The following is a 72089-nucleotide window of genomic DNA, read 5'->3' as shown; positions in this document are numbered from 1 at the left end:
CCTACTACACACCTCCCTGCCCTTGAAACGGTGGCTTTCACAGAGGACTAGACTGGGTCCAGTTTTCTTGGAAGCGGAACTTAATAATGCCCTGCAGCCCGACAAGCATGTTCTTCTCGATGGTGTGAAGCTCATGGTTCTAGCTCAGAGGCCTAAAGCACTTCAAGGAGGCCAATCATCTGATGAAGACTAAGATCTCTGGAATTGTTACTCTTCATAAATAAACAATACTGGGGGAAATAAAGGGGGGGCAACATCCTCTTTGGACACTTGAGCTTCTCCAAGAATGCAAACGCAGGCTTCCATGAACATCTTCTCTCTTTGGGAGAATTTTCACTTGCTGAGTTATATTCTTTCTCATGTCCTTGACACTATGATATTTTTAAAAGAAAACTAACATTTCAAGGTTTCTTTTCTCTTTATTGATATGGATATGACAATCTTATGCTTTCCCACATACTAGTGCAGAGGCTCCTAGCATTTTAAGATTTATTTATTAATTCCTCTGATCAAGAAAGAGAGAACCAGGGGTTCACCTTGGCACATGCAGTATTGAAGATGAAACTCAGAACATTAGACATGCAGCTCTTGGGTTCTGCCAATAAGCCACCTTCCCAGTTGCTAGATTGCTTACATATGTACCTATTTATTCCCTTCTTTATATGTTTATTTTTGTCATTCTGGGGTCTGACACATTCACTGTGCTTTTTCCTTCAGAGAGAGAGAGAAGAGAGAACATAGCATAGGACTTACTTCCAGTGCCTTAGCACCCCAAGGCTATGTGGTACCAGCATCCAAACTTGGGCCTCCAAATGACAAGGCAGATGTCCTACCTTGTGAAGTATCTCTTTGGTTCTACATTTTGTCAGTTAGCAAAATACAAACTCATTATGATAGTAGCTGAGGATCTCAGACTTAGATATGTTTGCTTTAAGTGTGTGTGTGTGTGTGTGTGTGTGTGTGTGTGTGTGTGTGTGTCCCACGCATGCACACAAATCTGTTTGGTAAGGGAGTGTTTGGAAGAAACTGCTTCAGAAACAATAGACCAAATATCTTGTATTTATCATTTTATTGGGGGATTGTTTCACAGTACAGTTTTTCACACATGGGTTCAATTTCTCATCTCCCTATAGCAAGTAACTGTAAAACACTCTCACCCCCAACCTAGGTCCTTTTCTGCTACCATGTACTAGAACACCAAAGCCCTTCCCTTCCTTAATGTCCCCAGAGTCCTTTGCTTTGATGCAATACACCACCCCCAGCCCAAGTTTTACTTTGTGTTTTCCTTTCTTTGACCAAATATATACATTTTCTCCTCCTTGTTGGGGCTTCATGGCTGTGTAATTTCACCATTCCCAAAGGGCTCATACAGGTGAGGTGGGGAAGGAAACAGTGGGAAACCCCCTTGAAATTGGCCCTAATGCCTTGCATTTTGCTACATGTTCTGCCAAGGTTTAAACATGGGTCTTTGTGTGTGGTGATGTGCTCTACTGAGTATGAATGCCATCTTCTGCACCACAGATATCTTTTAAAACAGACAGCTAGTGAAAACTTCCAATTTTAATTATCATAGTATTCTCATAGGACTTTTCCAATTATAAATAAATATTGAATAATTAAATATCTGAAAATTTAGCATATTTTCTACTACTTCATGCTTTAGGAAGTCACATTAAGTTTTATTCTTGTGATAAATCACAGTATGACTGCTGTGTTATTATCTCTTGTCACTTCAACATCCCCATACATGCAGATTGCAGTCATGAAAAATAAGTGACAAGACTTGAAGAGAATGTAAAAGTCATAATATTTGTAGTAGCTGGATGACTTTAAATGTAAGTGCACTCCTTTTTCTTTTGCAAAAAGTTTTCCCAAGATTCTTAATAGCAAACACAATGAGTTTCTAAAATTTTAATCTCAAGAAACACATAAGTAGCTCGATGAAGTAAAGCAGGTCTGCAGGTGTCTATCTTTCTCTCCTCCCTCTGTCTTCCCCTTCTTTCTCCATTTCTCTCTATCTTACCCAACAACAGCAATGACATCAATGACAACAACAATAATAACTACAACAACAATAAAACAAGGGCAACAAAAGGGAAAATATATATATATTTAAATAATTTACTTATTAGAGACAGGGAGAAATCAAGAGGGAAATGGGAGATAGGGCAAGTTACAGAGAGACACATGCAGACCTGCTTCACCACTCATGAAAAATCTCTGCAGGTTCAGGGACTTGAACCCAGTCCTTGCACACTGTAATGTGGGCGCTCAACCAGGTGTGCCATTGCTTGGCCCCACTGGTGAACATTTTTATTTCCTTTTTTTTCTTTCTTTCTTTATTTTTTCTGATAAGATAGAGAGAAATTGAGAGGGAGTTAGAAGGAAAAACATCTGCAGCACTGCTACACTGCTCATGAAGCTTCCACCATGCAGGTAAGGACCAGGGACTTGAACCCTGATCCTTGTGCATGTTATGTGTGCACTCTACAGGGTGTGCCACAAGCTGGCCCTCTGGATCACATCATTTTAGAAATGCACTTCAGAAAACAAGCCAACCCGTGGTCTCACATGCACATTTTAACTGAGTCACCTCCCCAACCAAATGTTTTACAAAATTTTCATTAATGACAGAGAGAGGGGGGAAGGGAGAGGGAGAGGAAAACAGAAGGAGGGAGAGAGAGAGAAATGAGACTCACTCTAGCATATGTGGAACTCGGGACTGAATTTAGGACTGTATGCATGCATAGCCTATGTTCTACCATTAAACCACTTCTCTTAGCAGCATGTTCTTATTTTGAGAGAGGAAAAAAAAAAAACATTTCTTCACCATCAATAGTGTTTACCTTGCTGCTCCCATGTGGTCCCAGGGATTGATCCCAGTCTTAAACATGCAAGGTGGGTACTCTACCACGAAGTCACTTACCTCCTTAACTCTCTGAGTCACATGTTAAATGATCTTCTGTTAAAATATTTATGCTTTCTTTCCTTTATTTTGAAAGTCCCCCCAGGAATAACAATGGTAAAGATGTTATACTTATTGTGATATTCAAAAGAATAATTTTCATAAGAGAATTTTCAACTGTCAGATATGCTCTAAAAATGCCTAAGATCTGTATATTTGTAATTTAAAGTATAGTCTTCCTTTGAAATCATTGATAATTTTAGATATGCTTTATTTTAATCTCTAATTTGATTTTGGGAGCAAATTCTAAAGGGAAGTTTTTTTTATAATTTATTTATTTATTCATGAGAGAGATAGGAGGAGAGAAAGAGCAAGACATCACTCTGGTACATGTACTGCTGGGAATCGAACTCAGGACCTCATGGTTGAGAATCCAATGCTTTATCCACTGTGCCACCTCCTGGACCATGGAAGTTTTTTTGTTGGTTTGTTTGTTTTGTTTTTAAGAAAAAAGGTATTCGTGAATGCAAAGAACATGTTACAGGGTACGGGACTGACAAGATAGCTCACTGGATTGTGTACTTGCTTTGTCATGTGCATGACCCAGATTTGAGCCCAAGCCCCACCATACAAAGGAAGCTTCTGTGTTGTGGTGTCCTTCTCTTTGTCTTTATATCTACAAAAAAAAAAAAAAAATCAGTCAAAAGCAGTGAAGACCTAGTGATAAAAAAAAATATTGTGGAGATAAGTCATCATTTAATTTTTATATGTTGTTGACTTCCTAACTTTAGTTTCAAAACTTGTGATAGAGAATCAGAACTCCACTTATTCAACCTTATTATTAATTTTGAGTGTTGTGGTGTTGCCTGGATTGCTCTTCTATTTAATTTGAATATATAACTTTTCTTGAGAAATGCAATCCAAGCTAAATAAAAGGGGCATAGGGGAAAAGCATAATTGTTATGGAAAGAGATTCTCATGCCTGAGGTGTCAGAAGGTTCAATCCCCCACAGCACCATTTACCAGAGATGAACATTACTTTGATAAAAACAACGACAACAACAACAAAGCAACCTGATAAGAGATAAAAGAACACATCTGAAGTAAAAGTTGGAAAAAAAAATCAGACAATTGATATCAATACCTTTAGTAGGTTTCTCCCATCAAAACTGCTGAAGGTTTCCACATAACCCTTTCAAAAGTGTCAGAACTGGCAGAAGGAAAGAAGAAGAAGTGGGGGGGGGGGAGGAAATGAAGAAGAGGAAGAAGAAGAAATCTCTTAAGGAACTTCATTTCTACACTGAAATTCATTTATTTGTTTTAATTTTGCAATGTCAGGGCCAGGTGGCGATGCACCAGAAAAGTACACACCTTACCAGGAACAAGAAGCCTTCCCTCCCTTCCCTCCCTTCCCTCCCTTCCCTGTCCTGCAGGTCTGCAAGTGTCATCTTCCTCTCTTTTTCTCTATCTTCCCCTCCTCCCTTAATTTTTTTATCCTATCATATAAGAGAGAGAGAGAGAACGACCCACTGAAAGCAGTGGATTTGTAGTGCTGGCACTAAACCCCAGTGACAATCCTGTGGCAAAAAAAAAAAAATGCAATGTCATAAGAAAAAATAAAATTATACTATAATATAAATTGCAGCTTTGCTTGTCCATCCTCCTCAAATCATTTCTCACATAATTTCTCACCTTGTATCTAGATATACACTGGCATTTACCTAGAACACCTACCTTCTTTTTTTTTTTTTGCCTCCAGGATTATCCCTGGGGCTCAGTGCCTACACCACAAATCCAAAGCTCCTGGAGGCCATTTTCTTTCCCATTTTTTGTTGTCCTTGTTGTTGTTGTTATTATTCTTGTTACTGCTGTTGCTATTGTTGGACAGGACAGAGAAAAATCAAGAGAGGAGGGGAAGACAGAGAGAGAGGGAGAGAGAAAGACACCTGCAGACCTGCTTCACCTCCTGTGAAGCAACCCCCTTATGGTAGGAAGCTGGGGGATCGAACTGGGACCCTTACACCAGTCCTTGCACTTAGCGCCATGTGCGCTTAACCTGCTGTGCTACTGCCTGGCCCCCAACACCCACCTTCTGTTTAGTGAATGATTCTCTGAGCCCCCTCAAGGAGTTCATCTTGGTCTTTGAGATACAATTTGAGGGCTGCAGCTTTACTCCTAGCTGTGTAACTCTCTGGGTTATCATTCTGATGATTGTTAGTTGTTCCTCTCAGGAGCAAGCAAAGGACCTTGGTGATATCTCAGCATTATGATCTTAGACAAATCTCTGAATTTATTTAGGGTTCAGTCTTCTTATCTGCCTAAAGATCAGTTGCCTGGAGGTGTGAATAATGTCACACTGATAGCTCAGGAGGGCGATGAGGCTGGGCTGTTTGGGCCTCTAGTGGAGCTAGTTCGCTGTTACTCACACAAATTCAGCACAAAGTGAGTGAGGAGAGAGAGGAGAGGCAAGGATGGAAGGGTTGCAGAGCAATCTTCCACTTGAAGTCCTCCACCCAACTACCATAGTCCTTAGACTAATGACTTCCTAAATGGTTTTCACGTATTCAGTCGATTTATGGTAGAGGAATCAGAGATATTCTATTACAGCTTAAAATCTACTAAAATGTATAGGTATTGTTGACTGTAAACCCCATCAATTTGATCTGATTTGAGGTCCATATTCAGCTTAGGAATCTATGTGACCTCTGCATCCCTGTATATCTGAGCTCACATTCTGTGGTCATGAGTAGAAACATTCCAAGCTGCCCAAATATAAGACCCGTCTTCCTCAGGTGTAGCATAGAGTATGTTGTCCAGCCTCCCTTCGGAGGGTGGAACATTCTCTACCACTGTTGATCTAAGTTGAGGGCAAGGTCCTATGGGGGACCCACAAATGGGGTCTATTTTGTTGTTCTTGATAGAGATGACTGGTAACAATGGAGAGAGGGATTTATTCAAGGTCTAGGCCCATCATATCTATTTGAGAAACTCAGGACTCCCCGACTAGGAACCCAGCTAACGGGGTGGCCTGATAGTGACTAAAGAGTCGTTTATGTATGGCAGTCTTTTGCCCTTATTCAGCTTTTGCAGTCCTTGCTTTTATAAGGTTAGCTTTGAAGTGAGTGAGGGACGTTTACTAGGAAGTAGGTAAGAAGGGTATCTAAGTCTAAGTAGATACTATCTGGGAGCTACTCTCTTCCCTGATCCAGTTTCTGGTCCTTTTCCAGCCATGACATCATCTCCCTAGACAATAACTTAGATCCACCTACATTTATGATTTCAGGCTTGGGGAAAAAAAAAAACTAGTATAGCCACAGGCCCTTTGGAATATAAGTAAAATAGGCCTATTAACTATCTACAAAATGGAGACACCCCCCCCCAACTCTTCATCTGCACTATTCCAGCCTTTAGTTTCATGATTAATCAACAATTTGTCTGGCTTTATATGTTAACTCTCTTTTCAGCCACCAGGCTCCAGATGCTAGCATGATGCCAACCAGACTTCCCTGGACAGACAACCCCACCAATATGTCCTGAAGCTCCGCTTCCCCAGAGCCCCGCCCCCTAGGGAAAGAGAGAGGCATGCTGGGAGTATGGATTGACCTGTCAATGCCCATGTTCAGTGAGGAAGCAATTATAGAAGCCAGACCTTCCACCTTCTGCATCCCACAATGACCTTGGGTCCATACTCCCAGAGGGTTAAAGAATAGGAAAGCTATCAGGGGAGGGGATGGGATATGGAGTTCTGGTGGTGGGAATTGTGTGGAGTTGTACCCCTCTTATTCTATGGTTTTGTCAATGTTACCTTTTTATAAATAAAAAAAAGAAAGAAAAAATCTATTAAGAAACCTCAGCAGTCCCATCCCACTTGCCTCCAGCCATACTAGCCTTCTTGCTGTCCCTGGAGATCTTGCCTGTACAAATGCCTTACCTGGAGTCTCTCCTTGCAAATACACAGCCAGTTTGCTTCTTCACTTCCTTCATCGACCACTGTATTGTAAGTACTTCCTTTATTTTTTTTTAAATGTGAGAAATGTTTTTTATGTTTATTTATTGGATAGAGACAGCCAGAGATTGAGAGGAAAAGGAGTGATGGAGAGGGAGGAGAGACAGAGAGACGCCTGCAACACTGCTTTGCAGTGTGCACTCAACCAGGTGTGCCTTCAACTGGCCCCCCCTTCCCTTTTTTTGGAGATTCTGTAGATCTTATTTTTTTCTAAGATTCTTGTTTACTTTTGTTCATCTTTTATGTTTGTCTCTCTTCTTCCTTTCCTTCTCCTCCTTTAGGTAGAAACAGAGAGGGAGAGAGATAGAGAGAGACCACAGTATGGAAGCTTCCTTCAATAAGGTAGATGGCAGATTCAAACCTGGGTCATACACATGGCTGTCTCTCTTTCTTAAGTTATAAACTCCATAGAGGCAGTTTTGTTTGTTCTGTTCACAACTGTATCACCTGAAAATTGCTTGAAAGATAGTGGATATTCAATAGCTACTTACTGAATAAATAAAATGGATGCCTATTTTGGTGGGTTTAGTGAATTCTTATTTAATAAATCAAATGGACAACTTCTTGAGGTTTCTGAAGTAACACCTTCAGTAAACCTGATTCACTCTATAGAGCAGGGGAGGGGGACTGTTTTTCTGCCAAAGGTCATTTGGTTATTTATAACATTGGCAAACAATACAAAATTATCACCTTAAAAATCAGCACTTAATGTTGCTATGAAAAAAGCTCCCAGATTTATTGAACTTAAGAGTTCTGCCTGCAACTACATTAGTGGAGCCAGGCCAAATGATTTCATGTGCCATATATGACCCACAAAGACTAGATATTCCCAACCCCTGTTATAGAGTAACCTACTTTTTAAATATTATTTTCATAGACAGCTTGCCTTTCCTGTGGAAACGGCTCTGTGTGCTGTGCAAAAAGCAGAATATAGAAGGAGAAAATATTTGATGTGACCTCTAATTCTAGGTAATTTTTGAAGATTCATAGGTTAACTATCACAATCATGTAAGTAATCATTTTTTCAAAACAAGTGTTAAAAATTATCCTCCTTTGATATGTTCATTTGTATTTAAATGTGCCAGCTATCTTCCAGTGGAACTTCCAGATATAGGCACATGTTGTTTTGTTTTTCATGATTATATTTATGATGAAATGTTATAAAGTTAAAACTGATAGATTATTACTTTTCTAAAATCAACTAATTGTTACAATGAAGAATGCGGAAAGCCTTAGCCATCTTGTTGCTCAAGGTTAATTTAATTAATTCAATCAGTTGAGTTTATACTGACATCTGGAGGCAGGATTTGGTATTACATGATATCTATTAACATTTTATCAGAGCAGTTAGTGGCAAACGCTAGAAGAAGAGCAGTTAGTGTCACCAACACCCTTTAAAATAAAGTGAAACATCTGAAATGCTTTAATTAAAAAATAATTTCTCTTTAATTTTCTACAACTTAAACGTGGAGCTCTTTGTTTGTAGATTTTAATATAATTTTAGAAAAAAAGGATAATAGCTATGACTAACTTCTGAATGACAGCTAGATGCCAGGCAGTTGCATTGATATTTTACTAGGAAAAGCTAGCTTTATTACAAGATTGAGACCATTATTATCTCTCCTTTATATTTGACATGCATGCTCAGGGTGGTTGGCAAGCTCTCTTGGCCACTTAACTGGTCATGGCAGAGATGATTCTCCAGCAAGAATTGTTTTATTAAATCAAAAGAAATTTCTGTGAAGAAAAATATGCACTATTTCCTCCTAATTCATAACTTCCTAAGTTATAAACTATCAAAATAAGCTGTCAATTTTTTACTGTTAGAGAAAAGTAAATGAGATTCTACTTTATACCTATAAGATCGTCAAACCTATGAATCTTCAAAAATTACTCAGAATTAGAGGTCACATCAAACATATTCTCCTTCTACATTCTGCTTTTTGCACAGCACACAGAGCCATTTCCACTGGAAAGGTAAGCTGTCAATGAAAATCACCAGTGTGTCCTGGAACCTGACCACAGGCAACGGGCCAGGCAGGAAACCTTCTTAGACCTATGGTATACAGCCCTGGCCATGTTCTTTTCATCATTTTCTTTACATACATTGTTCTATTGAGTATATCCAACCCTCTAAAACATGAATAACTTTTCCTGAAGAAGATATATATATGCATATAGCCACACTATATATATATATATACATATACATATACATATACATATACATATAGTCACACTAGCTAACTGGCCTCTATTACTTCTTGAATTATATTATCAAGCTTCTCTACTCAAGTTCTTTTTTCAAGTCAATAAACTCCTTCCTTTTTGCATAACCATTATAGTATCTCCCCTGTCCTCTATTTGTGTTTTATGCAGCTGCACCTATAAACTTTTTGATGACATAATAAAAGACAAGAATTCATTATCCTATGGTCTTGTCAATTTTTTAATTTTACAAATAAATTAATAACAATAAATATTTTTATTTATTACTGAATAGAGACAGAGAAATTGAGAGGGGGTGGGGAGATGGAGTGGGGAAAGAGAGACACCTGCCGCCCTACTTCACCACTCATGAAGCTTACCTCTGCAAGTGGGGACCAGGGGCTTGAACCTGAGTCCTTGCGACTGTAATATGTACACTTAACCAGGTGTACCACCACCTGGCCCCAAGGAGTTCATTTTTCTTATCATAGTTGAATAGTAGTCCATTGTATTTATTTACTACAAAAATCTTAATTCTTGGTTGATAACTTGGATATTGCAGACTGTGTTGCAGTGGTCATGGTGTGCATATGTCTCTTCATATAAGTAAATAGATATTTAAAATTGAGTGGGGAAGTTGTGGTACATACACCCTGGGAAACCTCCTTTTTCATATCTTAGATACAACTTGAAGAAACCATGTTAAGTAAGATAAACCAGGAAGGACAAATACTGGAATATCTTATTTGTATGTGGTACTTTTTTCCTTTTTTTTTTTTTGTGACTAATAGTGAGTTACAAAATGATAAGATTAAAGGTCTACACCACAAAGTTGTATCACTGCCCTTCCACCTCCCAAAGATAACCACCATCGTTCTCACAAGTCTTAGGAAGAGTTTGTTTGCTTCTGGTTTTTCTTATTTATTTGTCTTTTGTTTTTTTTCAAATTCACATGTATCGGGTCTTTGGATTCCACATATGACTAAAACCATCCCATAGTTGTATTTCACCGCTTTACTTATTTCACTAATAATAATTAGCTGCAGTGCCATCCATTTTGTTCCAAAGGACACAATATCATCTTTTTGGATTTCATAGTAGTATTCTATGGAATATATTTCCCATAACTTCTTTAGACAGTCATCTGTTTTTATGGTAAATAGTTTTTAATTTTACTAATGATTTAATATTGATTTACAAAATTATGAGATAACAGGTATAATTCCACACCAGAGTTCTGTATCCCAATTTCCTCCATTGGAAATTGCAGTAGTTCTCCCAAGGTCACAGATATGGGTTGACTATTGTTTCTATAACTAACTAAATATATATATATACTTTTGCCTTTTTTTCTTTTTTTTAAAATTTATTTGCTGGATAGGGACAGTCAGAAATTGAGAGGGAAGGGGGTGATAGAGAGGAGACAGAGAGACACCAGCAGCCCTACTTCACCAATTGTGGAGCTTTCCCTCTGCACATGGGGACTGGGTGCTCGAACCTGGGTCCTTGTGCACTGTAACATGTGTGCTCAACCAGGTGCACCACCACCTGGCCCCTATTTGCCTTTTTTTTTCCTATGGTTCCCCCTTCTTTTCCTTTCTAAGTCACACCTACTCCTGTTGCTACTTCCAAATCTCCTTTATTTGTTTTTGTTTTAATTTCTTTAATGGGGGATTAATGGTTTACAGTCAATGGTAAAATATAATAGTTTATACATGCATAACATTTCCACATAGCAATACAACCCCAATAGGTCCACCTCTGCCATCAGGCTTCAGGACTTGAACCCTTCCCCCTACCCCAGAGTCTTTTACTTTGGTGGAATATACCAGCTCCAGTCCAAGTTCTGCTTAAAGGTTTCTTTTCTGATCTTGTTGTTCAACTTCTGCCTATGAGTGAGACCATCCCATATTCATTCTTTTGTTTCTGACTTATCTCACTTAACACGATATCTTTGAGCTCCATCCAAGATGGGGTACAGAAGGTGAATTTACCATGAACCTGAGACTTTGGAGCCTTAAGAATAACAATCTCTGCATAACCAGTATGCCGTCTACCCCTGTTCACATTTCTCAGCTTTCCATATAACAATTCAATGCCCCTCTAGGTCCTTCTCTGCCATCATGTTCCAGGACCTGAACCCTCCACCCCTTACACCCCAGAGTTCTTTACTTTGGTATAATACACCAGACCCTGTCTAAATTCTGTTTTGTGTTTATTGTTCAACTTCTTTCCCTTTATTTTTGTAACTGGATTTTTTTCATTGAAGGTGCTTCTAAAATTTAGATGGAAAATACTTCTGCCAATATTTTCCTCTAAATATTTGATAGTTTGTGGTCTAACATCCAAGGGGTATTGAAATCCCCTACTATTACTGTGTTGATGTTAATATATTGCTGTAGCCCTTTCAATAGATGTTTGATGTATTTAGATGGCCTCTCATTTTGTGCATAGATGTTAATAATCATTCAGACTTCCTGATTTTATCATACTACCTGACAAAATCCAGAATTTTATGCTTTCTGAGGTGTTCAGAATTCATTTCAACATAAAAAAGTCACCTATAGAGGAAAACCCATAAGATTAGCAGCAGATTTCTTCACACACAAACTAAAGGCCAGAAGGGAATGGCAAGATATCTATCAAGTGCTCAGTGAGAAAGGCTTTCAACCAAGACTACCATATCAAGCTAGACTGTCATTTAGACTAGATGGAGGCATAAAACCCTTCTCAAACAAGCAACACTTGAAGGAATCTATTATCACCAAGCCTGCCCTGAAAGAAACTCTGAAAGGTCTCATTAAAAAATCACATCATCACAAACATGCTATATATCATAACACTCTAAATTTGTAGAATAATGGCATTAAAATATCTTCATTTTATAATATCAATAAATGTCAATGGCCTGAATTTGCCTATTAAAATGCATAGAGTAGGAAAATGGATCAGAAAATAAACCCAACCATATGTTGTCTACAGGAATCCCACCTAACTCAGCAAGATAAACACAGACTTAAAAATGAAAGGACTGAGGAGTCGGGCTGTAGCGCAGCGGGTTAAGCACAGGTGGCGCAAAGCACAAGGACCGGCATAAGGATCCCGGTTCGAACCCCAGCTCCCCACCTGCAGGGGCGTCGCTTCACAGGTGATGAAGCAGGTCTGCAGGTGTCTATCTTTCTCTCCCCCTCTCTGTCTTCCCCTCCTCTCTCCATTTCTCTCTGTCTTATCCAACAACGAACAACATCAGCAATGACAATAATAATAACCACAACGAGGCTACAACAAGGGCAACAAAAAGGGGGGGGAAATGGCCTCCAGGAGCGGTGGATTCATGGTGCAGGCACCAAACCCAGCAATAACCCTGGAGGGGAAAAAAAAAATGAAAGGATAGAAAACTACCATACAAGCCAATGGACCACAAGAAAAAGCAGGATCAGCTCTTCTCAATCTAACACGAAAGACCTTAAAACAAATAAAATTTAAAAAGATAGGAATTGGGCCAGGTGGTGGTGCACCCAGTTGAGCACACATGTTGCAGTGTACAAGAACCCAGGTTCGAGCCCCTGGTCCCCGCCTGCTTTGCAAGCGGTAAAGACTCTCTCTCTCTCTCTCTCTCTCCCTCTCTTTCTCTCTCTCTCTCTCTCTTTCTCTTTCTCTCTATCTCTCTATCACCCCCTTCCCTCCTAGTTTCTGACTGTCTCTATCCAATAAATAAATAAAGATAATACAAAAAAGTTCCTTTTTAAATAAAAATTCTAAGTCCTTTAAAATAAACTTTAATTTGAATTTCAAAAATTAGCAACACTCCACAAATATAAATTTCTACTCTACAGCTATAGAAATTTTCCTGATAAGGAAGATACTTCTTTCAATAAAGACTTGCCAAGAACAATGGCTATTTGACAAAGTGGTAGACTTTTAACTGCATTTAACATTACAAGGGAAAGGAGAGTAAAAGGTAAAACTTTGCCACAACTCAGTCACTGTAACTTTATGAAAAACTGCTTAATTTGTTTTAAAAAGTGATACACTACAACACAGAAGCTTCTCCCAGTACTAATGTACTCTGATGTGATTTACCAGGGATTCAAGCTTGGGTCAAATGCACAGCAAAGCAGTTGCCCTCCTAAGTAATTTAAGCCCCAGATTTATTTTCTGGATGAAATGAATTTTAAAAGCCTTCATTATTTTGTTCATTTGTTGTATTTCTTTTAAAATAAAGAGTGAGTTTTTAAAATGTGAGTTAAAAACATATGGTCATTGTCTTTTTCTTTCTGACTGCAAGATCCATTCATGTTTATTTAGTAGCTATGCTTGTTCCATTGTGCATATCACATCTGCTATATCCAGTTTTCTGTCCTTGGATTCTTACATATGTTATACTTTAACCATAGTGACTGCATTCATGTATATTCTGACAAACAATGTGTGAGGATTTTTTTCCCCACTATCTTGCCAATACTTGTTTATTTTTTGTGCATATCGTTCTCACAGGTTTAGAATAATAACATGCTTCTTTTTAATTGGCCATAAACCATAGGTATAGCTTTGCTTGTTTTCTGATTTTAAATTTCATATTACTTGGAATAACTATTACTCAGATTTTTATAATTCTTTAAATTTCTTTATTGGAGGATTAATGTTTTACATTCAACAGTAAATACAGTTTGTACATGCATTACATTTCTCAGTTTTCCATATAACAATACAACCCCCTCTAGTTCCTCTGAAGGACCTGTATTCTCCACCCACCCCAGAGTCTTTTACTTTGGTGCAATAAGCCAATTCCAGTTTAGGTTCTACTTGTGTTTGCTCTTCTGATCTCATTTTTCAGCTTCTGCTTGAGAGTGAGATCATCCCATATTCATCCTTCTCTTTCTGATTATTTCATGCTCATGGATTGGAAGAATTAATACCAAGAATTAAGAAGTAATTTATCAAAATGAATATTCTCCCCAGAGCCATATACAAATTTAATGCAATACCCATCAAAGTTCCACCACTCTCACTCACTCCAAAGCTAACCTTAGCAAAGCAAGGATTGCAAAAGCTGAATAAGGGCAAGAGACTGGCATACTTTAATGATAGCTCTTTAGTCACTATCAAGCCTCCCCATCATCTGGGGCCCTGTTTGGAGAGTCCTGAGATTCCCAAACAAACATGATGGGCCTAGAGCTCAAATAAATCCCTCTTGCCTTGTTATCGGTCATCTCTATCAGGAACAACAAAATAGACCCCTTTGTGGGTCCCCCAAGGATCAACTTGCCAATGCCCATGTTCAGCAGGGAAGCAATTACAGAAGCCAGACTTTCTACCTTCTGCACCCAACAATGACCTGGGGTCCACACTCCTAGAGGGATAAAAAATAGGGAAGCCATCAAGGGAGGGATTGGATATAGAGCTCTGGGGGGTGGGCATTGTGTGGAAATGTATCCCTCTTATCCTATATTCTTGCCAATATTTTCATTTTATAAAAAAAATTATCTGAAGTTTCAACTCCAGTCAGAAATTAAGGAGATACAAAGAGATTTTTCTTTAATAGTTAAAAAAAGAAAGAAGGACGTGTGTGTGTGTGTCTGTGTGTGTGTGTGTGTGTGTGTGTGTGTGTACGTGTGTGTGTCACTAGCAAAAGTGGATGAGATAAATTTTAGAGACTTATGAATTCTCTGCAATGAGTTGAAGGCTGTGGAAACTTCCATACTTGATCTGAGTATGTATGGACATAGTAAATCTACCAGTTATAGTGGGAAATTGCAGGGACTATGCTAAATTAGTCATTCTTAAAATATCAGGATATGTTTACAGGGTGGATTGGAATTTAGATGTCCCAACCTCTCATAAGATCAGTCAACCAATAATTCCTTTCTTTGTCAACTTCTTTTTTTTTATTAGTGGTTGAATAATGAAAGACAAGAGTGTAGGATAAAAGGGGTATAATTCCATACAATTCCCATCACCAGAGTTCCATAACCCATCCCCTCCATTGGAAGGTTTCCCATTCTTCATCTCTCTGGGAATATGGACCAAAGACTTCTATGAGATGCAGAAGGTGGGAGGTCTGGCTTCTGTAATTGCTTCTCCATTATACATGGTAGTTGACAGGTCAATCCATACCCCCCCCCCAGCCTGTCTTTATCTTTCCCTAGTTGGGCAGGCCTCTGGGGAGGTGGGATTCCAGAACACACTTCAGACAATAATTCAACCCATTCCCACACCATCCCAAATTCTGGCAAAATATTGACATTGGAGGAGAATTAGAGCAAGCTATTTTTTCTCTGTGGTTGTCTCAGTCCTTTATCCAAACACGTTAATACTGTGTACACTATTTCCCTTTCCTGTGTTATTTTTCTAATTTAAGAAAATTGGGATTATTTAATTTTTTGACTTTGACCTTGTGATTAAAAGAAAAAGTTTCCATACACATCCATCCAGATGTCCATACATGCTCCTTCTGGGAACTCAATCAGGAATTACTAACATTAAAGCTGAACTAATTTTTATAAGTATTCTTCATGGACTGTTGTCAGTTATTTTTCATTTTCTAGTGACTAAAAGTTTACCTCTCATTGAAGACCTATCTTCATCCTCTTTACTTTTGTTGATTCTCCTGGTCAAGACCATCTTTGTCTTTCTTGGCACCATCATCACTATACATCTAACTTAATTATGGCTCATTTCAAGCTTAGTTGTGATTATCTATATGTCTGTAGTATCCACTCCAATGTGTGTTGCTTATGAGTAGGAGCCAAGTTTGGTCATGGTTGGTTCTCTAGTACACATCACTTAAGATTTTGCATGCTAAAGGAAAAAAGTGGCTAATGGCAAGATTGACAGAATTCATTTCTTTCTTACCCAGATGTTTTATATTAGATGAAATTGAGTCTTTCTGGTCTGGTAGTTTATTCAAGTTGATCCAAATAGATGGTGGTAGAAAAGACACCAATGGTCTATTTGTTGGCTCTATCCTTTCTCAGTGGTAGAGTGTTGATTCTTCTGTGTAGGTTTGAAGCATATGCCTGTGTGATCTGTTCATTCTCACTTCTAGTCCTAGGTCCTTTTGATTGTGAAAAAGGTAGGATGAAGAATTGTTATCTGAATGTACCAAATTTTTGAAAATAAACTAATAATTTATTAATTAATAGACATTCCAATACTTGAAATTGTTAGAGAAACTACATGCATTTTCCCAAATAATGTTGTATATGCCATTTACAATTCTATCTCATATCAGCTGACAAAATTCTTTTTGTGACATAATAGATTGCCTGTCTAGGATCCCAGGTGGTGAGGTGGCCTGATAGTGGAGAAATAGGCCATCATTAAGTGAGCCAGTCTCTTGCCCTTTTATAGCTTTTGTAGTCCCTTCTTTATCTCATATGCTTAGACTTTCTCCCAGTTGTTAAAATGTTGAGTGTCCTTTGTTGTATCCAAACCATTATGAGGTATGTGGGATCTGGCATCAAGTTATGGAGGAAATAGGCCTAGGATTTTAGTGGAGTCTTAATTAGCCTCAAGTTTTTTTCCATTTACTTGTTTGAAGATTCTAACAAGGGGCCAGGTGGTGATGCACCTTGGTTGATTGCACATGTTGCAATGCACTAGGACCCAAGTTCAAGCCCCTGCTCCCCACCTGTAGGGGAAAAGCTTCATGAGTAGTGAAACACTGTTGTAGGTATCTCTGTGTCTCCCTCCCTAGCTATTACCCCCTTCCCTCTCAATTTCTGGCTGTCTCCAATAAATAAATAAAGATAATTAAAAATTTTTTAAAAGATTCTAACAAAGGTTATCATAGGGACAATAACTGTCCTTTACTAAATATATGTAAATATATATTATACTACACACACACACACACACACACATATATATATATATAGAGAGAGAGAGAGTTTTTGCCAGTATAACTATTGGCAATTCGAATAGTTTTTCTTCTGAAGTTTATCAGGGGTTAACAATAATGCTGATGCTCTGTGGGTCAAGATTTAAAAAGATGGAAGAATATTTCTCACTTAATTCCTTTTGTATAGTTAATTGAGTAGATAGAGTGATTGAAGGAAGTGAAGTAAGGGGTAGGAGAAGAGAATGTCTAGACCTAAGTGATAAATATATAATTAGAGAGTTGGTGATTCATTCTTTAGATTATTCTCTAGAAAGCCAGCCTTATTAGATCTAAATCTGTTAAGCACTTTTACTTTGAGGTATATAATTGCCCCTTGCTTGTGGATAAATGTACATATGTACCTAGTACTCTAGGCCCTAGCCTGTAGCTAGTATCTGTGACTGTGTTAGAAAACATTCTATCTGAAATGAAACTAGGTAGTCCCATGTGTTAGGAAAGATCTCATCAGATTAGAGGAGCTGGGAGGTTGATATCTCGGGCTTGGCAACTCTGGAGACAATATGCAATAACAAGTCAGCAGCAGCATAACATGGTATGGCAGCACTGGTAGCACTGATTAGTTGAGGTTGACAGTGGCAGTATAACAAGGTAAGGTATCAGAGAGAAAAAACAAGCACAGGTTCCAGGACTAGGAGAAATATGGATTTTAAAGAGAATGGGAAGAGTTCCTTGTAGTCTTAGAGTTTTAACTAACAATACTTAATTATTATTATAACCAAGTTAGTTGGATCTTATTTTTCTTTGAAAATCTAATGATTAGGATTTGCTGTAATATACTTGACCTCATTATGCTTTCTGACATTTAAGGATGTCTACTAATGACAACATCTTAGATACTGACAGGGACAAATGGTTTTGATCTATCTGGCCTAACATTGTAGGTAACTTAGGTATTTAAATATACACAAATAGGCCTTTAGAACTGCTTAAAGCATTTAAGTCCAATTTCAGAATTTGATCATCTTACAAATATGAGACATTAAATACTTAGACTAAACAATATATGTATACTCAGTTTGATCTAGGCAGAGAACTGGAAGTATTAATCTATTTTTCACCCTTGACATTGAATTAATAGTGATTTATAAGATTATAAATTAATAGAGTATAGTTTCTTTTCTTGATTTTTAAATAAGCTTTTTCCCCTTTTTAAAAATTTTATTAGTGATTTAATATTGATTTACAAAGTTACATGTCAACAGGGGTATAAATCCACTCGCACTTCATTTCCACCACGAGGGTTCTGAGTCTCCAGTCGCCCCACTACAAGCCATCACATGGGCCAGCCATCATCTGCACAACTGTCTACATTTATACATAATTACCCCATTTTTCTTCCTGATTCAATCCTCTCTTCCCCCTCCAAGCCACTCATGAGAACATTTACTACCTCCATATATCCCTCTTCTTTTCCTCCTCTCCCTCTGGGCGCTGATGAAGCCCTCTCATCTTTTTCCTCCTATCACTTCTCCCCTGCTGGTAGTATGAATCAATGCTGTTTTGGCAATGCAGAAGGTGGGAGTTCTGGCTTCTGTAATTGCCTCTCTGCTTGACATGGGTGTTGGCAGGTCCTTCCATATTCCGAGCCTAATTCTATTCTTCCTCAGTGGGCCAGAGCTCTGAAGAGGTGAGGTTCCAGGACACACTGGTGAGGTAATCTGCCCAGAAAAGTCAGGATGGAATCATGGTAGCATCTGAAACTAGGTGTCTGGAAGGTGGCAGGAAATAAATTGAGACAAAATGGTTAATGAACAGGAACCAAAAAGTAGGACTAGAGCAGATGAGATTAGGGATTTTAGGGTAGAAGAAAGCTAGAAAGTCCATCATGGGCATGCTCCTGGGGTCACACAATTATGATAGTTTTGCTTGAGTTTGATAGCTAGCCAGAAGTTGAATAAAATTATTGTCTGAGAAAATGGTGTCAGAGTCAAGAAAAGGGCTAGAAAGTTGAATTAGGGCAGTGAGTAGCTCCCATCCCCATTTGTCATATATAAGGTGCCTACATATGTGTGGGATTAGTTTGGGGCTATCCTGTTCCATTGGTCCATATGTGTGTTTTTGTTTCAGTACCACACTGTTGTTTTTTTTTTTTTTAACTATTATTGCTTTGTAATATAAACTGAAGTTGGGAATTGTGATGCCTCCTTTTTTCCCTTAGGAGAGCTTTTGCTACTTGTGGTTTTTTTATAGTTCTACACAAAAGTTTGGATAAACTGTCCAATTTCCTTGAAATATATCCTTGAAATTTTAATAGGGATTGCATTGAATCTGTAGATTGCTTTTGGAAGGATTGATTTTAATCATATTTATTCTTCCAATCCATGAACAGGGGATCTTCTTCCATTTCTTTTTTAAATTTTTTTTATTATCTTTATTTATTTTTTGGATAGAAATAGCCAGAAGCCGAGAAGAAAGGAGATAGAGAGGGAGAGAAACAGAGAGACACCTGCAGCACTGCTCCACCACTTGTGAAGCTTTCCGTCCCACAGATGAGAACCGAGAGCCTGAACCCAGGTTCTTGTGCACTGTAACATGTACATTCAACCAGGTGCACCACCACCCGGCCCTATCTTCTTCCATTTCTTTGTGTCATACTCTATTTCTTTCAATAATGTTTATAGTTTTCATTGAAAAGGTCCTTCACCTCCTTTGTTAGATTTATTCCTAGGTATCTTATCTTTTTGTGTAAAATTATGAATAGGATTGCTTTTTTCAGTTTTTTCCCTCTGGCCCATCTTATGAATAAAGAAATGCCATATATGTATGAGTATTGACTTTGTAACCTGCTACTTTACTGAACTTATTGATGACTTCCAGTGGGTTTTTTTTTTGTAGAGTTTTTGAGATCATATTGGTATATCAACATATCATCTGCAAATTATAGTAATTTAACTTCATCCTACCCAATATTATTCCTTTGTTATCTCTTTCCTGCCTGATTACAATGGCAAGGCCTTCTAGTACTATGTTGAAAAGGAGTGGCAAGAGTGGACATCCTTGTCTCATTCCTGATTTTAGGGGGAAAGCTTTTAGTTTTTCCACACTGGGTATGATGTTAGCCATGGGTTTGTCACCCTTTATTATGTTGAGTAATTTTCCTTCTATTCCCAATTTCTTGAAGTTCTTTATCACAAATGGATGTTGGACCTTATAAAATGATTTTTCTCCCCACCCACCCCAGAGTCTTTTACTTTGGGGAGAATACAGATCAAAGAAGGATGACAGAGGACCTAGTGGGAGTTGTATTGTTATATGGGAAAGTGGGAAATGTTATGCATGTACAAACTATTGTATTTACTGTTGAATGTAAAACATTAATTCCCCAATAAAGAATTTTTTAAATGCTTTTTCTACATTAATTGCTAAAATCATATGATTTTTTATCTTTATTTTTGTTTATATGGTGGATTACATTGATTGAACTGTGGATGTTGAACCATCCCTGTTTCCCAGGGATGAATCCCACTTGGTACTGGTAGATTATTCTATTAATATGTTGTTGGATTTGATCAGCTAGGATTATCTTGAGAATCTTTGCATCACTATTCATCAGGGATGTGGGTCTATAGTTTTCTTTTTTGGTAAAGTTCTTTCCTGCTTTGGGGATCAGAGTGATGCTATCCTAATATAATGTATTTGGGAGTGTTCCCTCTTCTATTTTCTGGAAGAGTTTGAAGATGATGGATGTTAGTTCTTCTTTGAATGTTTTATAAAATTCACTAGTATTGCTATCTGGACGGGGCTTTCATTCTTGGGGAGGCATTTGATTTTTGTTTCAATGTCTGCACTAGTGATTGGCTTGATAAATTTATCTATTTCCTTTTATGTCAGGGTTGGAAATTGGTATGACTCTAAGAATGTGTCCATTCTTCTGAGTTGCCAAATTTATTTTTATATAGATATCCATAATAGTCTTTCATGATCCTTTGTATCTCTGCCTCATCAATTGTTATTACTATTATGTCCTCTCTCATTGCTGAGTGATTTTACCATAGCTTTCTCTATTTTTCTTTTAGTAAGTGTATTTAATCATTTATCTATCTTATTTACTCTTTCAGAGAACCAGTTCTTGGTTTCACTAATCTTCTTAATGGTCTTTTTTTGTTTGTTTGTTTTCTGTTTTATTGATTTCTGCTCTGATTTTTTAAAACCAGTTTCTTTCATTTTTATAAATCTTTATTTATTGGATAGAGACAGCCAGAAATAGAGACAGTAGGGGAGATATATAGGGAGAGAGAGAGAGACACCTGCAGCCCTGCTTCACCACTTGCAAAGCTTTCCCTCTGCAGATGGGGACTGGGGCTTGAACCCAGGTCCTTGAGCACTGTAACATGTGCACTCAACCAGGTGTGTACCACCTGGTCCTTCTGCTCTGATTTTAACTACTTCTTATCTCCTTCCGACTGCTGTTAGTCTGCTTTTCCTTCCCCCAGCTTCCTTCTTGAGTTCAGTTACAGTATTAGTTTGTTCTGCTAGTTGTCCTTTTAGCTTAGCTGTTTCAGCTTTCAGTTCTCTAATTACCTTGAGGTAGCTGGTATTTTCCTTGAGGATCTTATCTGTTGTTTCCCTATTTCTGATAGCCCTTTCCTCAATAGTTGCCCCATTTCTGTAACTAATAGTTCTATTACTGTTTAGATAGTTCTCTTATCTATAATTGCTGCTGACTTATTTGGAGTTTCTTCTGGGGTCCTGTCCTGATTCATTGTGGTAGTAGTTTTATTTGTTCTCAAATTGACCTTTTTTTTTTTTTAGTTTGTGTGGTTTGTATTTTTCTGTCCTGTCTCTCTTCAGTTGTGTTGTGTGAGTATAGGACAAAATAGAGTCTTTTCTCAGTTGAAATCACAAACCTCAGAAAGTACAATAGCAACTGAAGCAAAGATTAATGCAGTTCACTGAGAGCCAGATAGTCAACAACACTTCCACTCTAAAAACAAAAACCAACAATACAAAGAGAAAGAAAAAGGAAAAGGAAATAAAGAAAGAAAAGAAGGAAGGAAATCTAAGAATAGACAAATATGAAAATAAACTGTCAACTATAAATTCTTGAGATAGTGGCAACAGAGAAAGAAGGAAAGAGGAGAGAGACACAGGGCTCATACAAGTTGGCCCATACACTACTAAATATAAATCAGTCTAAATAATAAAGCATTGGTTAATTGGTATAATCATCAAGACTTTTAAAAATGTAATAAATTTAGTGGTAGAGTGACTAGAATGCTGGACTCAAAAGCATTAAATCTGAAGTTTGATCCCCAAAGTGTTACATGTGCCAAAGTGAAGCTCCATTCCTCATTCTGTTCTCCTTCTACTGATACTAAATAAATAAATCTCTTAAAAAATAAAACATGGGGTGAGGTAAATAGTATAATGATTATGCAAAAAGGCTTTCATGCCTGAGGCTCCAGTTCCCAGGTTCAGTGCCCTGTGCCACCATAAACCAGAACTGAGCAGTACTCTAGTTAAGTAAAAATAGACATATAAGTAAAAAATAAAATATAGTGAGTCAGTGCAGGTAAAGAGTTATGGATCTGTAAGTGAAAAGAGATGTTTGTGTGTGTGTGTGTTGTGTGTGACTTCTTTGGCATCTTAGGATTTCAGTGAACTTTCATATTTTCTAACACATTTGAATATATGACAAGGTCTCTTTATACATTCACTTTTATTTTCTGACCCAAGATAACATTTCTCAATCTCTTATCTAAAGTCTCTCAGGTAAGGGGCCAGGCAGTGGCACAACTGGTTAAATGCATACACCACAGTGCAAAGGAGCCAGGTTCAACCCCTGGTCCCCACCTATAGGGGGGAAACTTCATAAGTGGTAAAGCAGGGCTGCAAGTGTCTCTCTGTCTCTACCCTCTCTAGCTCCCTCCCCTCTCAATTTCTCTCTGTCTCTATCCAAAAATAATTTATAATTCCAAAAAAAAAGAAGAAAAGAGGTATAGCCTACAGCCATACATCCCTGAACATTCCCGATTATAGAAAGAGACATGAATATGTAAACTATAAAATGATTTAAAATCTTGCTGATTGCTTCCATTTGTGTTTAAATGTATTTGTAGGATGATTTGCTATTAACTCAAAGGAACCATTTCTAACAAAAATTATTAGAAACACAGCATTCAGGGCCAGGTGGTGGAACACCTGATTAAGTACACACATTATAGTGCACAAGGATCTGAGTTCAACCCCTTGGTCCCCACTTGCAGGGGGAAAAAGCTTCATGAGTGGTGAAGTAGGGCTACAGGTGTCTCTCTGTCTCTTTCCTTCTCTAGCTCCCTCTTCTCAATTTCTCTGCCACTATCAAATAACAAATAAATAGAATAAAATAAAATAAAATTATTAATAAAAAACAGCATTCTCATTGCTACTTGTCTTCATGCTAATCACCATCACTGAAATCTTCAGTGTAGTTTGCCTGTCACCTAGTTCAGATTCAAGATCATTCAACCCATTCTTTTATAGCCATATCTTTCAGACACAGCCATAAAAAAGAAAATGTAAATATGGTGGATATGTGAAAAATGTTGAGTGTGTCTCATCTGTGAAATAAGATAGCCACTTCTACTCTGTGAACTTGGTTATGAATTAGGATCACATTTGTCTAATGACAGATTCATTTTTTTTTAATTCTCCAAACCAGTGTACCTACCTGCCTACCTGAGTTCACCTTATTAGTTGCACCTAGTGGTACAGTGATACTTCAAGTAGGGATTTGTTGTATGCATGTGGAATTTTTTTGTTGTTGCTGTTGTTAAAAATGTAATTTATATACATATATACCACCACCACCCCACACAGATAGGAAATAAAATGTTAATAGGAAAATTTACAGAGTTGCTATTTCAAATCAGAGAAATATTGATAGGCAGTTTTTATTTTGCTAATTGACATAAGGAAAAATTTAATCAAAAGATCTAAAGAAGACTAAGACACTTAATTATTTTCATCTTCATTGTCAAAAGAAAGGAGACTACTGTTTTTGATTTGCTTTTGTGGGTTCTTTTTAACTGAATCTTGTTTACCTGTTTCATCTTCATTTGTCTTCTTTTTTAGAACTTGCTGTTAAGCCTGAATATTTTTCACCAGTGGAACACTTGACTGGCTTTCAATACATGATTCTTTCATCAGCTAAAGCTGGTTCTTCATCTGCTTTGGCTGCTTTTATTTCTGCTTTAATTTAATAACCTCATCAGCTGTTAGGTCTCCCTTTCTTAAAACCACCACTTGGGGCTGTTCATCTTCTTTGTCACGGTGGTCACCATCTTCATCTGATCTGAAGCGGGCCAGGAATGCAGGCTCCGCCAGCCACACATACAACACCCTGCCTCATTTGTTCAAGGCCTCTCCCCACGTGTGGAATTCTTGAGAAGAGTTTCAGTTCAATTGTCTTCTTTTTATATTTCAGTTATTAACACACTCCATTGCACTTCACCTCTAGCCAAGCAAGCCTCAAATTATATTTGAATCATGTTTTTCTACCTCTTTTTTTTTTTATGAAAGACACCCATCCATATTTTAACATCTCTGATATGTTTGCAAATATTATGAATACTAAAAGACAAAAATTGGTGAGCCAGTGATAATTTTGGCTGCTCATTTTAAGGGTGAATTTGAGTTTCCAGGGAGCAAGTTAATGGAAATGCAATTGTTTTAACTGTACAAGAAACCAGTAAACCTTGAAGAAAATCTCAGCTAAGAAGCTTCAAAGTCTCTCAGTTGAATCTGAAAGAGTTACCAAAGTTCTTGGCCATAAAAGCGTGGCAGATCCAATTAGATGACAAACAGCTGTTTTATATGTAAAATTAGAAAAATATCCAGAATAGAACAAAATAGTTTTTTTTAATTGGGTGTAAAGTTCCATGTCATTTTCAATAATTTATATTTAAAATGCTTGTTTTTAAAAGTATGTTCTTATGATTTCTAAAAAAAAAGTTCTCAACTTAGAACTCTGGATTTGTAGACTTAATGTAAAACATTTGTGTTCTTAAATGGTGTTTGAAGGACTCTATGCTTCAAAAAATATTTGTTTGGAAAATATATTTTCTAGTCAACCAGTTAAAATATGATACTGAAAGGCATTCATTTATAAAGAGAGTAAAAATATAAACATTTTTCAAATGTCTGCTTGAAAGCATATATGTAACTATTTTTCATGACAAACTAGAAAATGTGTATGACATTTTTTAATAGCACTGCTATGATAAATTATATTGTGTTAACTAATGTTTGCTTCTCACCAAAAAAAAAAAAAAACTTGTGCATAAACTAATTTGTTCTTATTTTTAGAGGCTTTTTTTTCATAATTTTCTTTTTTTAATTTATTTTTTATTTAAGAAAGGATAAATTAACAAAACCATAGGGTAGGAGGGGTACAATTCCACACAATTCCCACCACCCAATCTCCATATCCCATCCCCTTCCCTGACAGCTTTCCCATTCTCTATCCCTCTGGGAGCATGGACCCAGGGTCATTGTGGGTTGCAGAAGGTGGAAGGTCTGGCTTCTGAAATTGCTTCCCTGCTGAACATGGACGTTGACTGGTGGGTCCATACTCCCAGTCTGTTTAAAGGCTTTTAAAATTGTTATGCAGGAAAGAGAAAGCAGAGCACTGCTCGGGTCTTGCTTATGAGATAATGGGGAACCTCATGAATGCAAGTCCTATTCTCAACCACTGATATGTCACTCCAGTTTTTTTAAAAAATCCAATACATTGCAGAACTAGCATACCAAATTACACAGTGTTACAATTTATCCTTTCAAGTGTAAATATAATTTTACATGCAAAAACTGGAAGATAGATTTACTTGTGCATAACACAGTACAAATACAAAGTAGCAGTGTCTCAAATAGCATAGATATTTCTCTCTTGTTTTGCAGTCCACGAATAAATGGTTTAAAATTACGCTCCATAAGGTCATTCAGGGACTCAAATTCCATCTATATTGTTGTACCATCTAGGATGTTCCACCTGTTCTCATAATCTATCTTAGCACACCTCCTCGTTCACAGCTGAAAAAGGTTGAAAAACTAAAGGGCAGAGTAAGGCACATTTCTAATTTAAAGGGGCAAATCAAACTTTTGTACAACACTACCACTTATATAACATTAATCAGAACTTAGTTTCATGGCCATAGCCACCTCATGGCATAAAGGAAGCTAGGAGCTGGTAGATATTCAAGTTATCTCTTATTACAGATGAAAAAGAGAATTGGAAAACCATAGCAAGTGATCTCTTTCATAGCCTCTTTACTGACCCAGATATTCAAATGTACATACTTCTCTTTCCTTTACCAATGGAAATATGCCAAAAGACTCTTCTAGTCATATTTTCAAATTCTAAGTTCAAGATTTCCCACCCCATTCTGTTCTGGTAGTTTAGCTGTGTGAGAAGAATTCCCTAGTTTCCCTAGTGCCCTTGACTTCTACTTCTGGGATATACTCCTTGGTTATTCGCCTTTGTAACTACCTCTGAAGATATTGGAAAGTAAATGTTTCTTGGGACTCACAAAGCTCTTGTGTAACTTGTTGGCATTTTCAATGAATGCACAGGTTATTAAGAGAAACACATCTATTATATCATATATGAAATCATAAGTTCACACCAATATTTTAATTCCAAATACTATGAGATTCTTTATCTTCTTGTTCTTCTCTGGGCCAATTTTATTACTCAGTAAGAATCTATTTCCCAACAATACCAATATCTATTTTTATTTACTTGATGCCAAATATGCTTACTTTCTGAATCACTATATCATTGCTTCTATTAACAACATTTAAAAATTAGTAACATGCACTATTCCAGCACTTAGGTCCATAATTGGTCAACAATTTGTTTGGCTTTGTATGTTAACTCTTTTGTCAACCACCAAGTTCCAGATGCTAGCAGGATGCTGACCAGACTTCCCTGGACAGACAACCCCACCAATGTGTCCTGGAGCTCTGCTTCCCCAGAGCCCTTCCCCACTAAAGGGAAAAGAGAGAGAGAGGCTGGGAGTATGGATCGCCCTGTCAACACCCATGTTCAGCAGGGAAGCAATTACAGAAGCCAAACCTTCCACCTTCTGCATCCCACAATGACCTTGGGTCCGTAGGGGAGGGGATGGGATACAGAGTTCTGGTGGTGCGGATGGGATACAGAGTTCTGGTCGTGGGAATTGTGCGAAGTTGTACCCCTCTTATCCTATGGTTTTGTCAATGTTTCCTTTTTATAAATAAAAAAAATTTAAAAATTAGCAACAGACTTACCAAGTAATTTTAAATATTTAATTGCAGTCCTTTTGTCCTTGGGATATATCTCACTAAGGGTGTAGTGCATCAAAATACTTATTCAAAATTCATTTAGAGTATTTATAGTTTTGTGTTTTTGTTGTATTTTTAATAGATACTAAGATTTGTCTCTGTGCTTGTATTAAATTTCAGCGGTTTTTTCCTTACCCTTTGTGATATATCTATTACTTTTGATCACTATAACTACCAATAAAGACTGATCTATTCTGTTGGACAGAAATGTGGAGAGATACTATAAATGTTTTGAGCTATCAACAAAGGGGGGTTGTTTTAGTGACTACTAATTCTCTTTTACCTGAATGAAACTCTTTTAACTTTTCCTTCTAGATTATTCTGAATTGTAAGCCCTGTGGACTTGTACAGATGACCTATGAACCAAGAAAAGGAAAATATATCTATTCTTAACGGAAACATAATAAAATCCATGGAAGTCTTTCATTAAAATGATGATGAGAATATATGAGCTGGTGGTGGAGGTTGTCGCTCTTAGAATGATCTAAATGGAAAAGATCTGAGTTTCATATAGACATAAGACAGGTACTAGTCTCCCTTTCAGTACTAACCAGGCCCAACCCTGCTTAGCTTCTGAGATCAGGTGGGTGAGATCGGGTATGTTCAGGGTGATATGGCCGTAGAAAAGACAGGTACTAGTCATTACAACAGACCTCTGTCTAAAGTTCAAAGCATTGATAGTGTCTCTCTAAATTTTTGCTCAACGAAATAGAACATTTTTTAATCTCAGCTCAAGATGATTACATCAGAAGGGACAGAGGCAGTATCTCTCTTTGATATATAGATATAGATATAGATATGACAAATTATTTTTTAATTAATATGAATTCCGTTTGTGTAAAACCCTGGCTATAACTCTAGCCCTAGTGACTGTATTTTAAAAAGAAGGAAAATATCTGTCTGGCTACATGCAGACAGGATCATGTCTATCTTCAATTCCAACTCCCAAATTTGATCATCACAATCAGAATATTAAAACTGTCAAAGTTTTATAAAATGTAATCTCCCACAGTCATTAAAGGAGATGAGGTGACTCTGTATTTGCTGATGTACAGCATATATCTGATAAACTGTTAAGTTAAACAGGTTGTAAATAAATATGTATATAGTGTTGTGCCTTTTTTTTCTGGAAAATCTCAAGACATATAAAAAATATTGACAGTATTTATCTGGACTCTTCCTTAATCTAATTATTTTATTGATATATCTAGTGATCAAACGTAATAGATAAAATCACAAAGGATTAGGGAAAAAAACCTGAAGTTTAGTAGAAACAGAAACAAACAACTCCTGGTATATATTAAGAACCTAACACAAACACAAAAGTAGAACTACTTCAAATGACTTTTGAATAAATGTTTTGCTAATAATCATGTGAATGTATAATTGATTATCTATATAATCTCAATGCTTTTGATTGTGTTGATTTTTTCTTTGAGTACTATTCAGCTCTGCCTTATAGTGGTACCTAGGGATTGAACCTATGGCTTTGGAGCCTCAGGCATGAGAGTTTCTTTGCATAAGCATTATGCTACCTACCACCACCCCACCCCACCCCACTCCTGTATTATTTTCTTTTTCACAATTAATGAGGTCTTTTTTCTTTTCTTTTTTTTTATTTATAAAAAGGAAACATTGATAAAACCATAGGATAAGAGGGGTACAACTCCACACAATTCCCACCAACAGAACTCCATATCCCATCCCCTCCCCTGATAGCTTTCCTATTCTTTATCCCTCTGGGAGTATAGACCCAAGGTCATTGTGGGATGCAGAAGGTTGAAGGTCTGGCTTCTGTAATTGTTTCCCCACTAAACATGAGTGTAAACAGGTACATCCATATTCCCAGAATGCCTCTCTCTTTCCCTAGTGGGGCGGGGCTCTGGGGAAGCAGAGCTCCAGGACACATTGGTGGTGTTGTCTGTCCAGGGAAGTCTGGTCAGCATCCTGCTAGCATCTGGAACCTAATGGTTGACAAGAGAGTTAACATACAAAGCCAAACAAATTGTTGACCAATCATGAACCTAAAAGCTGGAATAGTGCAGATGAAGAGTTGGGGGTTACTCCATTTCATAGATAGCTAGTAGGCATATTTTAGTTATATTCCAAAGGGCCTGTGGCTATACTAGTGTTTTTCTTTTTTTTTCTTTTTCTTTTTCTTCCCCCCCCCCCCCCGAGCCTGAGATCTGATATGCAGGTGGATCCAAGTTATTGTCTGGGGAGATGATGTCATGACTGGAAAAGGGACAGAAAGCTGGATCAGGGAAGAGAGTAGCTCCCTAATATGGGAAAGGGGTATAAATATTGTTGACTGTAAACCCCATCAATTTGGTGTGGTCTGGGGCCCATATTCAACTTAGGAACCTATGTGACCTCTGCATCCCTGTAGATCTGAGCTCATTCTGTGGTCATGAGTAGCAACATTCCAAACTGCCCCAGTATCAACCCATATTCCTCAGGTGTAGCATAGACTGTGTTGTCCAGCCTCCCTTCAGACAACATTCTCTGCTGTTGTTGATCCAAGTTGAGGGCAAGTTCCTTAATTACTTACTTACCTTAATGACTCTTGATGTTCCTACCACTTCATCTAGTCATAATGCTTTATTTCAAAATCATCATTACTTGTATTCTTGGATTATTACACCCCTTTATTTATAAAAATGACTACTAGGTTTATTTTACCAGTAGGGATGTACAGATAAAGAGGTACCTATCATTCCACTCATGATTTCAAGTAAATGATTTGAGCCTGTTTTTTCTGTTGTCAAAGAATGTCACTTTAGCATAGAAAGCCTTTGAATCAGAAGGCCACATATCCCTTGAATGCTTCCTCTTTTTGGACTATCAGTCATCAGGCCAGAGCTGGAGGCTATTCTTCGGGGCAATGTGGGTTCCCGGCTTAATTTCAGGACTCTCTGACTGCCTCTTTGTCCTACTTGGCTGATGATTGTGAGTTAAGGATTTATTCCTCTTTGCTTTCATTAGGTTGTTGGTAAAAGCTAGCCTGTCTGCCCAACAGTTTCAGTTACTTTGAACATCAGAAAGAAGGGACTGAGGTCTGGATCTCTTCTTCTGTTGCTCTGAGAATTCTCAGGCAAATTACCCATCTTCTTTCCTCTACATTTTTTGACCCATATGTTTTCTCACAGAAAAAAAAAAGTCAGCTTCTGCCTGAACAAGTAACTTGCTACATAATTAGCTTTTTTTTTCCCATTCTAAAATTAAAGTTTCCCCTTAGTAAAGAATGTGTGCAATAAAATTAATTCCAGAGAGGGGAAAAAATTTCACTTATTGTTAATTTCAAAACAGATAAATACTATTATTATTTAGATGAACTTGCTTATTACCCTTTTATACTATGTAGAAGTACATTTTAAATATATAGGAATTAAAATTAAATATATTTACTTAATATTTATATTAAATTAACTTATTTTTTTCCTTTACTGCCACCAGGATTATTGCTGGGGCTCAGTGCCTGGCATGATGAATCCACCACTCCCTGCTGTTCTTCTTTCTTTCTTTCTTCTTATTCTATTGGGGAGGAAAGAGAAAAACTGAGAGGAGAGGGAGAAATAGAGATAGATAGATACCTGCAGACGTGCTTTATCACTCATTTACCCCACCCCACCCCACAGGTGTGGAGTGGGGGCTTGAACCTAGGTCCTTATGCATGGGAATCTGAAGCTTAACTGGGTATCCCACTGCCCAGACCCCTAACTAACATTTTAATACAATGTAATATCCATTTATTAACATCTGTGAAAGTATGTTTTAAATCATCTTCAAAGTATTATTTAAATAATTTTCTATTCCCTTCATTATAAATAAAAGTTCTCATATATAACTCTTTACTCTCTAAATATTTTTAGAATATCATCTAAAAGATTTTATTAAGCAAACAAATCTATTTGTAAAATATTTAAAATTATTCTTCATAAAAACAAAAGAAGAAAGCACTTTTTTTTAACTTTCAAAAGAAATCGTGTGGTCTAGCAATTTGCTAAGTACAATCTACTAAAAGATTAAAAACTTTTTTAGAAGTGTCATTTTAAACCTGAAGCTGATTCCTTTAAGTCTAAGAAAGAGACATACAAATTAATCTTTTCTTTCATTAAGACAAAAATGTTTTTCTAAAGAAAGTAGTAACTGGCCTGAGGAGTTAGCATATGGAGTCCTTGGATTCTAAATCTGGCTTTAGCTGATTTCAACTGAAACACCATATTCAGGAGCAGCTCTTATTTACTTACTTTCAGATTTATTTATTTTATGAGAGGGAGAGGCCAGAGCATCACCACAGCATATGCAGTGCTGAGAACTGAATACAGTGTCTCACACTTGCAAGTCCTGTGCCCTAATGCTGAGTCTCCTCTCAGATCACAGCAGTTACTTTTTTAGAAATGACTTGCAAGATTCTTCTCTGCCAGTTTTTAATTTAGGTGCAATCTTGAAATTAATGTAGATTTCCATGTGGACTTTTTCAGACAACAGAGGCAGGTATCCCCACCTCTGAACTGCTTCCATAAATGCTACGGCCACCTGTCACTATTCAGGCCTCTGGAACTTGGTGCCCCTTAATATTACACATTGCTGACTTTGACTCATCACTTAGAAAGGGCCTTAGAAAGTACTGACTCCATTTTGAAGAAGGCATTTTAAGATAGTTTTATTTTTTCAACAGCACTTCTTCTTCTTCTAGCGTTTGCCAAACAAGCACTGATTTACTTTAACATAGTGATCTATCTCCACAAACATTTTTCAAGTACCATTTTTAGCTATGAAAGTCATTTCCCCCCCTCTAACATGAACTCTAGAGGGAAAAAAGATCAAAGCCCTTGTGGTTGAATCTAGTCAAGGGTTTCTCCTCCGAAACTTTGTTCCTTCTTACTGCCAAGTCAAAAGCCCCAACTAATTTCAGAAAAACCTTTAAGTTCAAAAAACAGAAGCAAGTGCAATTGCACACAATTGAGCACACATTACCATACACAAGGACCTGGGTTCAAGCCTCTGATTCCCAGCTGCATGGAGAGATGCACCATAGTGCTGCTAGCTTGGATCTGAGGTTGATCTGGCTGCAACATCAGTCACCCCACTGGTTACCAGGGCTGATTCCACACATCTAGCTGGCTACATGGGTGTCCACTTGCTCCCGCACCCATCCATATGTATCCCTCCTGAAGCTACGCACTTGATCAAAGGGAGGACCTACCCCTAATAGAGAGGGGCTGGTTTCCTGCTAGAACTTCTAAACAGGCTCCCATAGTGCTGCTCTCTTTCTCTGTCACCCTTTCTCCTTCTTTCCTCTCAATTTCTCTGTCTCTATAAAATATGCTTTTAAAAAATAAAAAAGTGGGGGCCGTGCGGTAATGCAGCGGGTTAAGAGCACATGGCGCCAAGCGCAAGGATGGTATAAGGATCCCGGTTTGAGCCCCCAGTTGCCCACCTGCAGGGGGTTGCTTTACAAGTGGTGAAACAGGTCTTCAGGTGTCCATCTTTCTCTCCTCTGTCTTCCCCTCCTCTCTCGATTTCTCTCTATCCTATCCAACAACGACAGCAACAACAACGACGATAAACAACAAGGGCAACAAAAGGAAAAAGGTGGCCTCCAGGAGCAGTGGATTGATAGTGCAGGCACCGAACCCCAGCAATAACCCTGGAGGGGAAAAAAAAAAAAAAGAAAGATTTCACAAAAGAAAGAAATTAAAGATTAAAGAAAAGAAAAGAAAAAATAAAAAAGAAGCAGAAACAAACGAACAAACAAACAAAAACCCCACAAAACTATGGGCTTACATTAAATCAAAATTGGTTGGTTGGCTGTAAGAGGAACTGTGTAACCAACAGTGTTCCAATACACACCTGAAGCATTTACAGGCAGTTTAACTTAAAAAAAAAAAAAAGCCTCAAAGTGTCAGTTTTTCAGTTTGTCCCCTTTGCATAGCTGCAGCTAATAGTGAATCCTAGAGCATTTTCGCTTTACATATGAATGCACACAGTTCAGTGCAGACTTTACTTGATTGAGCACATTCTTCAGGCTAATTAGTAGCTCTTACTCATGTTTTGAGTATCAGATAATAGTTCTGTCCTGTCTCACTGGCATAAGTGGATCTACAGTTGCTTTATTTGGAACATAGAGGAATACTAAAATAAACATCTTTGACTTTTAATTGTAAGAATATAGAGCTGAGACAGAGACAGGTTATCCTAAGAGAAAATTATTCACTTCTCAGTGATTTGTGAGGTCACCCACCTCATTCCTTACCTCTCAGCAGACATAATAACACAGCAAGTTCCCTCTAGGCCTGGAATTATTCCTTCTTGTTGATCAATATTCTCATAAGCATGCAGAGACTCCACAGCTTCATGTTGTAGCCCACTGTGACTTGTTTTTAGCAGCTTCTATAACAAAGTATATTGACTGTCATTAACATGACATGTTATTTATACTTCATGCATTTATACTTCAGAAATCAGGGTCAAACCACAAGATATGGAAACAATCTAATACTGCAACCTTTCCTAAATTATTTTGAGGTCATAAAACTTCACATTCTCTAAGTAAGAATTAGTTTGGGGCGGTCATTATTTCCTGCTGACAGCAGAGAATATTCAGTAAACCAGAGTTACATTGTCTGCTCTGTGCTCATTTTGGAATTTCTACATAAAAGCAAGACATACACAGGGTATGTGTATGTATACACAGGCTGTAGCACAGTTTGTTAAGTGCACATGGTACAAAACTCAAGGACTGGCGTAAGGATCCTGGTTTGAGCCCCCCAGTTACCCACCTGCAGGGACTGCAGGTGTCTATCTTTCTCTCCCCATTTGTCTTCCCCTCCTTTCTCCATTTCTCTCTATTCTATCTGGCAACAACAACATCAATAACAACAATAATAATAACCACAACAATGATGAAAACAACAAGGGCCACAAAAAGGGAAAATAAATAAATAAATAAATTTTTTTAAAAGCAAGACATATTTTTAAATACATTAAATTTATCATTTCATTTTTATTTTTTATTTATTTTATTTATCCCCTTTTGTTGCCCTTGTTATTTTATTGTTGTAGTTATTATTGTTTTTCTTGATGTCATCATTGTTGGATAGAACAAAGAGAAATGGAGAGAGGAGGGGAGACAGAGAGAGGGAGAGAAAGATACACACCTGCAGACCTGCTTCACCACTTGTGAAGTGACTCTCCCCTGCAGGTGGGGAGCCAGGGGCTTGAACAGGGATCTTTATGCTGGTCCTTGCGCTTTGTGCCACCTGCTTTTAACCTGTTGCACCATGGCCTGACTCCCCCATTTTTATTTATTTATTTTAGATCTTCTTATTTATTTATTATTGGATAGAGACAGAGAGAAATTGAGGGAGGAGAGGGATATAGATGGAAAGAGACAAAAGACACCTAAATCTGTGCTTCACCACTCATGAAGTTTCCCCCTGCAGGTGGGGACCGGGGTCTTGAACCTGGGTCCTGTACACTGTAATGTGTGCATTTAACCTGGTGTATTACCACCTGACCTCTTAAAAACAAGACTTTATAAAAGGGACTTTCAGAAATGGTAGAATGAAGAAGAAGAATTTGAATGTTTTATAAATACTTTTCCTCTAACCAAATACTTAAAGGCAAAATTGGAAATTCAGAGGTTGGTGTGTTTTCTCACATCAATTATCAAAGCTGGTTGGAGGGAGTAGGGCGATGGCACAGCAGGTTAAGCCCAGGTGGTGCAAAAGTGCAAGGACCAGTGTAAGGATCCCAGTTCATGCCTCGGGCTCCCCACTTACAGGGGGGGGGGGGGGGTGACTTCACAAGTGGTGAAGCAGGTCTACAAGTGTCTATCTTTCTTTCCCCCTTTCTGTCTTCCCCTCTTCTCTCCATTTCTCTCTGTCCTATCCAACAACAAGGACATCAATAACAACAACAATAATAACTACAACAACAATAAAAAAAAGGGGACAACAAAAGGGAATAAACAAGTAAATAAATATTTTTTAAAAAAGAAAACTTTTTAAAAAGCTGATTGGAAGGTCAGGTTAAAAATAACATAAAATATCTTGATTTATTGTGGGGTACAGACAGTGAGTTCAACCCTGTGACCCTAGTAAGCAGGTAAGAATGCAGTCTGGCACAGAGAGGCACACTATGGGATGGAAGCTGTGTTAGAGAACAGCACCAGGCAGGAAGAACCTCAAATGACCAAGCAGGCCTGAGAGCACTATGTAGCACATAAGGATTTGATTGTTTGCCCAGCTGGTTGGTTTGTTAGCCAAGTTCTTTGCTTTTGTGAACATGCTTGGATAGCATAGAGACAATAATTAGTTTATAATATGTTTTGGAGACAGTAAGGTCTGTCTCTAACCAGACAGTCTCAGAAATCACCTTATTTGTGGGACATGGGCAAACATAAGATGATGGAAATCCATAGTTTCATAGAGGAAAGATAATTATAACAATGCAAACTTTTCTTTCTTTCCTCCAGTTTTCCTGCAAGTAAATGAAATGTGTTCTGTATTGTAGTCTCCAAATACAATTCGTAAAATTTAATTTATTTCTGTTACGTGTGACTCATTGTTTTGAGTTAATATCATCTTTTCTGGTTCTGATTTTTATAACTCTTTCATTTAGTTTTTGGAAACTAGTTTTCAGTCATTAGCACACTAAATGTAAGTGATGGCTTTTGGCTAAAACAGTAGAGGCATCTGTAAGAAATCTAAAAATTATCATATCAGCTAGCAGAGGAATAATAATAACAATATATCCCAAGAAAATCAAACCTAATGAAGTCAGGAATGATCCAGCATTTCTAAGATTCTATGATATAATACTGTCATTCATCCTACTTAAACGGCAGCCCAGACATTTTTGCCTTTATCAAGGAACAACAATCTGAAGTCTCTAAATAACTTGAGGACCTGAGAGGTAGCTAAGGAGGTAGAAGACCCACATTGTCATGCACATGGCCCAGGTTGGAGCCCCAACACCACATGGCAGATGCTATGGCAACAGAGGAAGCTCTTTTGCTACTGTGTCTCTCCCACTCTGTCTCTTTAAATGAAAAAGTGACTTAGAACAATGAAATCACACATGCATGGGATCCTGACTTCATAAAAACAAGCAAATAGGAAGAAAATAAATAGATATGGATAGATAGATAGATGATAAAGAGAAAAAGAAAAAGGAAGGAAGAAAGAAAGAGAGAGAGAAACTCTACAAAGAGTACCCCTTTAAATGGTCAGCTGCCAGAGAAGGGATAAAAATTACCTGACTTAACCAACATAAAGCCAAGGACCCCCCAAAGTAGTCATAAATACGTATTAAATCAGGTTAAAATAAGACTGATTTAACACAATTGTCCCTATTGTTTTCTTAGGTCTTTCCATTGTGTATGTGATTATAATTGCAGGATAAAATTTGTCTTGGTCAGCTTTCTAAGAGATGACAGAAATCTCACTTTTTAAAACACGGTCTTGGATAACAGATAATTTTTATACTGGGACATTAATCCTAGTTATATTTCCTTAGTAGAAAACTTTATATAATAGAAATTGCAGGCACAAAAAGTCTTCCTTCTTCCCCATTAAAAAAAAAAAATGCCAACTTTCAAGGAAATTCTGAAAGCCCTAATTTTCCTTTCTGAAGCCTCAGTTGCCAAGCAAGGCATTGGCACAGATAGATTCATACTCGCCTACATTCTCAGCCAGGCTTCCTCCCAATAGCTAGTAACATCTGGTATTCCCCTAGGATATATTTGAGATCCATAATTATTTCTTTACCATGTTAATGAATACAAATATCTACCACACCGCTTCTTCCAGCCTTTTCTTTCTTTACAGTTGACACACCATTGTAAGATAAACAAATAAGACAGTTCCTAATTCCATGGTTGAGATCACTGCCTCCCAAAATGATAATCATCAGCAGGAAGAATGGCTCGTAAGTAATGGTCTGAACCAAATGATTCTAATACCAAACATAAGATAATTGCTTTTCTTAGAAACCATCAATCTATTGTTCTATCTTCACTATTCCATGTGGATCCAAAACTCTTCTCTCTCCAGGGATATATTTGGCTCTCAGTATTGTTGGAGGAAAAAAAGGTACAGTGCCAGTAATTTGAAAAAAAGACCACCCACTCTTAATTTGCCTTACTTTCTTGTTCTATCCTTCTGTTGTCAGGGAAACTAGATTTTCAAGCCAATATCTCACTTAGACCTGGGAAAGATACTTAGCCATAACAGATCTGCCAACTCCTGGAATATATATATATATATATATATATATATATATATATATATATATTAATCAACTGGACACAGTCAAGCTGGAGTAGGATGACATGGTACATGGAAATTTATATAATTGTCATTACCTAAGAAAACACCAACAGTCTTTTTACTAACCTCTAAAAGGATTATAAATTCAACTGTAAGGCTAGAGGAAATTAATGAAAAGACAATAGTTACATACATATGTCTTAATTTTTTGTGATTAATAGTAGGTTACAAGACTGTAGTGTTATGGGGTATAATTTTTTTAAATATTTTTATTTATTTATTTATTTTTGGATAGAGACAGAGAGAAATTGAGAGGGGGAGAGAAGATAGAGGGAAAGACACAGAGAGACATTTGTATCCCTGCATCACCGTTTATGAAGCTTTCCCCCTCCAGGTGGGGATCAGAGATTTGAACCCTAGTCCTTGGACACTGTAATGTGTGCTCTTAACCAGGTGCACCATTGCCCAGCCCCTAGGGTATAATTCTATGCCACACCCAGCAAGAAAATTCTGTGCCCCTACTCTCCCGACAGTAACCACCATAGTTCTTGCAAATCTTAGAATTTATTTGCTTCTGATTTTTTTTGCAAGTTCATGTATTTCAGTTCTCTAGATTCCACATGTGAGTGAAACCACCCAGTATTTGTCTTTCAACTCTTTACTTATTGTGCTAAACATCTGTCGTAGTCTTAAGCATGTTACTTAGTATTAAGCACATAATAGGCCAGTATATTAAGCAATAATAATAACAATACAACAAACATTTCAGAAGGAAAAAACACCTGTGATCTTACTATGCCTGAAATTGGGGAGGGTTGAGGACTATAGGACCCTCCCTGCCACCTGTGGACCTCTTTCCTTAGTTACTTAGTGTGATCAGATATTCTAGTATATGTGGAAGCCTCTGGAGGAGTACTCAGAGAGTTGTATCTGCCCAATACTCTGATTCTTCCTTCCATGTGACTTCATGGTTACATTAAAACAAGAGCCTAAAAAAAGATACTAAAGGGCAGGAGTTGTCATCCTGCCATCTCCTCTTGTACAAAGTAAGTGCTGTGAGGGTAGTATTCTGTCTCTGGCCTAGAACAGCATGGAATGCACAGCAGAAGTTCAATATCTGTAGAAAAAAAAAGAAGAAGAAGAATTTATGACAACTAAACAACAAATTCTTTTCTGTGCAGGGCTATGTGTAAATAGGGGAGGCATTGTTTGGAGAAAGAGAACAAATGGACCAGGGTAGATGGAATAGACTTTGCAGAGAAGATGGGACTTGAACTGGCCTTAAAGGCAGAATAAGATTTTAGTAAGTGGAGGACTTCTCATTTCCATAAGAGTGGGGAGAGGGATCACAAGGCCCAGGAGGGCTGATGAGACAGCACAAAGGTTGTGCAAAAGACTTTCAGGCCTCAGGCTCTGAGGTCCTAGGTTCCTTCAGTCCTCAGCACCACCATAAACCAGAGCTGAAGGGCCAGATGGTGTCACACCTGGTTAAGCACACATGCTGTGATGTACAAACACCTGGTCCCCAGCTGCAGGGGGAAAGCAAGTGGTGAAACAGAACTGCAGGTGTCTCTCTGTCTCTCTTCCTCTCTATTCCCCTCCTCTCAATTTCTCTCTGTCTCTATCCAATAATAAATAAATAATTTTTAAAAATTAAAAAAGAACAGAGCTGAATAGTGCTCTGGTTTCTCTCTGTGTATTTTGTTCTCTGTGTGTCTATCTCATGATTATATAAAATAAATCAATAATTTAAAAAAATATTTTATTTATTCCCTTTTGTTGCCCATGTTTTTAAATTTTATTTATTTATTTATTTATTTTCCCTTTTGTTGCCCTTGTTTTTTTATTGTTGTTGTAGTTATTATTGTTGTAGTTATTGATGTCGTTGTTAGATAGGACAGAGAGAAATGGAGAGAGGAGAGGAAGACAGAGAGGGGAAGAGAAAGATATCTGCAGACCTGCTTCACTGCCTGTGAAGCAACTCCCCTGCAGGTGGGGAGCTGGGGGCTCAAACCAGAATCCGCAAGTCCTTGCACTTCGTGCCACGTGCGCTTAACCTGTTGCTACCACCGGACTCCCCCTTGTTTTTTTATTGTTGTTGCTATTGATGTCATCACTGTTGGATAAGACAGAGAGAAATGGAGAGAGGGGGGCAAGACAGTGAGGGAGAGAGAAAGACAGATCCCTGCAGACCTGCTTCACCGCCTATGAAGCGACTCCCCTGCAGGTGGGGAGCCAGGGGCTCGAACCTAGATCCTTATGCCGTCCTTGCGCTTTGCACTACCTGCGTTTAACCTGCTGCGCTTAACCCGCTGCGCTTCCGCCCGACTCCCAATTTTTTTTTTAAAGAAATTAAGGTCCAGGAGTGAAAGAGGCCTGTAGGGAGACCCCTTGATGCTTTAGCCTCTCTTTTACCCTCAGGACTAGAGAGATAGCTCATATGGATATGACGCTTGCTTTTTTGCGGTGTATGTGACCCAGGTGCAGGCACATCCCTTCACCACACTAAAGGAAGATTCTACTCTGTGCTCTTTTTCTCTCTATCTCTGTCTCTGTCTTTTTAACTGAAGAAGTTGACCTGGAACAGTGGAGCCCTACTGACAACCAAAAATAATAAGTAAATAAGTAAAAGAATACAGGGTATTTAAATCTTTGTTCCTCAGAGACTGCCTCACTCAGTGAACTATGCATTCACCCTCTCATATGTGGCTGTTTCTGGATTGCTACTTGGAAGCCAGGACCCCTAATACTTCTTCCATTGCCAATTTCTTGGGCTCTTTCTCTCCATCTCCTTCCTCCTCCTTCTTCTCCTCCTTCTCCTCCTCCCTCTCCTCCTCCTCCTCCTTCTCTCTCTCTCTTCTTGCTCTCTCAAGAACCTGCTCTCTTTCCTTTTACTTTCCACACACCCACCATCTTATCCATGGGAATGAAATGTTATGCAAGATGTTACAGATAATCAAGCCAGAGAGAAGAGGAAGTACAGGGAGAAAGCATAAACACATCAATAAATTTAAATGACTGCAATTTCTGTTAGTGGCTCTCAGGCCTCTTGTTTTCAGCAGCACTTGAGGTAAAACAAAATGGATATGAAGTGTTTTTTCAAAATAAGGCAGTGAAGCGTAAGGATTCAGGTTGGACCCCAGCACCACTGTTTACCAGGGTTGAGTAGAGTTTTGCTCTCTCTCATTAAAAATAATAATAATAATACTTTTAAAAAAGCAAAAAAAAAGAATTGGAAATCACCAAAAATATTGGATTAAAATCGGATCTGTGTCTTCTGGGGAAATTTAAATCTAACAGAAAATCCTCTGATGCAGCTAGAACCTTCTCATCAATGACTTTAATTAAACACTACCATGGGGGCTGATCTGGGAGTTGGAGATAATAAAATTGAAGAATATACAAAATGAACTGAAGCGAGATTTGGTTTTTTGCATGAGTTATCCAAAGAGAGTGATGATTTGCTATTTGAGAGAGTAAATTAAATAACTCAGAAAATTAAGTCACTCAACCAAATTCAGCACCATTAGCGACTTCTCCTTGCACCCTTCTGTTGAGTCTATGAGATTTCTCATGTCCAGTTGCTATCACTTTACTAAACTGAAGAAAGGAGATACAATGATTTGTGCAATAAAACCACAGTTATGTGAAGGGGTTGGAAAATAAAGTATCACTGTTACCTCAGAGGTATGTGTGTGTGTGTATATATTTTTTCAAGGGTATATATATATACCAACATGAATGAATTCTTTATAAAATACATTAGACTCAGTGAACTCACTTTCTATTTAAATAAGTATGAAATGTAAATCCTTCTTAAAGTATAAATTAGAGGGGGCCAGGCAGTGGCACAGCAGGTTAAGCGCATGTGGCACAAAGCACAAAGGACTGGCAAAAGGATCCCAGTTCGAGCGCCCTGCTCTGCACCTGCAGGGTGGTTGCTTCACAGGCGGTGAAGCAGGTCTACAGGTGTCTTTCTTTCTCTCCACTCTCTGACTTCCCACCTCTCTCGATTTTTCTCTGCCCTATCCAACAACAATGACAGCAATAACAACAATGATAAACAACAAGGGCAACAAAAGGGAAAAAAATAGTCTCCAGGGCAGTGGATTTGTAGTGCAGGCACTGTGATTCCCAGTGAAAAGGGTTAAGAGTATAAATTAGATATTAATATACTGATGTAATTTACATTAAATTACTATAACCCTATATTTTTATCACATACTCTGTAATATTGATTGTAAGTTGTGTTTATTACATATTAATAGATTAATTGTATGTTGTGTGGACTGTCTTGTGATTTAACTGAAATTAGTGTATACCAAAATGTGACCATACCTCCCAATTCCAAACTCACAGAAGTAATGTTTCATGATCATCTACTAATGAAACCTAAGTAGTCTTTTACTTACCCTTACCCTCAAAATATTTTTCTTAAAACTACATATTGAACAGTTACTTATTTATTTATTTTAATTTGATAGGGCAGAGATAAATTTAGAGGAAGAAAGACACCTGCATCATTGCCACTCAGGAAGCTTCCCCCTGATGCTGGGGATGGAGGGCTTGAACCCAGGTCTTTGTGCATGGTAATGTATATGCTCAACAAGGTGAGCCACTGTCCAGCCTCCTGAAAATATTTTCTTAATGACCAAATCTATGCATTCGCATTTTGTTTGTAGTATTTTGAAAGATCAATTTGAGTGAAGTCTGTAATCACTAAAACACTTAACCAGGGCTTTTCAGACACCCATCTCTCTTTTCTCTCCTTATGGCAGCACTGTGTGGCCAAAAACAAAAGAGGTGCCAGCCGGTGGTGCACCTGGTTAAGAGCACATATTACTATGCACAAGGACTGGGGTTCAAGACCCCACTCCCTACATTCCTGGGTGGGGGGCATTTCACAAGCATCAGTGAAGTAGATCTGAAGGTGTCTTTCTGTCTCCCTCTCTATCTTCCCTCTCAATTTCTCTCTGTCTTATTAAGTATGAAAGAATGAAAAGGGGGGGTGGCTGCTCAAATGGTGGATTTATAGTGCCAGTACCAAACCTCAAAACTAGCCCTGGTGGCAATAACAAAACAAATCAAAACAAAACAAAAAACATGCAAGGAAGCTTCCTTAGACTGGTCAGAGGAAGTATTAGGAGGGAAATATGCACAGATTTTAGTAAAAAAAAAGTTAATAATAATAATACATACTTTGGTTCAGAAACTCCTCACTTTCTGTTGACAATATTTGCCAGTTGCCATTTCTGAGAATTTCTGTTCTATATGGAGACTGAAATTGCTAATTCTGTTGTATTTATTCTCATGGTTGTTGGTTTCAGGGTGTGTTTCTATGTGTGTATCATGTCTCTGTGTGTATGTATTTATGTGTGAGTATGTGTGCTTATCTCTGTATGCTTATTTGTCTCTCTGAGTGTATAACTGTACTTTGCATTATGTGTGTGTTCCTACATGTCTGTGTGGGAATATATGTGTGTGAGTGCATATCTAATCTGAGCCTCTGAGTAGTGTTGTGGTCAACACTAATGTAAATATTAGAGGCTGAGGCTGGAAGACAGAAATGAGCTGCCAGTTGTCCGATTCTGACATGGGCAGGCACATTGTTCTAGGTGTGTGGAGGAGCAAAACTAACCGTAAGCAGAGGTGAGGAAAAGCAAAGTCACTCAGTGATATCCTCCTATCACCTCAACTTGCTGGTACCCCATTTTCTGGTTTCCCACAGGGATGGCTTTCCTAAACCAATCTCAGTTCCATTCTGCTCAGCAGTCCCTCCTCCCCCGAGCCATTCCAAGTGCACATTGTCTTTTCTCATTAGAGAAAACTGCTCTTAGCTGAAGCATTCTGTGGAATGGAATTTGCTGAAATTAATATACATTAGTACAGTTAGATATTGTTAATTTAATTTCATTTTGCCTATGTAACAAACTCAAATTCAAACTGCACTCCTTAAGCAGAGTTGTTTGTTGGTTTGTTTCTCATTTTATTAGGGGGTTACTGGTTTACAGTCCGGTTGTTGACATAGGGACACGTCAATACCCCATGACTCTTTTCACTCCCTTCCAGCCCCACTCTCCTCAGAGTTTTTTGTTTTGGTGCAGTACACCCTGTCCAGTCCAAGGTTTGATTTGTGCTTTCCTTTTCTGGTTTGTTTCTTCAGTTGCACTTGTGAGATCATCTAGTACTTGTCTTTCTCTTTTTTACTTATCTCACTCAATGTAATGACTCCAAGTTTTATCCAGAATGAAACAAAGGAGATGACCATCATTTCAGATAGCTAAGTAGTATTCTGTTGTATATATATATACACACCACAACTTTCTTATCCAGTTATCTGTCACTGGACATCTAGATTGTTTCCAAGATTGGGTGATTATAAATTGTGCTACTATGAACATAGGTATACAAAGATCTCTTGGGACTTCTTAAAGGGGTTAACTTCCCTTTAATCCCTTCCATCTAAGTATGTAGTGGTAGACTTTGAGAAATATCAAAGAAGTTTGAAGGAAGAGTAAGAACTTCCCTGATTGCCTCAGGTGTCCTGAAAATGCCTGCCTGCTTCTATGAGCACTTCAGGACTTATGTAGCCTGCCCCAAGATCCAGACACTGATGCTACTGTTACAGGATTTATGATCTGTACAGCTACTTGCTTTCCAAGGTCCCCCTACTAAAGCCTCATAACCAGGAGTTGCAAAGATCTCAGCATAACAGAATCCCCTGCTGCAAATGTGGAGGGCAAGATACTCTAGCTGAGCATGCACAGTGCGCTCTTCTTGCTGGCATGAAGCCCAGCTTTTATCATGGTTTTTGTAGCTGTTAACAACACCAAAGTGGGTCACCAGAAATAAGATCCACACCTCAGTTTATCTAGGTGGAGCTAGGGTAAAATGGGGTCTGTTTCTTTTAATTCACTTAAAAATGACTCAAGCCCTGTTTACTGTTTCTGGTTACGTTGCATAGAAACCCCATGATTCTGATTTGAATCCAAGTTACAGATGGAACACTTGGAAAACTATGAGGAAAAAGTTCTTGGGACTCTATTATTATTCAGGAACTTCTTTTCCATGTTAACTCTGCATGGAAACTTCCCAAGCCTCTCATGCAGCTTCATAGATGCAGCTTAAAGTGTATCTTTATTTTTTTATTATCGGTCCATTTATTATTTAAAAAGAAATATCTCATTCTTTTCTCCAAATCTGTGCCTCAGATGCTAGGAAGAGACACTTCCATCAAACTGATGATGTTAGAAAGAAACCTCTCATCTTCCTTTATTCCATTCATTCTCCCTAGAGAGGCAAAGTGACCAAAACTAGTTAGCAGACCTGTTCGTTGTCATGCAGGGATGAATGTGTCAATAGCCATTGCCCACTTGTGGCCTCCTTCTTTCTCTCTGCCTATGTTCACCTCTCCACAACATAGACCATCCAGAAAAGGATATGTCCCTGCAGATGCAGGCTGGTACATGTTTCAGTTGCTTTGCCAAGAGCAGTTGGCAAATGGAATTCAGAGCAATAGGACTAAGCAGGACCTCTTGGGGGAAAAAATGTCTACAACTGTGTTAGAATGAATGAATGTTAACTAAATATATTATGTGGATAATTTTACAGTATATACAGTAATTGAATCAGTATGCCATATGCTTTGAATTAATATGTTGTAGGACCCTCGTGCCTTGATTTTATTTTTTTTTAAAACGTGACACTTTATTACTTATTTTAATATTTTTCTTGGTGATTCAACAATATTTTACAAAATTATAAAATTTAGGGAATATATTTATACCTAAACATAGTGTATGTGAGTCACTACACCTTCTACCAAATTTCTGTGCCCCCACCCACAGCCACCTTAGTTTTCACAAAGTCCGAGTGACAGTTTGGGTACCATTTCTTTTTTAAATTTATTTACTTATTTATTTATTTTTACTATTTTGGGGGGGGATTAATGTTTTACATTCAACAGTAAGTACAATAGTTTGTACATGCATAGCATTCCCCAGAGTCCCATATAAAAATACAACCCCCACTAGGTCCTCTGAATCCTTCTTGGACCTGTGTTCTCCCCACCCACCCACCCCAGAGTCTTTTACTTTGGTGTGATATGCCAATTCCAGTTCAGGTTCTACTTCTGTTTTCTTTTATGATCTTCTTCTTCAACTTATGCCTGAGAGTGAGATCATCCCATATTTATCCTTCTGTTTCACTTATTTCACTCAACATGAATTTTTCAAGGTTCATCCAAGATCGGCTGTAAACGGGGAAGTCACCATTTTTAACAGCTGAGTAGTATTCCATTGTGTATATATACCACAACTTGCTCAGCCACTCATCTGTTGTTGGACACCTGGGTTGCTTCCAGGTTTTGGCTATTACAAACTGTGCTGCTAAGAACATATGTGTACACAGATATTTTTGGATTGATATGGTGGGTTCCTTAGGATATATCCCCAGGAGAGGAATTGCAGGATCATAGGGTAGGTCCATTTCTAGCCTTCTGAGAGTTCACCAGACTGTTCTCCGCAGAGGTTGGACCAAATTACATTCCCACCAGCAGTGTAGGAGGCTTCCTTTGACCCCCACACCCTCTCCAGCATTTGTTGCTGTTACCTTTTCTGATGTATGACATTCTCACAGGAGTGAAGTGATATCTCATTGTTGTCTTGATTTGCATTTCTCTGACAATCAGAGACTTGGAGCATTTTTTCATGTGTTTCTCGGCCTTTTGGATCTCTTCTGTGGTGAATATTCTGTCCCTGTCCTCTCCCCATTTTTGGATGGGGCTATTTGTTGTCTTGTTGTTGAGTTTGGCAAGCTCTTTATATATGTTGGTTATTAAACTCTTGTCTGATGTATGGCATGTAAAGATCTTCTCCCATTCTGTGAGGGGTCTCTTGGTTTGGGTAGTGGTTTCTTTTGCTGTGAAGAAGCTTTTTAATTTGTTGTAGTCCCATAGGTTTATACTTGCCTTAGTCTTCTTAGTAATTGGATTCGTTTCATTGAAGATGTCTTTAAAATTTATTCGGAAAAGAGTTCTGCCAATATTTTCCTCTAAGTATCTGATAGTTTCTGGTCTAACATCCAATTCCTTGATCCACTTGGAATTTACCTTTGTATTTGGTGAAATACAGTGATTCAGTTTCATTCTTCTTCATGTTTCAACCCATTGTTTCCAACACCATTTGTTGAAGAGACTCTGCTTTCCCCATTTAATAGTCTGAGCCCCTTTGTCAAAGATTAGATGTCCATAGGTGTGGGGGATCACTTCTGGGCTCTCAATTCTATTCCACTGGTCAGTGTGTCTATTCATGTTCCAGTACCAAGCAGTTTTGATGACAATGGCCCTATAATACAATTTGAGATCTATGAGTGTGATGCCTCCAGTTCTGTTCTTTTTTCTCAAGATTGTTTTGGCAATTCTAGGTCTTTTCTGGTTCCAGATAAACATTTGTAGCATTTGTTCTATTCTCCTAAAAAATGTGCTTGGGATCTTGATGGGAATAGCATTAAATTTGTATATGGCTCTAGATAGTATATTTATTTTGATGATGTTAATTCTACCAACCCATGAACATGGAATTATCTTTCCACTTCTTTGTGTCTTTTTCAATTTCCTTGAGTGGTGACTAATAATTTTCAGTATAGAAGTCTTTTACTTCTTTGGTTAGGCTCACTCCTAGATATTTTATTATTTTAGTTGCTATAGTAAAAGGAATTGATTTCTGGATTTCAGCTTCTTCTAGCTTTGCATAGAGGAATGCCACTGACTTTTGAATGTTAATTTTATAGCCTGACACCTTACTGTATTGCCTGATGATTTCCAAAAGCTTCTTGCTGGATTCCTTACGTTTTTCTGTGTATACTATCATGTCATCTGCAAATAGGGAGAGTTTGACTTCTTCTCTTCCAATCTGTATCCCTTTAATTCCTTGCTCCTGCCTGATTGCTATAGCAAGAACTTCCAACACTATGTTGAATATTAATGATCATATTGGGCAGCCTTGTCTAGTACCTGATCTGAGTGGAAATGCTTCCAGTTTTTCACCATTGAGTATGATGTTGGCTGTAGGTTTGCTATATATAGACTCCACTATCTTGAGGAATTTTCCACCTATTCCCATTTTTTGTAGTGTTTTGATCATAAAGGGATGTTGTATTTTATCAAAGGCTTTTTCTGCATCTATTGATATGACCATGTGGTTTTTGGTCTTGCTTTTGTTGATGTGGTAGATCACATTGATTGATTTACATATATTAAGCCAACCTTGCATGCCTGGGATAAACCCCACTTGGTCATGATGACCAATCTTTTTAATATACTGCTGTATCCAGTTGGCTAGAATTTTGTTCAATAGAATTTTAGCATCTATGCTCATTAGAGCTATTGGTCTGTAGTTTTCTTTTTTGGTTGTGTCTCTGTCTGCTTTTGGTAGAAGAGTGATGTTGGATTCATAGAAGCTGTCAGGAAGTATTCCAGTGTCTTCAATCTTCTGGAAGACTTTTAAAAGTAGAAGTATTAGTTCTTCTTTGAAGGTTTTGTAAAATTCATTTGTAAAACCATCTGATCCAGGACTTTTATTTTTGTGGATATTTTTGATAACTGTTTCAGTTTCATTAGCTGTGATGGGTCTGTTCATGTTATCCACTTCCTCTTTACTTAGTTTTGGAAGTTGGTAGGTATCTAGGAAATCGTCCATTTCTTCCAGGTTCTCTAGCTTGGTGGCATATACTTGTTCATAGAAGCCTCGCAGATATGTTGGATTTCTGTGGTGTCTGTTGTGATATCTCCTCTTTCATTTACTATCCGATTTATTTGGGTCTTCTCCCTTTTTTGTTTTGTGAGTCTGGCTAAAGATTTGTCAATTTTGTTCACTCTTTCGAAGAACCAACATTTACTTTCGCTGATCTTTTGTATGGTTTTCTTATTCTCAATGTTATTTATTTCTGCCCTAACTTTAGTGATTTCTGTCCTTCTGGTTGCTTTAGGGTTCCTTTGTTGTTCTTCTTCTAGGTCTTTAAGATGTGCAATCAGGCTGTTTATTTGTGCTTTTTCTTGTTTCCTAATGTTTGCTTATATGGCTGTGAACTTCCCTCTCAGTACTGCCTTAGCTGTGTCCCAAATATTTTGGTAGCTTGTGTTTTCATTTTCATTGAAGTCTCGAAACATTGTGATTTATTCCTTTATTTCCTCTCTGACCCAGAGGTTGTTAAGGAGTGTACTGGTGACGTCACACATTTTGGGACTATTACTCATCTTTTGTTGATTGTTAAGTGTCAGTTTAATTCCTCTGTGGTCTGAGAAGATGCTTGGGATGATTTCAATGCTCTTGAATTGGCTGATGCTATCTTTGTGGCCTAACATATGGTCTATCTTGAGAATGACCCATGTGGATTTGAGTAAAATGTGTATTCCAGTTTCTTGGGGTGAATGACTCTGAAAATGTCTAATAGTTATAGTTTATCTATCTCTTCATTTAGCTCCCTTATGTCTTTACTGATTTTCTGCCTGGATGATCTGTCAAGTTGAGAGAGTGGGGTGTTGAAGTCCCCTACTATGACTGTGTTGCTGTTAATATACTGCTGTAGCTCTTTCAGTAGATGTTTGATGTATTTAGATGGCTTCTCATTGGGTGCATAGATGTTAATAATTGTTAAGTCCTCTTGATTGACTGATCCTCTGAGCATTAAGTAGTGTCCATTCCTATTTTTTAAATCTTATCTATTTTAAAGTCTATTGTGTCAGATATGAGAATAGCTGTTCCTGCCCTTTTTTGTGGGCCATTGGCTTGTATGATAGTTTTCCATCCTTTCACTTTAAGTCTGTGTTTGTCTTGTTGAGTTAGATGGGTTTCCTGTAGATAGCATATTGTTGAGTTGTATTTTCTGATCCATCTTTCTACTCTGTGTCTTTTAATGGGTGAATTCAGGCCATTGACATTTATTGATATCAAAGATTGAAGATATTTTAATGCCATTCTTGTAGAGTTTTAGAGTGTTCTGATATAAATCCTATTTATGATGGTCTGACTGTTTATAAAAGACCTTTCAGAACTTCTTTCATGGCAGGCTTGGTGATAGTTGATTCCTTCAACTGTTGCTTGTCTGAGAAGATTTCTATGCCTCCATCTAGTCTGAATGACAGTCTAGCAGGATATAGTATTCTTGGTTGAAAGAATAATATTCTCATTGAACACTACATAGATATCTTGCCATTCTCTTCTGACCTGTAGTGTTTGTGTGGAGAAGTCTGCTGCTAATCTTATGGGTTTTCCTCTGTAGGTGACTCTTTGTTTTTCTCTTGCAGCCTCCAAGATCCTTTCTTTATCCTTGTTCCTTTCCATTCTAAACATGATGTGTCTTGGTGTCTTTAAGTCTGGGTTAATTCTGTTTGGCACCCTCTGGGCTTCTTGAATATTTATGTCTTTGGTGTTGTCTAGACTAGAGAAGTTTTCAGCTATTATGGCCTGAAGAATGCTTTCTTCCTCTCCCTGTCTTTCTTCCTCTGGTAAGCCAATAATGCGTATATTGTTTCTTTTGAAGTCATCCCATAGGTCTCTATTTTTGTTTTCAGCATCTCTTAATCTCTTTTGGAGATCTCTTACTTCTTTTTTAGTTGTCTCTAATTCATCCTCAATCTTGCTAATTCTGTCTTCAGCCTCATTGATTCTATTCTCTCTGCCCTCTACTGTTTTCTGGAGTTCATCTATTTTGTTTCCCTGTTCTGATACTGTTTTAGCTTGTTCATCTATTTGTGTTCTTAGCTCAGCTAGTTCAGCTTTCAGATCTCTAAAACCTTGAGATAGTTAGTGTTTTCTTCCAGAGACTCATTTGTTGTTCCTGTATTTCTGATTACAATTCTTTCAAACTCTTTACTCACTCCTGTGATTATTTCCTTAGCTAATGCTTGGATGTTAGACTCGTTATTTTGTGCTTCACCCTTTGGGGGACTTTTAGCTGGACTGTTGTCCTGGTTAGTTTCTCCAATATTTCTTCTTGTTGGTTTACCCATTTTATATATTATGTTATGAGTTCCCTCTCTTAGTACTTTTCAAATTACTGATCACTATTTCCTGGATTGACTTGTGCCTAAGTAAGGTAATTAAAGGGTTCACAGTGGTAGAAGTTAACAGTTGTTTCAATAGTATTTTAATCCCTGAGTTGGAGCTCAGTGATTTAAAAGCCTCTTTTTTTTTTTCTCTGTAGGCTATGGGAGCCTGAGGGCTTCTAAACTATAAGTAGGCTTCTTGACCAAGAGATAAGTCAGGGTGTTGCAGAGATAGTCAAGTGGTTATGCAAAGAGACTTTCACAGCCCCACAGCTATGCCACTGAGGTATAGGTCTTCTCCTGAGTTTCCTGGTTAGATCTCTGCCCCCCAGTGTCCCTCCATGCCACTGCTCCAGATTCTGAGGGCAGTAGCAATGGAGACTCAGAGTTGCACTTGGTGAGTCTCTGGGGAGTCCTCTCCTTCCTTCAGCTGTCTCCTTGTTGGTGGAACAGACTGGAGGTGGTGTCTCAACTGACAAACTGCCGGACTGTTATCAGCCACTTAGTCTTTCCCTGGGCTCCTCTCTGTCACCAGAAATGTGTGTTTGCACTCACCGGTGATTTGGTGGGTTCCTGTAGATGTTCGAGTCCTGTCTTGTTTCGGTCCCAGGTGGTCTCCTTTGGTATTCCTAGTTGATCTGGAAGAGGAGAGGAGAGAAACAGATCTGCTGCTCACCATTTTCTTTTATATATATATATTCCCTTTTGTTGCCCTTGTTGTTTAATTACTGTAGTTATTGTTGCTGTTATTGATGTTGTCATTGTTGGACAGGACATAGAGAAATGGAGAGAGGAGGGCAAGACAGAGACGGGGAGAGAAAGATAGACACCTCCAGACCTGCTTCACCACTTGTGAAGCTACTCCCATGAAGGTGGGAAGCCAGGGGCTGGAACCGGAATCCTTGAGCCTGTCCTTGCACTTTGCATGCACTTAACCCACTGCGCTACCGCCTAACTCCCAGTACCATTTTATATAAGTTAATTTACTCTAGTCATAAATATTGCAAATACAAGTGAAACCATTTGATCATTGTCAGTCATTTTTTTTTCTTATTTCACTTAGCACAATCACCTCTAATCCCATTCATTTTGTTCCAGATGCTACAATTTCACTCTATTTGATTGCAGAGTAATGTTCCAATTTATATCCCTACAAGTATTTTTACCTAGTCCTCTCTCATTTGGCATCTAGCATGTTTTAATACTTTTTATGTTCTTAATTTAAAAAAAATAAAGAGTAGAGTTGACATGGTAATACATCTGGGAAGGTGCCTATTTCATCATGTGTATAACTCGGGTTTGAGTTTGGCCTCCACAAACTAGGGGGAGCTCTAGGACTATGATGTCTTTCCTTCCCTCCTTCTCTTTCTATTTGAAAAAATTCAACCAGAGCAATGAAGCCTTAGCAATGACTAAATAAATTTTTAAAAGGAAGAGAGGGAGGGAGAAAGAAAAGGAGGGAGGATTTCTTGGACTTCAGTTCAAGCCACATTCTCCAGTACAACATTACTTGGTTCCTTAGCCTGTTTCTCATTGTGACCAAAATTTAAGAATGCAGTTCATTTGGCCCCAACAGATTGCTATAGTGAAATTACAAAATAACGTTTCTATACCTGAATTAAATTTTAGAGATCATGTTGAGTATTTCCCTCATATCCTGTGGATGAATTAAAATCTGAAACCACTGCTTTGGAAAGTTACTCAGACATTTAATGAGCATGATTGAGTAAGAACTTAGTTGTCTGGATTTTGTACTTCATGATTTTTGTATATATTTACCTATTTATTCCTTTTTGTTGCCCTTGTTTTTATTGTTGTAGTTACTGATGTCATCATTGTTGTTGAATAGGACAGAGAGAAATTGAGAGAGGAGAAAGACAGAGAGGGGGAGAGAAAGATAGACATCTGCAGACCTGCTTCACTGCCTGTAAAGTGACTCCCCTGCAGGTGGGGAGCAGGGGGCTCGAACCAGGAGATTTTTTTTTTATTAATCATTGATTATTACTCAGGAATAATCTCTGGTCATGGGAATTTGAAATCTTTGTGTCTGTTTTCCACCATTACTAGGGCAGACCAATATCCAAAGATACCCCTTTAGACAGCAGGTCTCTCATTTCTGACTTGCCCTATCACCAATGAACCTTTGCTACTACTTCACTGAGGCCATCACTGTAAAAGAGAGACACAGAATATTGTTAGTAACTGAAACTTCTCTTCCAGAAAAATCACTTATTTGGATATTTTCTATCTTTCTGCCCATATTTACTGTTTGCTAGCTAAATCATTACCATTGCAGTAAATTTTCAGTTACACTGAGCCCTCCATCAACTGACTATTTTTTCTTCATTCTGCATACCTTGGTTTCACTTCCTCAACATCAAGGATAGATCCCAGTATCCTTCCTTTTGAACATTCTTCTTTTATATATATATGAAAGAAACATTGACAAAACCATAGGGTAAGAGGAGTATAACTCTACATAATTCCCACCACCAGAACTCTGTATCCCATCCCCTCCCCTGATAACATTCCTATTTTCTTTAACCCTCTGGGAGTATGGAACCAAGGTCATTGTGGGATGCAGAAGGTGGAAGGTCTGGCTTCTCCTCTTATTATAAAATTTCTATAGTCCTATTGGTTCTCTATTCTTTCATTGACCCTAGCACAACAGTGTTTGCATTAATCTAGTCACCTTATGCTCTCACTTCTAATTATAGGCAAGTGATTATTGTTTAATACCACACAACCAGAAAACTTTTTACATCTTTAAATCCAAGGTCTTATCCTTCCCCTGTGATGGTGTTATAATCAAATAATACAAGTACATTTCTCAGACTATCACATCATTATGTCCTCTGCAGTAGCAATTTTAAAACTTTCTCATGCTCTTCAAACTTCTGGCCCAATTTCTCCCTCACCACTCAACAATAGGTACTTCTTTTGTAATGTACCTATTAAAGAGCCGGCAAGAGAGTGAGGTGCGGAAGAAGGGTTTTTATGGGAGTAGCTCTCGCGAGAATGGGAAGGGGGAGGAGTAACCAAAGCACTCCAAAATATCGCGGGGGAATAGACAATGCCCTGAGGGCACCACATGGTGGAACAGGCGCTCCAAGAATGTCCCAACTCTTACGGGAACTAGCAATAGCCTGAGGGGACAACATGGCAGATGTGACTGCATCTGCACAATTTCCCAGCATCTCCCCCTTTCCTTTTATCTAATGGCCACAGTATAGGCAGCATGAAGGGAAGGAAGCTGCTGTAAAATTGTCTAAAGTGTCCAAAGGGTATACCAGCAAGTCCAATAGAAGTCTCAGTCCAAAGTAGGTGACTAGGGGGAGAAATGGCAGGGGGTGAAACACTGCATGAGGAAGGTCAGCCACTGGAATTCTGCTTCTCTGTAGACAGTGAGCTGGAACCACCAAAACGTGACAGACAAAGCAGAAGTAGAAAGGGCAGACAGGCAGTAAAAAAGTTCTGTCCTTGGAGTCTGTGAATCAGGTTCTTCAGATCACATCAGGTGACATCTAGGGTTTCCGGGGGTGTGCCACTGTAGTCATGCCATATAGTTGGTGATGTCAGAGTGTGCAGGGGTCCAGATGGTTGTTTGTTTTTTTTCTGGATTCCTGTGAAAGAAACACAAACAATCTGCTTCTCGTGGTTAGGGCATCTGATTTGAATTTTTTTTATAGAAAAAGAGGTTTGGTGCCTTAGCCAACTGAGTATTGGGGGATGTATTTTTCCTATTTATTTACTATTGTTATTATTATATTATTTGTCATGGTAATCAGCCATTATCTGGAAGGTCCTGGGTGATTCACGGGGGAAAAGAACTTATCTTTTAACAAAGACTCTAAGGTGTAGGGAATCAGGAACTTATCTTTTAACAAAGACTCTATAGTCATGCCAGTAGCAACCTTGAGGGCACATGTGGCTCCCCACATGTCCCCCTTTCTTATATATATATATAAGGGTGCATGTTTTGATGTTTGGTGGACTTTATTTTGTGGCAGGGTGGACTGTGCCTATCTTAGGTTGGGGATCAGCCTTCCGTCTTACCCGTCATTGGAACACCTGGTCATTTTTGCCCAGTAGTACCAGGTGCCCTGTCTTAGGTTGACTGGATAGCGCTAGTTTCCCCTTTACCCATCATTGGCTAGCCAGCCCTCTACATGGTGGATGTTCTGATGGAGGGGGGCAAATCCTCCGCAGCAACTCCAGATTCTGCCATGTCCAGCCTATGATAGTGAGCTTGTATAGGTTGCATCTTTATGGCATCAATCTGTTGTTGCAAAAAGGCCATGAGCTTGTTAGGAATTATAGGACCTACTGTGAGCAGAAGAAGTAAAACAAGCAAGGGTCCCACAACTGAGGGTAGCCAGGTAAGGAAGGGGGAATTTATCCATTGGTATGAAGAGGTGGGATCATATCTCAAGTCTAAGGGAAGCAGTCAGTGGATGTGATGTCCAGGGGAACAGCCATTTGTCTTTGGGGGTAGTAAAGGATGTCTGTGGCATGGGTGATGTTATAAAGGGAAACGTCTTTAAATTGTTGGCTGACAATGGCAGGCCTATGGTGGCAAGACAAGATACACCAGTTAAGTGTACAAGATTATGTGAATGTTGTTAATTCACATAAGTTGTATATGGAGGAACTTCTTATAGTTTAATACCTTACCATATGAACAGATGATTCTTCATATGAAGGCCTGATAGCTGTAATCAGTTACTTGTGAAAAAAATAAAACTTGTAACAAGTTAGAGGTTTACTATAATTGATACATCGATGATTATAATTTGTTTAAATATCTTTATGATTTTGTTTGAAGGTCATCTAATGTTACCTCTCGTAGCAGTCTCTACAGCAGGATCTTCAGACCAATTTTGTTTAAAATATATATTTTGATTTTTTAACTATTTTTACTTTGGACTATAAACAGACTCAGGTTACTTAGAGAGTTAACACATGTTAGTGACAATGGTTTTAACATTTACAGTGCCAGATTGATGCCAGATCTGTTGTGGATTAATTTCCACAAGATAGGTTACAGGGCACTTTTGGAGGCCCTCCAAAAGCACCCTGTATAGATAATTTGCATTTTAGTTTTGAGGATATATTGTCACGTTAAATATTTAGACTTTACCTTAAATAGTTAGTTACTTAGCAAATTAATTTTACCTTGCCTGGTATTAATGTAGCTTCAAGGTTACACTTTTAACCATTAAGTTAATGTTTACCAAACTTGAAACATACCTATAAGCATTTAGTTATAACACACAGGAGGAAAAAAACTTTTGTTATAAAAACGTATCATTTTAAAAACTAATTTATATCCGTCTTTACTCACACAGTTTAAGACTAAGCACTTACAGGGAAGTCAGACGGTAGTGCAGCGGGTTAAGACTAAGCACTTACATATATACCAAAATTTATATATAAAAATCAAAAGAGAGAGAAAAAATTTTGGGGGGATGTTTCTGGACATCTCCAGAAACTTTGGCTGCATCCAGCATTTTTATATAAAGTCAATTACCTTTTAGAATACTCTGAGCAGATGGGTCATACAAAAAATTTTTGGTCATTCAACACACTCACTCACAAAACACAACTGGCCAGTCATAACATAAGACATTCAGAGAAAGGATAGGAGAGAGGGCTCTGTGAGCCAGATTTTCCAGATTCTGCCATGTCATATTATGGATCCTGGGATGTATCCTGCATCTAGTCCTCTTGTAGTATTTCTTGTTCTTCAGGGATAGCAGTGCCATCATGCGGGTATTGTCGGACATGGCGGGCAGGAACCCAGACAGGTTTAGAGTAATTCTGTGGGAAAACGCATGTGAAACCCCTCCCCATGGTCAATAGGGGGTCTGGCCCTTTCCAAATTTTATCAAATGGGTCTTTCCACTTGACCTTAATAGCTGGTGTTTGCCAGTGAAGAATAATAGGAGGTAAGTCTGAGTTATTGTAAATATTAAAGAGATTTAATGTAGTTAAGGCTTTTGCCAGCTGGATATTGGGGGGGGGGGTAAATTCCTCCTTTATCTTTATTTAATTGAGCCTTAAGGGTTTGATGGGCCCTCTTGACAATGCCTTTTCCCTGTGGATTATAGGGAATGCCTGTGTTATGAGTAATGTTCCAGAGGGAACAAAAATATTTTAATTGTTTACTGGTAAATGTAGTCCAATTGTCAGTTTTCAGTTGAAGAGGTAAGCCCATTACAACAAAACAGGAGAGCATATGGCATATAAGCTTTTTAGAGCTTTCTCCCGTCTGAGCTGTCAAGCTGTCACCCACATAAATTTAGAAAAGGTATCAATTGAGACAAACACATATTTTTGTTTGCCAAAGTTTGGTATGTGGGTGACATTGATTTGCCAAAGAGCATTGACTTTTAAGCCTCGGGGGTTAACCCCAAGAGTTTGAATAGCAGGTGTTTTTATGAGACTTGCACAGGAAGAACATGTAGCAAGGATATGTTTCAACTTTGGTAAAGAAACATCAGGAAATTGAGCTCGAAGGCCTTTAAGATTAACATGGGTTAGGGAATGAAAGTCAGCAGAATCAGAGACAGAGACTAGGAGAGTTCCTGTGGAGGCAAGGCGGTCAGCTGCAGCATTCCCTTCGGACAGGGAACCAGGAAGAGGGCTGTGGGAACGAAGGTGTTGAATACACAGTGGTTGGATTCAAGAACAGAGCATAGAGGCGATTTGAATCAAGAGAGGGGAAAGTGGGTTGTCATCAATTCTCACATAAGAATTAACAAGCCATGGGAGTAAGTTAACAGTATACACACTGTCAGAAAAAAGTTTGAAGGATTCTGGTACAGCTTTTAATGCAAGGAAAACAGCGTAAAGTTCTTTGTACTGAGGGGAATTATCAGGAAGCTCAGTAAAGAGAGGTTTAGGGGGTTGTTTGTCTGGGTAATATATAAGAGCAGCAGCTCCCTTTTTTCCACCATCAGTGAAGACTGTAGGAGCAGAAGGGATGGGATCTCGAGAGAAAAGTTTAGGTGCTAGTAGGGGCAAAAGAGGTAAAGAAGCTATCAACTTATTAGAAGGAAAATGGTTATCTATTTGTCCTGGAAACCCTACGAAGCTTATGGCAAAACGGGAATGATGGCATATGAGCCACTCTGTATCTGTGAGAGAAAAGGGCAGAATAATTAAATCCGGTTCTTTCCCTAAGACCTGCACAGACCTATTTCTTCCTTGGCAAACCATGAATGCTAACGCGTCTATCTCAGTGAGGAGTCTTGGAGCTCCACCTACTGGCTTGTGAAGCCACTCGAGAACCCCATGGTTCTGCCACAATGCCCCCACTACTGTGGGGGTGGAGTTAAAGATTAGAAAGTTTACTGAAGAGGAGGGGGAGAATCGAACAAAGTGCATGTCCTGGAGGGCCTGATTAACCCTTTCCAGTGCCAAGGAGGCCTCAGGAGTTAACATACATTTTGAGGAGAGCTGTTTGTTTCCTTTTAACAGGTCAAACAGTGGTTGGAGTCAGCTAGTAGGCAGATAAAGATACTGCCTAAGCCAACTTAAATTTCCAAGAAAACTTTGTAAAGAAGCAAAAGTGAGATTAGAAGGAAAAGTAACACTAGATTTTAAGGGGTAAATTTGCGTTAGAGAAATCTCTGAACCTAAGAAAGATATTGGAGGAATTAGCTGTGTCTTCTCAGAAGATACATTAAGGCTGCTTTTCTTTAAGGCAGGAATGAGAAAATCACGTAGGGCACAGAGATCTGTATCTAAATCTCCCCATATTAAGACGTCATCCATGTAGTGAAAAGCATTAAGGCCCTTATGAATATATGGAAAAAGGGCAGATTTAACAGCCTCTTGACAAATTGTAGGACTATTGGCCATGCCCTTGGGCAGCACCACCCATTCAAATCTATAGGCAGGGCTGGCGTTATTAATAGAAGGAACAGAGAAGGCAAAACGTTTACAAACTTGCAGATGCAAAGGCATAGAAAAAAAAATCTTGTATATCAATGGCTATGATTGGAATTCCTGTGGTAATTGCAGAAGCAAGAGGCAAACCCCTTTGGGGGGAGCCCCAGACCTGCATGGTTTTATTTACTGCACGGAGATCTTGGAGGAGGCGCCATTTCCCTGAGCGCTTTTTAATCACAAAGACAGGAGTATTCCATGGGCTTCTGGAATGACGAATGTGTCCCAAGGACAACTGCTCTAGGACAAGCTCTTTTAAAATTTCTAGCTTATCCCTAGGCAAAGGCCACTGTTCCACCCAGATAGGCTCATTAGAAAGCCAGTCTAAGCAGAGAGTTTGGTTACGAACAGTGGCAGTTAGTATTGGGGGTGCTGATTAGATCTAATCTCGCAGGAGCGGGTGTTAACGCTCTGCAGAGGCATCTGTGGATATCCTAACATCAAGACATTTCAAAAGATCTTTTCCCAGTAGGTTAGTGCTAATATCAGCTACCAAAGGGTGGAAGTGTCCAGTAGTCCCTTCAGGGTCTTCCCACATGAGTGAATATCTTGTGAGAAAGGCTTGGGTCAACCCTCCAACTCCGTGTAAACAGGGTCGTGGGAGGAGTCCCCAATTTGGGGGAACCTCTGCTTGCCTTAAAATTGTCTTTTCTGCCCCCGTGTCAATCAAAAATTTAAAAGGAATATTGCCAATCCTTATTGTCATAGTAGAGTGACCTCGTTCTAAAACAAGAGTGGTCCACAAAATCTCAGGCCCCAAATTTGTACCATTCAAGGGCATGCCATCTTTATGAAATTTGGACCAACAATCTCTCTTCCAATGAAAACCTTTCTGACATCTAGGACAAGGTGTTCGTGGCCTCTGGCTCCCTGACTGAAGGCGGGGTTGCCCTGCCTGTAGGCATGGTTGCCCTGACTGGAGGCGTGGTTGCCCTGACTGGAGGCATGGTCGCAGCTTATCTGGACATTGGTTACGCCAATGCCCTTGGCAACCACACTGAAAGCAGGCCCCGTTTTGATTACGTGGGGTAACTGCATAAGCCTGTGTCATAATGGGTGCCTCATAAGAGCCTGATCTAAGTTCCTGTGTCACTAAAATCCAATTATCTTGGTGTTGGTGTTTAAGACTAAGGCATGTCTGACGTAATTCTGAAATCATGCCATCCCAGACAATAGAACGCAGGAGGAGAGAACAGACTTCAGGATTATAAATCTTTCTCTCTAAGGTTGACCACACCCTGGAAATGAAGTCAGCTAAGGATTCATCGGTTTTTTGGCAAAGGGAGTTAATGGGGACTGAGGCCTCTCCTGTGGATGGGGTTAACCTTTCCCATACTTGTGTTGCGCAGATGCATACCTGTTCAAAATAACCAGTTGAAAACTTGGCTTCTGCCTGCTGAATTCCAGTTTCAAACTCTCCCGCTCCAAACAATGCATCAAAATTCTATTCTAGCTGTTTGTGACTATTTTTCTGGAATTGTCTAGAGCATTCATCACGAAAGCATGCCTCCCATTGCAGGTAGAGGGGGTCTGGGAGCGCAGCAAGAGTTAAGTCTTTCCAAACTTGACGGGTATTAAGGTGATGGAAAAAGTTTCATAAAATGGACTTGGTCCATGGGGTATGAATTCCGTCCTCCTTCACTCCCTGCCTGAGTTCTCTGAGTTCTTTGGAGGAGTATGGAAGGAGTATGGATGCCACACCTGAGGGTTTTGTCTATTGGGGGCCACATTTACCGGGAAGGTGTGGACTTGGTTTGATGATATGGGTGAAGGAGTCACGGAAGTGGAAGCTGCTGGGGTGGTGGCTGTCGGAGCTGCCGGAAGAGAACTCTTGGGGCAAACTGTAGAGGAATTAGGGTGGTTAAGCGCCGAGAACATCTCTTTTAACTTTTGTATCTCAGACTCAAGGTCTCTTAATGATGAGGTATCAGTGGGGGGAGGAGTCACAGAAGTGGAAGCCACTGTAGTGGCCGTAGGAGAAACTGAACATGTGTCTGCTGAAGCAGAACTCTCGGGGCAGACTGCAAAAGGCTTAGGGTGTTTAAGTGCTGAGAATATATCCTTTAACTCTTGTATCTCAGCCTCGAGGTCTATTAACCTTTTGGCAGGATGCCTTATACATATCCTGAAAGTTGCAAATATAGCCAAGAGAACCCATGGTGTAGCTACAATTAAAGCATCTCTGAGATTGAGAGCCTGTCCCATGAGAAAAGGATATAAAGCAGAAAAAATCCCATGGTGGGGGGAAACGCGGGGCCGCAGAGTCAGGCAGCTGCCACTTACCTGTGTCTGGGTGACTTTTCTGGATCTCAGGCTGGGCCACCCAGCGGGGCATGGGTGCGGGACATATTGGGTGCCAGGTGTCATGCTGCGCCGCAGAGGAGAGGGGAGATCCGGAGTGAAGAGGGGACACAAATCTTTATTTGCGCTGGCACCTCATAGTTGGGTGAAAGAGAAGCAGGTTGGCCACGTGGAGGTAGCAAAAATGGCCGCCTCACGCAGTAACCTTTGCTGCATCTGAACACCAAAGTGAAGAGCCAGCAAGAGAGTGAGGTGCGGAAGAAGAAGGGCTTTTATGGGAGTAGCTCTTGCAAGAATGGGAAGGGGGAGGAGTAACCAAAGCACTCCAAAATATCGTGGGGAATAGACAATGCCCTGAGGGCACAACATGGTGGAAAAGGTGCTCCAAGAATGTCCCAACATTCGCGGGAACTAGCAATAGCCTGAGGGGACAACATGGCAGATGTGATTGCATCTGCACAATTTCCCAGCAGGCCCAGGAGACCATTTTTCTCAAGTCTTGAAAACCTTAAGCAGGATTTTTATTCCCCTGGAATTTCATAGGACCTACATGATTCTTAATATCTTCACACACCTGTCAGAGAAGCTTACTTTTTCTATGACTATAGGCCCTTTGTGTCATGATGAAATCTGTGAAAGAGTGAAATGAAACTAGTCCAGCAACTTGAACTAGTCTAGCATTTTAAAGTGTGGCACCTTATTCAATTTAATTCATTGGAGTCTTATCTCCAAAATAAACACAAACAGGGAAACCAAAATCTTCCTCCATTCCCTTTGTTCTTTCTCATCCATTTTTCCCCACCTGCTCCTCCTGTTGCTGCCCGTTACTAGTAGAATAGTCCTTTTCTCTTCTCATTGTACTTGACCTTTCATTATTTATCCCAGTGAGCCATTTTTCTGAAACACAAAAATACTACACTCTCCTTACTTTCCTCTTGATCCCCAAACCATCTCTTAGTCCCATCATCTCTTACTGAATGCTGTCTTTACCTACTCTTCAATATACAAGCTAATTGTATTGTGTTAACCACACTAGTGTTATCCAGCTATTTGAGCTTCAGACCTCAGGCTTAGTCAGTGAGCAGTGGGGAACTTGACTTCATTTCTTCCACTTGTGTGGGTGGTACAGGGTTCAAATTAATCACAGTCCCATTCTAAGTTGATCTAATTCTCAATCAGTGATGGACATCTAACATAATTCTAGTTAATGGGAGAAGAGTTTTTGATAGGAGACTCTATAGGGAAAGAACTCTTCTGAGTAAATAATAGACTTATACTTCTTTCTCAGTGTGGAAACAGAAACATGTAGCCTTGGAAATTGTAGACAGCTATCTTTGCAGCTACACAAAAAGTCAGCTTGAGGAGAAGGCCAACACTGCATAAAGCAGTGCCCAGAATGGAAGGAAACTGGAACTTAATAGTGAAATTAAGCTTCTGAATCTAATCACCCCTGAAACCCATTTTGCCACTGGGCCTCCTTATTACCTAACTACTTATTGTTTAAGCCAGTCTGGGTTAATCTAATAATTTGTAACTAAATTCATTATTTCTGATTCACTGACTGGCTTCTAGAGTTTGGATTTCCTTTAGAATCTGATTGTTTTTTCTCTCTCCAAATTTTCATCTACTCTGTGGCACCAGTAATTTAATTTATATGTTGACAACCAAAATTAGATCTCTAGATTAGACTTCTTTTCCAAAGTCCAAACATATATTTTACATTAAACTATTGACTTAAGAATCTCCTTTTGGATGTCTCACAAGTAGCTAAAATATATTAAGTCCAAAATCAAAGTTACTTCTTCTCCCACCATATCTCATAAACTCCTCAATGACTTAAAATAAACCAATTTCTTCTACGATGTTCTTTCATTTGGTAAATGAACCATACTTGAAACTTTGGAAGCATCTATCTCTTCTTTTTTCCTCATCCTTCACGTTCCATCAGTAATCACATCCTGCCAATTCTATCTCCTAAGTAGTGCTATTTTCTTTCTTTTTTGCTACCCTACCTTCATCCAAACCTTTAAATTCTTTGCCTGAAATATACAACAATCTTTTCTGTTTAAAGTCCTTGCCTTTACACTTGCCTCTCTCTAATGCATTATCAACTTTGCAACCTAAGTAAACTTTGTGAAATATAAATTTCATCATGATGTTCTCTGCATAAACTCAGAGAACCCAATATTGTTATAGTTAATATAATCATACATTAAGTCTAACATCAAGTAATAAGAACTGTAGCAACTATAATCACTTTTTATCTTTTAAAAAAATTATTTATAAAATGGAAACATTGGCAAGACCATAGGATAAGAGGGGTACATTTCTACACATTGCCCACCCCCAGAGCTCCATATACAATCTCCCTGCCTTGATAGTTTCCCTATTCTTTATCTCTCTAGGAGTATGGACCCAGGATCATTGTAGGGTATAGAAGGTGGAATGTGTGGATTCTATAACTGCTTCTCTGCTGAAAATGGGCATTGGCAGGTTGATCCATACTCCCAGTCTGTCTCTCTCTTTTGCTAGTAGGGCAGGGATCTGGGGAAGCAGGACTACAAGACACATGGTGGTGTCATCTGCCCAAGGAAATTGGATTGGCATCATGGTATCATCTGGAACCTAGTGGCTAAAAAAGAGTTAAGATATAATGCAGAAAAAATTGTTGACTGATCATGAACCTAAAGGCATGAATATTGCAAATGAAGATCTCTGTTTCAGAAAAAGCTATTGGGTCTGTTTTAGATATATTCCAGAGGGCCCATGATTTTACTAGATTTTGCCTGTGCCTGACATCTAGTATGCAAGTGGACCCAGGTTATTGTCTGAGGAGATGGTGTCATAGTTGGAAAAAGGACCAGAAAGCTGGATCAGGGAAGAGAGTAGGTCCCAATATGGGAAAAGTGTATAAATATTATTAACTGTAAACCCCACTGGTTTGATCTGGGGCCATGTTCAGCACAAGAGCCTATGTAACCTCTGTATCCCTGTAGGTCTAGGCTCACAATAACCCAGTCATACAAGTCTTCCTTTTATTAAAATTGTTCCCCTTCCTCATAAATCCCTTCTCCTTGGCACAGTCTCTTGTTTCTCTGAGACTTGCTGATACAGTCCCTAATAAATATATTATCAAAGACTTACATTTTTATTAGTGATTTAATATTGATTTACAAAAGTATACAATGACAGGAGTTTAATTCCACATCTTTCCTGACACCAAAAGTCTGTGTCCCCATTTTTCTGTAGTAAACTGTATTAGTTCTCCTACTATCACAGATATAAGTTGACTATTATTTCTATAACTATCTGTCTATATTTTTATATATTTGCCCATTTCTATGGCTTACCTTTTCTTCCTTTCTAAGTAATACCTACTACTTCTGTGTGTCTTTCTTTCTTTCTTTCTTTCTTTCTTTCTTTCTTTCTTTCTTTCTTTCTTTCTTTCTTCTTCTTCTTCTTCTTCTTCTTCTTCTTCTTCTTCTTCTTCTTCTCCTTCCCCCTTCTCTCTCTGGGTCCTGATGGAATTGGAGTTCAGAGCCTCTGGTCATCTTCCTCTAACATTTACTCTCTCTTAGAGTATGGACAAAATTCTTTATGGGGTGCAGAAAAAGGAAGGTCTGGCTTCTGTAATTGTTCCTCTGCTGGACATGGGCATTGGCAGGTCAATGCATACCCCCAGCCTGTTTCTATCTTTCCCTGATGAAATAGGGCTCTTGGGAGCTGAGGTTGCCCCTAACTTATGGGTATGTGTGTACATGTACCCAGTTCCCTAGGCCCTAGTCTGTAAATAGGATCTATAACTTTGCTAGAGAAAGCACCATCTGAAATGCAACTAGGTAGTCCCAGGTGTTAGGAAAGGTCTCACCAGAATATTGGGTTTGGAAAGTTGACATCTCCAGTTTGGTAAAAGACTTAGGTTCTTTTTGCTCTCTGTTATGCCATCTATACCTGTTTCATCTTCTCTGACATCTCTATGCAGGAATCAGAGGCTTTTAGGGGATTGTGACAATGTGCTTCCTTTCACATCTGGTAAAAGAGTAGATGTCTTTCTTCAAGTAAAGAACACTTATTTCCTCTATATTATTGAATCAATTCAAGCCATTAGCTCTCTCCTACTAAAAATATAATTGTTACCAGGGCAATGCCATTTGTGACAAGGGGCAGAAGGTTACTAATGTTTCCTTGACCAATTATGTATGAGGGAGCAGAGATCAGTTTCTCAAACTGCACTGCTGTGACACGGTGACTACAGAGTGGAACTAATGGTGGTACATCAATGTCCTCAACATCAACCCTTTAGCAATTGAAGGCTTATTAATACTTCATATCTCCATTTAAAAGCATGCTATTAACCCATTCAATATATGTTTTGATTCTATACAATGAACAAGGCAATAGCTTTACACTGGTGAACAAAATAGAACCCCTGTTTTTGTGAAATTTACAATTTAATGGGAAGGAATGTGTAATCTCAATAAATGAATGTGTAATTACAAGTGGTAGATGCTGTCTGGGACAACAAGTCACTATGAGAATTGGGGTCAAAATTAAGATTTGGCACTAAAAGTAGTCATCTAGCTCAGATATTGAGATGAATGAAAAATAGTTTGACAGTAGGAAAAAGGAATAGCAAGTAATAGGAAGCAGAAGAAATAGCCTAAGGTAACTGACAGTCTCTTTTCTCATAACAAACATGCTTTTTCCTTTCCAATTGATGTGAACCTCTGTGGAGAGTTATAAAGCAGTAGACCTCTGAAATCTATACGGACATACCTTGTTTTGTTGTACTTCACTTCACTTATGTTATGCAGATACTGCAGATTTGCTGTTATTTGCTTGCCTTTTACTAACTTAGCACTTGTGGCAGTCCAGCATGGTTTAAGTCTATTGGCAACATTTTTCCAATGCTATGTTTACATTCTGTATATCTGTGTAACCTTTAAGGCATGTCCATGCTTTATTATATATAAAACTATTACACACTTTTAGACTTCAACATAATGTGAACAGACCATTTATAAGTAGTGAGAAACAAAAAAACTCATGTGACCCTCTGTATTGTGGTACTTGCTTTATTGTGATCTGGAGCCAAACCTGCAAGATCCCCAAGGTCTGTTTATCACTGGCATAACAGTATCATTTGTAGAAGGTCAAAGAGGAACATGAGGAAGGAAAGTCAGAGAAATAAGCATATGAGTATCTTAGTTAAACATTTTTAACAGATACACTTCACATTTAAGATAACAAAGTATGCACAAGTTCTTGAATTCTGTCACTTTAATGCTCCAGCAAAGTGCAAATAGAGAAATAGTAAGTGGAAAAAAAAAAGTCATGAGAGAACAGAGAACTAAAGATACCTGTCATGGGACTTCAGGATACTTGATATTATGGTTAGCAGTATAAACATGCTACTTGCTCCAAAGAGAACATCCTATAAGTTCTATTAGTTCTTTTCTGCTTTTTGTCAAGTGAATGTAAGAGAGTATTCTTTTCAATTACTCTTTCCTCCTCAAAGCAGCAAATGCCTAGCCTTCAAGCCAGAGAAGCAAACCCTATGAGCTTCTTCTAATTACTTCTTTTTTTTTTTTTTTTTTTTTTTTTTAATTTAAATTTTTAATTTAAGAAAGGATTAGTGAACAAAAGCATAAGGTAGGAGGGGTACAACTCCACACAATTCCCACCACCCAATCCCCATAACCCACCCTCTCCCATGATAGCCTTCCCATTCTCTAGCCCTCTGGGAGCATGGACCCAGGGTCGTTGAGGGTTGCAGAAGGTAGAGGGTCTGGCTTCTGTAATTGCTTCCCCGCTGAACATGGGCGTTGACTGGTCTGTCCATACTCCCAGTCTGCCTCTCTCTTTCCCTAGTAAGGTGTGTCTCTGGGGAAGCTGAGCTCCAGGACACATTGGTGGGGTCTTCAATTCAGGGAAGCCTAGCCAGCATCCTGGTGGCATCTGGAACCTGGTGATTGAAAAGAGAGTTAACATACAAAGCCAAACAATTTGTTGAGCAAACATGGATCCCAAGATTGGAATAGTGGAGAGGAAGTGTTGGGGAGGTACTCACTGCAAACTCTAGTGTAATCCTGCTTTCAGGTATATATTTTGCAGTAGTTTATGGATACGTGTGCGCATACGCTTTCTCTCACAGAAACTGGTGTATGTCTAGGTTATGGGACTTTGTTAGAAAGTGAACTACCTGAGATGAAATTAGAGTGTACTATAAAAGGAAAGGTCTCACCCGAGTAATGAAGCTGAAGGGTTGTCATTCCACACGTGAAGTCTCTGGATACATTCTGAGGTGAAGCATGTTGAGATGGCAATCGTTGCTTTGGTTAGGTTGTGATCGGCGGATGCAATATTATTTGGTATGGATTGGGAGAAGCATACGGGAAAGTGAGCCCTATCCATGGGTGCCAGGACTGGGGGAAGTAGGGGCTCTATAGTGAAGATGTGAGGTTCCTGCTGTCTTAGGGTTCAAAAAGACAATCAATAGTTAATATTATCATCACATTATTTGTTAATTGGGTTAACTTTGAAAAGTCCCTTTGTTATGGTTTGCTGTACAGTACCCAGTATCTTGTATATAGCTGTGCTATTGGAAGCCTCCAATCTACTTGGTCTAGGCTTTTGAGAGAGTCCGCATATCAAATACGTAGTCTATCTATTAAAAAGATTCAGTTTGTCTCCTGAGAACCTTTGAGACATACAATTGATTTCCCCCTCTCATATTAATTAACTACTGATTTATATGTCTACATTTTGCTAGGAGTGTACATAAACACCATTCCCATCACCAAAGGACCGTGACCCATCCCTCCCGCCCATTCCCACCCCCCACTGGCCCAGAAAGCTACATGTCTACCCCTCACCACTGGGTTTTTTCTTTGGTGCCCTACTTACAATTTGATCAGGTCCTGCTTTTAGTTTCCCTTTCAGATCTTCTAAGTCAGCTTCTGTTGATGAGTGGGATCATCCCATACTCATCTTTAACTTTCTGACTCAGTTCACTTAACATAATTCCTTCTAGCTCTGTCCAAGATGGGTCAGAGAAGGTGGGTTCATTGTTCTTGATAGCTGCATAGTATTCCATTGTGTATATATACCACAGCTTTCTCAGCCATTCATCTGTTGTTGGGCACCTGGGTTGCTTCCAGGTTTTAGCTATTATGAATTGTGCTGCTATGAACATAGGAGTACACACCTCTTTTTGGTTGGGTGTTATGGAGTCCTTGGGGTATAACCCCAGGAGAGAAATTATTGGGTCATATGGAAGGTCCATGTCTAGCCTTCTGAGGGTTTTCCAGACTGCTCTCCACAGAGGCTGTACCAATTTACATTCCCACCAGCAATGTAAAAGGGTTCCTCTGTCCCCACATCCTCTCCAGCATTTGTTGCTGCTGTCCTTTTTGATGTATGCCATTCTTACAGGAGTGAGGTGGTATCTTAGTGTTGTCTTAATTTGCATTTCTCTGACAATCAGTGACCTAGAGCAGTTTTTCATATGTTTGTTAGCCTTTTGGATCTCCTCTGTGGTGAGTGTTTTGTTCATTTCCTCTGCCCATTTTTGGATGGGGTCATTTGCTTTTTTGCGGCTAAGTTTGCTGAGCTCTTTATATATTTTGGTGATTAGTTTCTTGTCTGATGTCTGGCATGTGAAGATCTTCTCCCATTCTGTGAGGGGTCTCTCTGTTTGTTTAATTGTTTCTTTGGATGTGCAGAAGCTTTTCAATTTGATGTAGTCCCATTGGTTTGTTTCTACTTTGGTCTTCCTTGCAATTGGGTTTGATTCATCAAAGATATCCTTGAGGTGTAGATGGGAAAGTGTTTTACCAATGTTTTCCTCTAAGTATTTGATTGTTTCTGGTCTGACATCTAGGTCTTTGATCCATTTGGAGTTGATTTTTGTTTCTGGTGAGATAAAGTGGTTCAATTTCATTCTTCTGCATGTTTCAACCCAGTTTTCCCAGCACCATTTATTGAAGAGAGCCTCCTTCTTCCATTTAATCCTTTGGGCCCCCTTATCAAAGATTAGATGCCCATAGGTGTTGGGATTTACTTCTGGGCTTTCAATTCTGTTCCACTGGTCTGTGTGCCTATTTTTGTTCCAGTACCATGCTGTTTTGATGATGATGGCTTTATAATATAGTTTAAGGTCTGGGAGTGTGATGCCTCCATTTCTGTTTCTTTTCCTCAAGATGGTTTTGGCAATTCTAGGTGTTTTCAGGTTCCAGATAAATGATTGTAGTGTTTGTTCTATTCTCTTAAAGAAGCTTGGTGGAACTTTGATGGGTATTGCATTAAATTTGTATATGGCTCTGGGGAGAATGTTCATTTTGATGATATTTATTCTTCCAATCCATGAGCATGGGATATCTTTCCATTTCTTGGTATCAGTTTCTATCTCCTTGAGTAGCGACTCATAGTTTTCAGCATGCAAGTCTTTCACTTCTTTGGTCAACTTTATTCCTAGGTATTTGATTGATTTTGCTGAAACAGTGAATGGGAGTGATTTCTGGATGTCTTCTTCTTCAGATTTAGTGTTTGCATAAAGAAATGCCACTGATTTTTGTACATTGATTTTGTAGCCTGATACCTTGCTATATTGCCTAACAACTTCCAGTAATTTTCTACTGGATTCTTTAGGTCTTTCTATGTATACTATCATATCATCTGCAAATAGTGAGAGCTTGACTTCTTCCCTTCCAATCTGTATCCCTTTGATTTCTTTCTCTTGCCTGATTGCTATGGCAAGAACTTCCAATACTATGTTGAAGAGTAACGGTGACAGTGGGCAGCCCTGTCTAGTCCCTGATCTGAGGGGGAATGCTTTCAGCTTCTCTCCATTGAGTATGATGTTGGCTGTAGGTTTGCTATATATAGACTCCACTATCTTGAGGAATTTCCCATCTATTCCCATTTTTTGTAGAGTTTTGAGCATGAATGGGTGTTGGATTTTGTCAAAGGCTTTCTCTGCATCTATTGAGATAATCATGTGGTTTTTGGCTTTGCTTTTATTGATGTGATGAATGACATTGATTGATTTACGGATGTTGAACCAGCCTTGCATTCCTGGGATGAATCCCACTTGGTCATGATGAACAATCTTTTTGATGTGTTGCTGTATCCGGTTGGCCAAGATCTTGTTTAATATTTTGGCATCTATGTTCATCAGAGATATTGGTCTGTAGTTTTCCTTTTTTGTTCTGTCCCTATCAGCTTTTGGTATCAGGGTGATGTTGGCTTCATAAAAGGTGGAAGGGAGTATTCCTGTTTCTTCAATCTTATGGAATAGCTTAAGAAGTATGGGTATTAACTGTTTCCTGAAAGTTTTGTAGAATTCGTTTGTGAAGCCATCTGGTCCAGGACTTTTGTTGTTGGGGAGATTCTTAATAACGGTTTCAATTTCTTTGTCTGTGATTGGTGCATTTAGATTTTGTAGTTCTTCTTGGTTCAGTTTTGGAAGTGCATAGGTTTCTAGGAATTGTTCCATTTCTTCCAGATTCTCTAGCTTGGTGGCATATAGTTCTTTATAGAAGTTTCGCAGAATTCTCTGGATTTCTGTGGTGTCAGTTGTGATATCTCCTGTATCGTTGACAATTCTATTAATTTGAGTCTTCTCTCTTTTTTGTTTGGTGAGTCTGGCTAGGGGTTTGTCAATTTTGTTTAATCTTTCAAAGAACCAACATTTGGCTTCATTGATCTTTTGTATGGTTCTTTTATTTTCGATGTTGTTTATTTCTGCTCTAACTTTAGTGATTTCTGTCCTTCTGGTTGCTTTAGGGTTCCTTTGTTCCTCTTCCTCTAAGTCCTTGAGGTGTGTAGTAAGTTCGTTCATTTGGGCTTCTTCTTGGTGTTTAATATGTGATTGTATAGCTATAAGTTTCCCTCTCAGTACTGCTTTAGCTGTGTCCCAAATATTTTGATAGGTTGTGTCTTCATTTTCATTAGTTTCCAGGAACATTTGAATTTCCTGTTTGAGTGAGTGTCTGACCCAGTGGTTCTTAAGGAGCATGTTGTTTAGTTTCCAAATTCTATGTCTTTTAATAATTTTCTGTTTGTTGTTAAAAGTTAGTTTTACTCCACTGTGGTCTGAGAAGATACTTGGGATGATTTCAATGCTCTTGAATTTATTGATGCTATCTTTGTGACCTAACATGTGGTCTATCCTTGAGTATGTGTTGTGTGGATTTGAAAAGAAGGTGTATTCCAGTTTTTTGGGGTGGAGGAGTCTGAAAATGTCCAAGAGGTCTAGTCTGTCAATCTCTTCATTCAATTCTCTTATATCTTTATTGGTTCTCTTCTTTGTTGATCTGTCTAAGTGTGAGAGTGGGGTATTGAAGTCTCCCACTATTATTGTATTACTATTGATGTATTTTTGAAATTCTTTCAATAGGTGTTTAATGTATTTAGATGGTCCCTCGTTGGGTGCATAGATGTTAATAATTGTTAAGTCTTCTTGGCTGATTGATCCTCTTATCATTATGTAATGTCCTTGCCTATCTTTTATTACTTTATTTAATTTAAAATCTATCGTGTCTGAGATGAGAATGGCTGTTCCTGCCCTTTTTTGTGGACCGTTAGCCTGTATGATAGTTTTCCATCCTTTCACTTTAAGTCTGTGTTTATCTTGTTGTGACAGATGGGATTCTTGCAAGCAGCATATGGTTGGGTTATGTTTTCTGATCCATCCCCCCACCCTGTGCCTTTTGATGGGTGAGTTTAAGCCATTGACATTTATTGATATTATGGATTTAATGTATTGTAGTGCCATTGTTCTAAAAAACAATTTGTTTGCTCTGATATATTACAAGTATTATAGTGATGTTCTTGTTTATAAGAGGTCTTTTAATACCTCTTTCAGGGCCGGCTTGGTGATAGTTGCCTCCTTTAACTGTTGTTTGTCTAAGAAGGTTTTGATCCCTCCATCTAGCTTGAATGAAAGTCTAGCAGGATATATAATCCTTGGTTGAAACCCTTTTTCATTCAGGGCTCGATAGATATCTTGCCACTCCCTTCTGGCTTTTAGAGTTTGAGTTGAAAAATCTGCAGAAAGTCTTATGGGTTTTCCCCTGTATGTGACTTTTTGTTTCTCTCTTGCAGCCTTTAGGATCCTTTCTTTATCCTTACTTCTTCTCATTGTGACTATGATGTGTCTTGGTGTTTTCAGGTCTGGGTTGATTCTG

The 72089-nt window shown here is 38.6% G+C and overlaps 1 pseudogene; it reads right to left on the bottom strand.

The window, feature by feature from the left end:
• Positions 1-23955: 23955 nt before the first annotated feature.
• Positions 23956-60934, bottom strand: LOC132533378 (uncharacterized protein KIAA1143 homolog; annotated as a pseudogene).
• Between the last annotated feature and the right edge of the window lie 11155 nt (positions 60935-72089).

Source organism: Erinaceus europaeus, chromosome 16, assembly GCF_950295315.1.
Source record: "Erinaceus europaeus chromosome 16, mEriEur2.1, whole genome shotgun sequence".
NCBI classification, from domain to species: domain Eukaryota; kingdom Metazoa; phylum Chordata; class Mammalia; order Eulipotyphla; family Erinaceidae; genus Erinaceus; species Erinaceus europaeus.
Note: the sequence above shows the minus strand (reverse complement) of the source record. Positions and strands in the feature narration are given on the sequence as shown.